Raw genomic sequence first — 72,089 nt, 5'->3', positions numbered from 1 at the left:
CGGAGGGTTGTCGGTTCGAACCCCAGCCAGTAGGCACGGCTGAAGTGCCCTTCAGCAAGGCACCTAACCCCTCACTGCTCCCCGAGCGACGCTGTTGTTGCAGGCAGCTCACTGCGCCGGGATTAGTGCGTGCTTCACCTCACTGTGTGTTCACTGTGTGCTGAGTGTGTTTCACTAATTCTTGGATTGGGATAAATGCAGAGACCAAATTTCCTTCACGGGATCAAAAGAGTATATATACTTATATACTGTCAGGATCTTCGTTCTGTGCATTGATTTTCTGCGTGCGACAGTAAGATGACCTCTGGTTGAATCACAAACATTCATTGCTGCAATCCAAGGCTGCACTTCAACCAGAAGGCAATGCTAATAGCGTTGGATATGGAACTGAAAGCCACAAACGTAAACACACCCACATGCCCAGACATTAATGCACAAACACTGTTATCGCCACAGAACAGACGTGTGCTCTGCTCTCCCCCTCTGACCTGGTCTCTGACACCTACCCACCTCTCGCTTGCCAAGAGAAATAGCAAGATCAGACTCGCTGCACTAGCTGAGCACTTATCCACCCAAATTCGAGGAAAACCCTGATTAGATAACACTCTCTCTCTCACACACACACTCACACACAAAGATACAGACCCACACAGCAACAAACACACACGCACGCACGCACACACACACACACACACACACACACACACACACACAGAGACACAATCATGTACTTGATGAGTTTCTTGGCTTCTTCCAGAAGTATCTTACTCTCTATTGACTCGGTCTTATTAAACCTGTTCATTACCAGACTTTATTGCCTCAGAAATAGTGTGTGCACAGACTTGTGTGTGTGTGTCTCTCTCTGTGTGTGTGGGTGTATATGTGTGTTCATGCATGCATATATTGGCGCCTGGGGTTGGCAATCTACAACTTAATGTTATCTTTATTGCTAAACTGAAATTAGTCTTGGTGAGTTTGCATTTGTGTGTGTGTGTGTGTGTCTCGCTCTCTCTCTGTGCATATTGATGACGTGCTGTGTACTGATGGCAGAACATCTTGACAGACATTTATTTTCATCAGGTCCATTCTCAGCTGAGTGATTTTATCACTGTGTGAGGTCTTAAAAACCTGTTAGGAATAAACAGACAACTGCGAGGAATCAGTCCTGCATTTACGAGCCTGACGCACACACAAACACACACAGACACACACACAGAGGGTAGTGGAGAGATAACATGCTGTTGTTCATTAAATGTCACTAATTACACTTTTAAAAAAGCAATTTCTCATTTACTTTCGCACATTCTTGCTTGGACGTCTGTGTGATTGTGTCTCTGTGTGTGTGTGTGTGTGTGTGTGTCTGCATATGGGTGTGTGTGTGTGCATGCATGGTGCCTGTGCATCAATTTGTCTTTCTTACAGTAAAACAGACTGTTTATGTAGAGGTGTTTAAACTATACTTATACTTAAACTATCTTAAATCAGATGTTTACATTTTAGGCCAAATTTGGATCTGCAGACCCTCTGGTCCAACTGACCTATGACACTGGAAACTTACTCTTGCCTCCTGTGCAACTCAAACAGTACCACTAGATGGCAACATTTCACCTACAAGGCAGGATCTAGAGTCCAATCCTTTGAGGAGGTATATGTGTATGTGTGTGTGTGCGCCTAAATGTCTGTTTGAATATATCTGTTTGTTTCTGTGCATCTCTCTCTCTCTGTGTGTGTGTGTGTGTGTGTTTGAGCATGCATACATAGCTGGAGCACCATCTCATTCTCCCGATTCTGGATCCAGTGCACCACTTCCTTTCCTCAACATATGCAGTATCTGGAGGAGCATCTGTGAGTCTCTCTCTCTCTCTCTCTCTCACCACTGCTGGCAGTTTGTTCTTCCTGGAGGAGGCCAGATATCCTCTATCTTGTGATCTCATTGTCCAGGCTGTGGTGTCTGCTCTCTGTGTGGCTCTTAGTTACCCCAGTTGGGGACCTGTCACAGTGGTCAAGTACACGTCCACGGTCACTTATCAGGGTTGCTTATCACAACAGGCCGCAAAGCCTACTGCCACTGTGGTGAGAAGCATAGATTATTGGACTGTGCGGACTACAGTATATGTTTGGGAAGTTGTGTCTAGTGAATAAATATCTTATTTATTTTTTGTGTTATTTACACACTCGCACACGCACGCACTCATACATGTGGAACATAAAAAGGAAGAGTGACTTTGACAGGGTAGACATATTAAACGCCCCTCAAATGACACTAATCTTGAGCTGCCGTTCCACTTAATTATGCACACATTAATCTATTATCCTCAGAAAAAAATAAACAAAGTTGGATGACACTAGCTAATAAACACACATACTCACACACACACATGCATGCAAAAGTGTCCTTCAAAAACCAGCCTAACTCATCTCAGACAGCTCCATCAGTCAAACATGCCGTCTGTATTCTCCATACCCTGCCGTTTTCTTGTCTCATTTCATTCATTTGCCCTCCGTCTGATTAGCCCTGCGCTTATACTAGAGAGGAACCCGAATCCGAATAAGTTGATCGGGAGAGCACACACAATATGATGGAAACAGGCTTTGTTTTCTACTTGAATTTTCTTGGGCAAAACAGAACCCTTACTTTCATCATTACCAAACAAGATAATAAGTCCAATTGACCTATGGCTAAGCCCCGCCCCCTCCACTCACTTGGACAAACAGTCAAGATTCTGTGACGGGTGCTATGGCAGCTGTCACAGTAGGAGACATTTCACAGGAGGCAATTGATGATTTTTGGAGACAGAAAGATTACAGGTGCTGGTTATATAATAAGAATATCATGAAAAAGTTGATTTATTTCAGTAATTCCATTCAAAAAGTTAAACCTGTATAATGTATACATTCATTCCACACAGACTGATATATTTCAAGTGTTTATTTCTTTTAATTTTGATGATTATAACTGACAACTAATGAAAACACCAAATTCAGTATCAGAAAATTAGAATACTGTGAAAAGTTTCAATATTGAAGACACCTGGTGCCACACTCTAATCAGCTAATTAACTCAAAACACCTGCAAAGGCCTTTAAATGGTCTCTCAGTCTAGTTCTGTAGGCTACACAATCATGGGGAAGACTGCTGACTTGACAGTTGTCCAAAAGACAGCCATTGACACCTTGCATAAAGAGGGCAAGACACAAAAGGTCATCGCTAAAGAGGCTGGCTGTTCACAGAGCTCTGTGTCCAAGCACATTAGAGAGGTGAAGAGAAGGAAAAGATGCGGTAGAAAAAAGTGTACAAGCAATTGGGATAACCGCACCCTGGAGAGGACTGTGAAACAAAACCCATTCAAAAATGTGGGGGAGATTCACAAAGAGTGGACTGCAGCTGGAGTCAGTGCTTCAAGAACCACCACGCACAGACGTATGCAAGACATGGGTTTCAGCTGTCGCATTACTTGTCAAGCCACTCTTGAACAAGAAACAGCATCAGAAGTGTCTCGCCTGGCTAAAGACAAAAAGGACTGGACTGCTGCTGAGTGGTCCAAAGTTATGTTCTCTGATGAAAGTAAATTTTGCATTTCCCTTGGAAATCAAGGTCCCAGAGTCTAGAGGAAGAGAGGATAGGCACAGAATCCACGTTGCTTGAAGTCCAGTGCAGTTTCCACAGTCAGTGATGGTTTGGGGTGCCATGTCATCTGCTGGTGTTGGTCCATTGTGTTTTCTGAGGTCCAGGGTCAACGCAGCTGTCTACCAGGAAGTTTTAGAGCACTTCATGCTTCCTGCTGCTGACCAACTTTATGGAGATGCAGATTTATTTTTCCAACAGGACCTGGCACCTGCACACAGTGTCCAAAGCTACCAGTACCTGGTTTAAGGACCATGGTATCCCTGTTCTTAATTGGCCTGACCTTAACCCCATAGAACATCTATGGGTTATTGTGAAGAGGAAGATGCGATATGCCAGACCCAACAATGCTGAAGGCCACTATCAGAGCAACCTGGGCTCTCATAACACCAGAGCAGTGCCACAGAATGATCAACTCCATGCCACACCGCATTGCTGCAGTAATTCAGGCAAAATTTGGGAATTTCATTAGTTGTCAGTTATAATCATCAAAATTAAAAGAAATAAACATTTGAAATATATCAGTCTGTGTGTAATGAATCAATATAATATACAAGTTTAACTTTTTTAATGGAATTACTGACTGCCATTGCCCCCGTGGGATTGCAAATGGGGGGCAATGGCAGTGAGACAAGCCCGTGGGATTGCATAGGGGCAGTGTTGCCACAGTTACCTTGAAAAAGTAATCTGATTACTGATTACTCCTTTAAAAAGTAACTTAGTTACTTTTAAAATCATGTAATCAGTAAAGTAACTAAGTTAGATTTCAAGTTACTTTATTAGTTACTTTCAGCAGCTGCCGACAACACCCCCACCGTCTCAACATAAAAATGATAACCGGTTTTGCCAATACTCACTATACTGGAAGTGCATTTTAACAATGTATAGCAGACATCCCAACCTAACCTACTTAGATACTGAAATGCAGATGTTTGTTCAATAATGTCTAGTCAGTAGGCCTACACCAAATAAGGAAGGCCTATTGATAGAAATTGTGATAGTAAAATATGTAGATTTTGGTAGTTTGGCCTTTTCATGTACCCTTGGCAACTAGCCATCTAGTATAGGCCTGAGTAATATGCAAATGAAATTACACTTGTTAAACTCACCTCAACAAGTCTTTTGCAATCATTTAACCCGCCGTGAGCAATGCTTAAGTCACTGTTACAAACTGCAGTGTGCAATACTATCATTATGTTTTACTCGTATGAGACAATTGGGTACACTTTTGTGTAGTCTGATGTGAAATGGGTCTTAAATGTTCCTTTTTGAGGGGCACTGACTCTGCCATGACGCTCCTGTTCCTAGATACACTAACTGAACTGATTAATTAAGTTCGGGAGAAAAGAGATATAAGCCCACCTACACTGAAAACTGATTGGTTGATTTAGCAAAACAGACCAGGATGCTCTCTGTCTTGGATGCGCTTGCAGGCACACACGCACCACTCCTCTCTCTCTCCCTCTCCGTTGTGTGCGCGTTAAACTTACAGTAGATGCACACGCGAAGTCCGGTCTGGCTTGCGTGCTCTTGTTCGCTCTAGGTTCCGGGAGATTTTATGTCATTTGCGAGCGCCAGGATATCAATATGTGGGAGACTCCCAAAACTTCGGGAGACTTGGGATGTCTAACTAGACAGCACTTTGTCGCCAGCACAGAATGTACAACGTACCTTAATGTTGTCGTGTTTAGCTGACACAAACTCAAAATAATGACTGTATAGATAAAACGTGCATCTCTCTCCTCCCTCCATTGTTGTTTACGTTTGTGTCGCTGCGTGGTTTTACACGCGAGTTGTCCTCATGCTGAAAAGGTTGGCATAGCCTACATGACGTTAATCCCCGAGACGAGAAGAAAGCAAAGAATATATCTTTTTACTAAGGAAAATGACAAAAAAAGTCACTTTAATCTGATTGGGCTACTGGTTTGTAAATAGTAGCGCGTTAGATTACTCGTTACCGAAAAAAGTGGTCAAAATAGACTAACACGTTACTAAGTAATGCGTTACTGGCATCACTGCCAGTGACAAGCAACGAGTGGTAGACAGAGTGTGATGTCACTTATACTGTAGGCCAGGGGTCCCCAACCTTTTATGTACCATGGACCGGTTTGATTCCTATTTTTTTTTTCACGGACCGGCGGGGGGGGTTCGGGGGTTCCATGTTCCATATGTGTTGTGCATGCATTACTTGAAAAGAACTAGCTCCAGTTATGTATGAACAGTGAAGGTAACGATCTCTTGTGAAAAACGTGAACTTGAAAAAGTGAAAATTGAACAATATGAACTATGAATATTGAACAACTTGAAGCTACAGTACATCTATAAGTGTGAACATGCTTAACAAAATATGGGAACAAAACATGGGAACTAAACTTGCATTACGAATATAATCAGTGGGAGCCCTGCTTGTTTCCCTGCAACAAGAAGCTTACATCTGGGGGTGATGGAAGACAGTGACACCCTCAGTGTGTTTGAGATGTCCAGTCGATTGCGCAATTTGGTCAAGTTGCTGTCATTGCCGAAAACCCGGCCTCGCATAGATACGTGGTGGGAAACGTTTTTCAGCGCTTTTACGGCTATCTCGGGATATTCTGCTTTGGTTTTGATCCAAAAACCCGCCAGAGAGGTTTCCTTATACACACTCTTAAGACCACCGTCATTTGCAATTTCGATCAACTGCTCTTCCTCCTGCGCTGACAAGTTAGGACTAATTGGGATTTTGACAAATGGGTTGCGGACCCACTCATTGGTTTGCCGTGGATCTTTGGAGGATGGGAAGTAACGCTCAAACTCATTTGAAAGCGCAACAAGGTGATCGCACACCAGCTGCGAGAGAAAGGGCCCTGCCTCAGTCTCTCCCAAAACCCCCACTACTGTTTGGAACATATCAAATACACCCCGGTCCACTCGTCGTCCCCACAAATCAAGCTTGGCTTTAAATGCAGCGACTTTATCTGCCAGTTTAAAGACAGTCGTCATTCTCCCCTGGAGTGACAGGTTGAGGTCATTAAGCAACCCGAATATGTCACACAGGTAAGCGAGTTTTGACACCCAGTCCTCATCACTAAAATGTGCAGCTAACGGTGACTTTTTTTCTGTAAGAAATCTCTGCAGCGGCTCTCGCAACTCAAACACTCTGGCCAGTGACCTGCTAAAGATGCTTGTTTTTTGTTGCTCATTCTAGCAGTTTAGCTAACTTCGTGTGACACTACCGTTCGCCAAGAACTGATCAAGTGAAGTGAGCTGACCTGAGGCTGCGCAGCGCTGAAGGCAATATGTAAAAGTGTTGAAGGCGGGACAGACAGACGTAAGAAAATAGACCTTGCAAAATGCAAACATGCGTGCAATCAAACAACTGCATATAGGCCTATGCCATGTAAAACGTGACATTATTGCGAATTAAATTTAGTTTAGTTTGCATGCATTTTTTTTTAAACTCATGGTGTAGGCTACGGCCCGGTTAGGAATGTCCTGCGGCCCGGTGGTTGGGGACCGCTGCTGTAGGCCACTAGAGACTGTTTTTGAGTCACACCGTTGCAAATTTCATATGATGCATCATTCCACAAAATGGTTTGTTTTCTCTATCATCAAGTTATTCAATAGGCTAAGCATACTGGCAACACTGATAGGAGGCAATAGCAGTGAGCTGGGTTTGCATACAGTAGCCTGAAAAGTCCTGAATTTGATTCCCAGCGAAGCACATTTTGGTGTGGGCATCGAAATAAACATCTAAGAAAGGAGTCATTGTAAGTGCCAGAGTCTCACCTCAGCTATATGCTCTCAGAGAGCTCAACCATGACCCCTTGTGAGAACTTGTGATTAGATTTCATAGTAAATTCAGCATGTTACACTTTTCAAAAATGAAACGATCAAATAGTGTTTTAGGAGATGATGAACGATGCCTATTCCACTATGGTGTGGTATGGCGCAATTTCATCATTGAATTCTGTGTAATGCAATCCGCTTTCGTTGTGTTCTGGATGATAGCTGAGAAAAATGCAAATAAATGAAATGATGATTTAGTTTTTCATTTTGACACATATTTCTCCATCACACTCAGTGAAAAGCAATAGCTCTCACTCAGGATTGTAAGAAAATGTCTGCAGTAGGCAGGCACATCACATCTACAGGTGACTGTTGTATCGTTGAGGTTAGATAGTGTCTGTTTGTTTTATTTATGATATCATTCACATTTCATATCCAAACAACATCATGTCAAGTGTGAAGTCGGTCAAATTAATGGGAAGAGATATCTATAGAACAGAAAGACAGACAGGTGGGTACAAACATAAAGACACAGACAGACGTTCCTTGCTCTATTAGATAGAAATTTAGATAGATAGATAATAATGTCTTTGTTCACCTCTACCCAAACCTGCGGTGACATCTTATACTCCCTTTGGCCTCATATGCTCGCAGCTGGGGTCTCACAGCTCTTGAGTTGTACGAGGATGAAATATTTAGGTGAACAGGGTAAAACAGACCTACAGAGACGGCCTTCAGCCTCCCTCTCTCTCTCTCTCCTCTCTCTTTCTTCTGACTTTCTGACTACTCTTGCTCTTTTCTACTAGTTCATTCCCATTTTTCCTCTTTGCTTTATTTCACTATCTATCTATCTTCATCTCTCTCTCCTACACACACACCACACACACTTGATTTTTCTTGATGAGAGCACTTTTCCACGTAAGCAGGGCCATCACAAACCCACCCACACTCTTGCTCTCAAAAGAGCAGAGAACACACACACGCACGGACACACACACACATACACTTACACAAAGAGTTATGCAAACACACTAAATACCATCTTGTTTTAACACCATCTTGTACTGGAGAAGCGCAGCCCTAGCCACTGTGAGAAAGTCTTTATTCTCCAGAAAGGCAGCAGGTACTGTATGGCAAAACTCTCAAAGGGTCATATTGCTTATAAGTGCTACTTCAGAATCAACTATATTCCCTACAACAACCACACTACCTGTGATATACACCGCTTTAAGCAATACATCTGGGGTCCGACGTCCTCAAGCACTTAAACTTTCCATTAATAATTCTCCTAAATGCCACTAAATCTTTCTGGCCTCTTAAAATATGTTTCAGTGTGCAGCCAAGAGCAACGTTTACTCAGACATGGTGTGTGTTTGAGGATGGAGTGGGGGGCATCTGGAGAGGGTGTGGCTGACCTTTTTGCTTCTGCTGACTGTTCATAATGGACACTATTATTACCACTCATGCCTGCTGGAGTATACTGAGAATTTTTATCAAACATATTTCTAAAATAGTAACACTGTACTTAAACCTAGATTTCATTAAAGTAATATGTATCAGACACTATCTAATGTTGTACGAGTGTATCCCAGAATGCAATGCAAGTGAATGCTATAATGTGTAATGTTGCATTATGCCGGTAATTGTAGCTGTATTTGCGTTTACCATGTTGTGTATTTGTTAGCGTGTTTATGTGTGTGGTAAACCCTTATTGTGTGTTGCCCTATCTGTGTCTGTGAGCAAAGCCTATCTGTTAAGGCAGTCGATAGGCTATATAACGAGCTGTGTGCCTGGAAAGACGATAGATGACGGCTCTGGTCATCCCATACCCTCCCCCCACTTCCTGTAGCCTACCATTATGAAGGCCTGTAGCCTAAAACGACTCGTTGCCGTTTTGTGACATTAAGCTTTTTCATGTTAAGCCCCCCTCCCCCATCCCCTTCTTTCACAAGCAGTGGGGGAGCGCGGGGCACAAAGTAACACTTTTTGGTAGACAAAGGAGGGTTCTCCGCGCTTCTGTCGTTTGGCCACAATCCATTGCAACCAGGCCAGGACAGATATTTTAGAGAGGAGAGACGCCGGTGCAGCTCAGATGTCTTCTTAATTTTCTTTATTCTTTAGTAAAAGGTGCAGAACATTATTAAACTTTGACTAACATTTCGATGTGTCAATGTTTTTGACTAACGAACATCGAAACGTTAGTCAAAGTTTAAGAATGTTCTGCACCTTTTACTAAAGAATAAAGAAAATTTGAGTTTCACTAGTCACATGTTTTAACAAGCAACACTTGTTATTGAACTAATAACAGACGTGTGTCGAAAATTGACTTTATTTTCCATAATGGAGAAATAACATATGCAGAGTCTAACCAAGGTCAATCTTGCCAAAAAGCCCTCAAACCTGAAAACACATGAGGCAAAAAGTGCAAAACATCACAAAACTAACTAAACTAACACGCCGCATTTTTTGTATTGCAATCATTGTAGCCTACAGTTGTAACAGCGTAACAGTCGCTTTTACTCCCCGGATGCGCTCATTATAAAGAACGTTTAACGTGTCCCAAAACAGCTATCAATTAATCACCAAACGCCTTATAAACAAGTATTGCCAGGAGCAACACCTTGCAAAAATGATAACAATAGGCCTAGGCCTTTATATGGCTCTGCTCCTGCCTAGATTCGAACTCAGAACTGCCTGAAAGTTGCAGACCTGTTCTGGAAATATGTGCATTAACCCAGTGTTTCTCAAAGTGTGGTCCGGGGACCACTGGTGGTCCGCAAGCTGTCCCAAGTGGTCCGCGAGCAGACGTGGTAAAATATGATATAGATGAGTTGTTTGCAATATTGAACCAACTTGTATGTAAATCCAAACAGTTCTGCAACACTGTCTATGTAAGATATGCCAGTTTAAATCATATGAATCCTCTGACACAATAAGCAAAGTGAAAATACAATAAACAAGGTGGTTCAGTGAGTAGGCCTATTGTGCTGATATACTGTTGAAGTAGGTCTAATCTATTTTTTTTTTAGCTAGGTGGTCCATGCATTTTTTATTGGTTAAGTGGTCCTCCATCTGAAAAAGTTTGAGAAACACTGCATTAACCCACTCGACCGGCCAGACAACGCTATCTGCTTCGAGTAGGCCTATTGGGTAGACTGTAGCCTACACTGGTTGCTGTGGCACAGTCTTGAGTGACCAAATTCGTTTTTCTTTGTCATATGAATGCTGTCATTTTGTTAACATTACTGTTAAGGAGATGCTGTAGGCAAAGTCTATATTTCAACCTCGTAAGTGTAGTAAAAGAAATCAGAACTATTCACAAGGTTTCTGGGCAGCATATTTATGTTCTGTTAGCAAGCGAACTTCTCATGACTACCGACAAAGTAGCCTACTGCCAGCTGACGAAGTACTCATTTTAAAACATTACTGAGAGACACTGTACAATCAAGAAATCTTGCCACTGAATCCAAAACTATGTTTAACATTATGTACAAGGCTTAGGCTACAGTGGACTAGCATGTTGCAGGGGCTGCTAAAAACACAGAGAAACGCACTGAAAACTCGGCCAATCACAGCCCTTGCTGTCGAATGCGCCGTCTGGTTCGACCGTGGAACTCCACAGCGGACTATGCTGCCCCCAAGCAGCTGCAGTTGTACTTACATTTCACCATTCACCATGATCGTGAATGAAGTGTCAATTTTTAACTGGGACCCACTGTATTCCTTGATGCCTTTTCCAATAATTGGCCATTCTGGCTAAAGGTGATTCCTGGCTGCGGAAGTGATCGTTATAGTATACATATGGATGTTAGCTGTCATTATGATGGTTGATATGCTATGACAGGACAGTGCTTCATTCTCAGTGTTATTACTATGATTATTTAAAATTATCTTGACAATTTTGCATGTCATAAAGCCTATGTAAAATTCTCATATGTTGCCATGCCATCAGATCATTTGAAAGTTGCTCTGATGATTAAAAATAATGGTCACGTATAAGTAAGAAAAAGTATATACTTCTTTGATCCCGTGAGGGAAATTTGGTCTCTGCCCGTGAATTAGTGAAACACACTCAGCACACAGTGTACACACAGTGAGGTGAAGCACAAACTAATCCCGACGCAGTGAGCTGCCTGCAACAACAGCGGCGCTCGGGGAGCAGTGAGGGGTTAAGTGCCTTGCTCAAGGGCACTTTAGCCGCTTCCTACTGGTCAGTGTTCGAACCAGCAACCCTCCGGTTACAAGTCCGAAGCGCTAACCAGTAGGCCACGGCTGCCTTTAACGTGACATTGCTATTTGATATGTTTATAACATGATTATGTCAGTCTTATTACATTTAGTTTAAGTGGTCTATTACCATACCACAATATAAGTAAAATTGGATAATAACACCACACTCTAATCATATCACCACATGTTTGTTCCATAATGATTTCTAGACTATAAATGACTCACCTATCCCTCACAAACATCTACAAACTCATCAAACATGTCATCTTGACTGTACTGTAAAACAGAGACTATCTTGTGGTGTGTGTGTGTGCTTTAGGTCCAGAGTGGTTTGGGGAGGCATGTGATTCTACTGACAGATGATGAGGATGTCTTCCTCCTCCCAGCTCTGCGGTCCCAGTGGCCAGGTTTGCTGATATGGAGAGATGCTTTTGTTGATGAGGTGCATGCCTCACCAGCCAACACTGCCACAATCGAATTACTCTCGCAGCAAAGCCAATATCTATTCAGGAGCCTGATATCATTGCATCTTTCAGAAACGTTTACTCAATTAGGGGGATGAAGATGATTGCCAGCAGCAGCAACTGCGGCAGCAACCTCTCGTGTCTGATTAGGATTTTATCTCTGTGAATTAAGAGGCCCGAGACAGATTTTTGAGCAGCTTTTTTGCCCCTTGTGCTAAAATGTTTGGCAAAGTACTCTGGGGCTGATGGTCCAAAAAGTAAAGTTGCGAACAATTATACTTTTTATTTATTTTTTTCACGTTATTGTATTTGGTCCTTAATAAGTCAAGAGGAAGCCGTGCCGAACATCTGAAGATGATTTGAAAATATGATTCATGAAACCATTTACATTAGTTTGGGGACATCCAAGTACCTGTCTTCTGAGACTTGTTTAAGAGATCTTAAATACCCACTTCAATTCCTTCCTCAGTTGGCATCAAAGCCAGCTTGCACTTATTTTGAATCATATCAAAGAAAGTAACAATTTCCCTGAGTAACAAGATCATTTCTCTCAAAGTTCTTCAAAAATGTCCAAACATTACCTGTCCATTAACTCATTGAGTGCCTTTTCCTTCCCATGCGTTGAGTGCCAAAAACGTAATATTACGTTTTTAGCTTTTTTTAAATTACGAAACTAGACACTCTAAGGTCTAAGCTACACCAGGCGCGTAACTGAAGCGTTCCGTTCATGTTGCGTCTGCTGCAACAATTAGAATACATTGTAATCAATGGAAGTAGCTACACCAGACGTGACAGTGGGGCGTAAGCGCTGCGTATGTTAGGGCAAAGATCCTTGATTACTAGCTGGTTAGGGGTTTGCACGGACGTCACGTTCTGGCCGGTAACCATGGTAACCCAGCACGCGCGGCCATATTGGCGATACTTGATGAATGAAGTACAATGGAGTATTATGCACTTTGGATATCTTACGTGATTGTAGCCGTGTCTAAACAACAGAAAAGCTCATCAAAATGTGTCTAAGATGCAAAGGCATATAGGGCAGGACTTGGACCACAAGAAAATGTGCGATGTTTCGAGAAATTACATTTTATTGGCAGCGCAGATCCATATGAGTTGGGTGAGGGAGACGAAAGTACCAAGTTCAACCACAAGCGCCCCCCTTCCTCTGACAACTTCTGGCATTATTCTCCTTTCTCCCTGGTTTTTTAATAACTTATGGAAGTCGATACCTTCACCAGATGTTTTTCTCAGTCTGACCTATTGGTACAACCTAAAACACGGCAATAACTAACCATTTTCCTTGACGATGTTAGGGATTTACTTCAGTGCCTAATGCTTTCTAATGAGGCGAGTATCTCCAATATGGCAACGTCCAAATCTGATGACACGCCGTGCAAACCCCTAGCCTGGTAAACCAGACCCTGGAATCTTTCAGATTAAGGGTCTGGCCACGAGTAATGAAAATGGCCCAATTTGAGGGGCGGCACCAAGCATGCATTTGAAACTCTCACTGCACGCAGTTGGATAACGCTACGACCAATCACAACAATTCATCAGTGTCAGTCATCAGTGTAGCTCGCCTTTATCCCGCCTACACCCGATTTGATTGGTCCCTCTCGCCGAGAGATAGAAGAAATTTGGATCATTGCTCGTGGCCAGAGTATCTTGCGGGCACAATTCAAATTGTGCTCTCGCGAGAACTCTGGATTTCCAGGGTAGCAAACCCCTAATACGCGCTGAAAACGCACAAATAGACTAGTCTTCTTTTTTTTTTTTTTACGCGAGGTATGCGCAGCCCTTTTACAGAGTAGGCTACTACATAAATATATATATATTAGCAAGAACCAGATTAGTTTAAACCAAAGATCTGTAATATTTGGTTTGAACGCCCTCAAGGCTTGTTAACGTTACCATGGAGATACATGTTTTGGTTATTCAGTTATCGAGGTAACGTTAGAAGCTAGCCTACATTATAAGGATGGATGATGCATTAATTTGTTTAGTGGAACTAAAGCCATTACTGTATGACCCAAGTGACTCTAACTACAAGGACAACTTCAAAAAAGATGCAGTATCAGTATGGAGGAAGATTTTACTGGCAGTCGGAGCTTCAGGGGAGTGACCATTTCAAAACGGCTTTAATTAACGTTATGTAGGCTAATGTTAGCATAGAAGCTAGCTGTCAGTTATCTAAGCCAGGATAAACATTAAGTTAGCCTACCTCGTCAGTAGATATAGCTCTTTGGAGATAGTTTTTGCTTGTTGTTAGTCCTCCACAACAAAAGCCATTTCTTTGTGCACTGGGGAACATTATAAACTAATACCTGAATCATCATAGCGCCTCCCCAGGAGCCTATACATACACGAGACACAACGTTTTTGGTTAACAGGGTGTTTTTATTCCATGCAAACTTATGTGACGCATTTATTTGGAGACTATCTATTTGGAGATATTCACTATCTGGAGACAATGTGAAACTTTACATTTTATTAATTAACTATATAGGCTTACACCGTATTTCCCTCAGGGGAGTTGATGAATTGACAGAGCAGCTCCCTTATATGACCTGCTTTCCTGGGTCTTCTATTTCCTCCCATGTTCCTCACACTTTCTAAACTCCCTGTTTCTCGGTCTCTCTGTCTGCTGTCTTTCTTTTGCGTACCACCGCCGGTCAGTTGGTTTTAGGAGGTAATTGTGGAGAATACATGCTGCCATCACCACAATGTCTACATGACAGGGTAACATGCAAATCCTGGAGTAGAACACCATCCATTGTGCAGCAAGAATCCCAAAAGCGCACTCAACAGTCATTCTTGAAAGTCTGTAATTAAATTTTCGCTTGGGCTTGGACAGATTGTGTCCAGGATAGGGTCTCATCATGTATCGTTTTAGAGGAAAGGCAGCATCCCCCACCATCATAAATGGCACATCGCCATAATGATCAGTACCAGGCAGGGGACCGTCCTTTGGCACTTGCAGTGTTTGGGCCTCCATTCCCCTCCCCAGTGCCGAATTTGCAAAAACACCACCATCACTGGTTCGGCCAAAATCCCCAACCTGAATCACCCTGAAGCGCGAATCTGCATCAACAAGTGCTAATAAGACAATTGAAAAGTTTTTTTTATAATTAAAAAAACTGGCTACCCGAATTAATTGGAGCTTGAATAGTGATGTGCTTGCCATCTATAGCCCCAATACAGTTTGGAAAATGCCATTTTTCCCAAAAACCTGCTGCTATTTTTCTCCATGCTTCCTCCGTTGGCTTTGGAATGTAGGTCTCCATCATTACGCTGATGATTGCTCTTCACGCCATGTAGATTGAGTCTGCCACAGTTTTTTAGTCCAAGCCGGAAGGCAAAAGCTAGGCTATTGAAGGACTCTCCAGTAGCTAGGAATCTGTAGGAAAAGTGATAAATATTTTACTGGTGTATACATACATACAACTATTAATTATTTTAAGTAATAAAAACAACTTGTCTCAACAGCTGAGGACTGCCAAAATGCTGGAAATACTTAAGAGACCGATTCGTAAGAGAGAGAAAAAAACACCTAAAAGTGGATCATCAGGAGGATCCCAAAGAGAGTGGAAATACTATCAACTGATGTCATTCCTGCTACCCCATCTACAGCCAAGAAGGTAAGTTTGCAAGTACTAAATATATCAGAACACCTGACATACAATCTAAATAGTCCACAAGAAACCTCAAAGTGTTACCTTTCATTTGAGACCAGGATTATGCTTCTACACAAAGGGGTTCATGTGCAGTAAGCATTTGATTGTCAGTATGCATTTTGGATAACCAAAAGTCCTATGGGGAGTTTCCAAAGGGCATTTTACAAAACGCATGAGCATACCTTGGCAAATAATGGTAGCTAGACACTCTAACACACCTTATATGTGATTTTGGGAACTCTGTGATGAATGGAAATGAAATATATGACGATCGAAAACTCATGAAAACGCAAGATCTGGACATTTTATCTGGACGTTTGATCTTAACTCAGCTTTTGATAGTTGCCGCTTTGTTTCGAATCAGTCACTGATTAGCCTATCAGTGACATGCACGCCAGGTCAAAATCAGGTCATTTATTTTCGTGGGTTCACTAGGTGGCAGGTCTCGTTAGATCTCTTCCCAGAAACTTTGCAGGCAACACTTCTCAGGTCATAAAAGACGCAAATCTCCATTTCTAGAAAAAAAAACAAAACAGGGATTTTGATGAAAACCAGCCACTGTTTAGCTTGGGATTTCTCAGGAACAGAGGCATGTAGAAATACACGGTTTGCACCCACTGAGAGCTTAAAGTCTCACCTTTCAAACAAGCCATTGTATGTGTTCATAGCTATAACACAGAATATGCTGTGGCTGTACAAAAATCATCAACAATGGTCTAGATTGCTGGCACTCTAGGACAAAGCTTCCAAAAACAGCTTGGCATTCAATGAGTTAAGAATGACTAGTAAATACTGATATTTGCACGTCTGCATGCATGTCATCTGGGCCGCATCTGGACCACATCTGTCCCAGACTCACCAAACCCTGGGAGTCCCGCCTATGGCTCCACTTCTTCTGGGCTCAGCGTTTTGCTTTGGAAAGCACCCGTACGACCCCTTACACCCCACACCCTCAATCGCCATCCCATTCCCCATCCCCACTGCCCAGTCCCTGCCTGGTGGAGCCCATTTTTCCTAAAAGATGCTCATCCTAGACTGGTCTGCGGCTATTAATAGGCGTTTTACCCACTAAGCACCCCTCGGCCAGCCGTGGCTGTTTCTGCAGACCGCTGATAGGTCACTCCTATGAAATTCTATATTTTTATTTTTTTGCTTTTTATCTCAATGGGACTAACCAGTGGAAATCCATCACCCACTTCTGAAGGATTAAATTATCATTCCTGTGATTTAATGAAAATAAGTGCCCTTTGCATCTTTCTAATTATTTTTATGACTTTCTAGTTTTGAATTGCTGTGCTTGCTGAACTTGTATTTATCCATTAGCCATTACAGCTGAAACATCTAAGCTCCAGTGTGCAGAGCAGTACAATAGAACTCAGTGGCTATGATGCCTAGGCTGTCAGCTTGTCTTGTCAGTTTCTTTTTTTTTTTTTTAAGGGAAAATGTGTGGGTAGAAGTCTTAGGCATAAAATTTAAGATTTTTCTCCACCGAGTAGGCACTCGTAAGCTCTGCAATACTGGGGCAAATTTTCATATTATTACCATCAACTTCTACAGCATTTTCAAAGATAACAATAACAAACAAAAAACACTTCTGTGTCTTCTTCTCAAAGTACACACATTCTAAGTCTCATGGCAGACTGCACATTTTTCAACATATAAATAAATAAATACATACATACATAAAATAAGATAGAAATCCCAAGACCATTCTGTATTCTCTTCTGCACACACACACACACACACACACACCCTCCCAATGGCAAAACACAAAATATTCACCAACAAACAAAAACCCAAACAACTCTTTTGGAGTGAGTGCAATCCTAAGATAGTGATGCCACAAGACTGTGGCCATGTGCGTGAGGAGCTCTGGTGTCATGAGAGACAGAGAGAAGGGGAGACATAAAGGGAAAGAGAGAGAGACAGGGAGAGAGAGAGAGACCAGAGAAGGGTTCTGGTCATATAAGGAGATTCAGGCGGTCAGTCTTCAGAGAGGATCATCACTTTGACAGAAGGGCAACTAAACTGGACTCCAGCCTCCTCTTCTCTTCCCTCTGGCACTGTCCATCTCTCATCCTCTCTTTCTTTCTTTTCTTTTCATTCTCCCTTGCTCTCTCAGCCTCTCTTGCTGTCCCTTTCATTCGCTCTGTAACTTGTGCCACGAGGAATTATGTTTCTGTCACTCAAACAGTTGGAATGAGCTCCCTGGCGTTTTATCAAAGACGCACATCCAGACATGCACACACACACACACACACAGAAACATGCACCCACACACAGAGACACACACACACGAACACATAGCGCCATGGGACCTAAGAAATGCTTTTACTGTTTTAAGTCGCACTCACAGAGAATATAAACTACACTTTATCATCCAGCATCCAGTCGTGCATTCCACCATCTCTCCACTCTCTTCTCCTCTAGCTCCCTTTCTATTTCTCTTTCTCATGGACACCATCACCATTCCCTCCTTCCCTCCATCACTCTCCCGCCTGGTACTCTCCTCTCTATTTCGATCATGCTCTAAATTTTTAAACTTTATGTTTTATGCATGACGTCCTTTATTGTAGTATAGCATCGAGTTATGTTGACCAAATAAAAGTAAAGTATATGTGTATTTTTTCCTAGCAGTATTTCTCTATCCAGCGCCCTCATATTATCTCTTCATTCACTCTCTGCCTCTATCTCTCTCTGTATCTCTCTCTCACTCTACTCCAAAAATTTGGAATTCATGTCAGAGGATCTGAGCCTGAAACAAGGAGAAGGCTGAAACTGGGGGTCTGTGAAGTGTGTGTGTGTGTGTGTAGTGCAGTATGCATGGTGTCTATGTTCAACCTCTTCTGTGCAGTCTCTTTTTTTCATTCTGACATCATGTTAAGGAGACTTGACATCAATCTTTCTCTCAGTCTCTCTCTCTCACACACATACAAACACACACACACACACACGACAGATTTGGACTTGGAGTGTCAGCAAAGTCGGGATATCTGGGGATTTATCTCTCTCTCTCTCTTTCACACAGACCACGGCAGGGCTCTACACTAAAAAAAAATTTCAGGAGCAAGTTAATTTGCGCCCAAGTTAAAAAATTTAGGAGCACAGACAAAAATTTGGGCGCAGTCAGTTCTGTACTTAACTTTCACATAATCTAACATTATACTGCAGCTTAAACAGTTAAACATGCCAGTGCACCAATTGCGAATATTAAGAATGACTGACAACATTTAGGCTACAGGAAACAGGATTTTAAAGATCAGTGCCTACTTTATTTTCAGTCTGTTCCATTTTCCTACATTTTGTTAATGTAAAATAATATAATACATTGCCATATTTGCATTTAGCCTGTATATCAAGTATCCTGCCAAATGTAGGCTAATTTATTTATTTGTGAATCCATCTATAGCTAATCCAAATATGCCCATGGTGACCTACAGTATCTGACTGCATACTGCCAAACTAAAACAGTCCATTTCCTCTTCCACAAAACCCAACATAGGCTAATCAATGATATATGTTTTATACTTTTAGTTTTTATTTGAAATATCTGCATTGATGGGGGCAGTAGGCAAACGTTAGGCCTACTTTCATTTTGCACTTTTGTGTAAGCGGTTTTTATTTGAAATATCTGCATTGATGGGGGCAGTAGGCAAACGTTAGGCCTACTTTCATTTTGCACAGCTTGTGTAAGCGGTGTAAACAAACAAGCATGCGTGGAAGCCTGGAGTTGTCAGTAGCGTTCTACCTTTGAATAAAATGGGAGTATTACGGGAGGCTACTTTTGTGCCGGTTCGCTACAGCTATATTTTGCATATTGCAGCCAATACGTCAACTGGGCTAAAAGGCATGTTAGGTTACCTTTCCTTCTCTCACTGCATTCTCAGAATCTCATCCTGTTCCTCCTATATCCAATGAATTCGGTGGATAGAAGAACTAATTTCTTCAATCTTTGCATCTTGGCTGGCTAGTCTAACTTTCCGTTTTTTCCTGCGCGCTCTTGGATTTGATAGAAGCGACTACTAGCGAGTCATGACGCGAAACTGCTAACGTTGATTGGAGGTGTAGTTTTTATGCTGCATTCGCGACGTGATTCTATGGTTTGCACCAGTAATGTTTCTCGATGTTGCGGTGTATTTTGTAGACAAACATTGACATGGTTAGAAGTCATTCGCACCATGCGCCTAAATATTTTTTTGCACTCGCACGGCATAATTTTTACTCGCATGTGCGAGTGAAATGGGCACACTGTAGAGCCCTGGACCACGGAGACAGACAGAAAGACAGACAGACACACACACACACATACAGTCAGTGGTAGTGGTGTGCGATACTGTAAAATTTGGTTTCGATCCGATACCAATTAAATATAGGGCCAGTATTGCCGATACCGATACTGATATTTGTAACTAAAGCCATTTATATACTTTTATGTAGGGGAGAACAGTGTGTCAAGATTTATGACGTGAATAAAACATGCTAAATTTGAATACATTTCCATGACCACTAAGGCCATCCTTAAAAATATTTTCGTTTGCCGTAACCCGACCGACCCTGTCAATTTAGAACTGACCCAAATATTTATTTTTTTCCCTTTTAGTCCGACCGACTTGCCGGTTGTAAACTTATTAATACCGACCGATTGTTTTTTTACTCTAAACAACCAATACAAATGCAATAAAATAATATTTCTTTTAGTAGGCCCAAGTATTGTGAATATAAATTGCCTACATGCAAACGTGGCTCACTTAAAAAAAAACCTGTGGCGTCATCTCTACACCATTGGTTTTTTACGATGTCACACTATGGCCTACGCTTCGTTTCATTCACACAAACTGATAACGCTTTTATTTGGCACGGTTCTGGAAGAACTGTGGCCAGATCTTTTCATCCCTTCTCCCCTAGTCTAACGGTGACCGTGTCGGAGTATTGAAATTGGTTGTGGTCTATTCAGCATTTCTCAAAATATGGGTCCGCAACATGGAGACTGCTGGTCCGCGAGTCGTGGAGTGAAATTAGGCCCGGTGCTTCATCTGATAATTTGCTGCGCAGTTGATCAAGAAACCGCTGGATCGGCGAAAAAAAGAAAACAAACATTTCTGCTATCGATGTCATTAAACATGGAGCCCTACAATTAAGTGGTGGTATGAGCATTCATTCAATGCGCGTCTGCGCGAGAGAAACTGAAACTAATCGATAACATTGGTATCAAAGCTCCGCTTCAATCTGTTGGAAGGCTATTTATTTATTTAACGAAACTTAATAGAACGACGTTGTTTTTTGGAACTTCATTAGAAACAGAGCAGAGACTGTATAATACACTGTATAGCATTGAGTATTGTATAGTCAAATTTTAATATAACGTGGCCAAGAGCTATTGTAGCCTTCTTTCTGGGTACATGTAGATGAGCCTTATGACCCAAAAGTCTGCCATGACCGGGCCTCAGGTCAAAGAAGTTTGAAAAAGGCTGGTCTATATAACCTGCATCAGAATGAGGTTTGCAATGTTGCGCCTGAAGGCACGGGTTGAAGACCCAGTCAGTTACGTCACGATATGCACATTTGTGTAAATTCATTCCTACGTAATCACCATGACCAAAATTGTACTTTTTTTTTTACTTTGAATCTTGAAAAAAAAAAAAATATTCACCTACCTACCGACCCATTTTTAATTTTTTTTGGCTGTTACTGCAAACAAAAATATTTTTAAGGATGGCCTAATGATTTTAGGATTTCCACTGTTAATAATTTACAAATATTTCAGCAACGAAACATTGCAAAGTGGGCATGCAATATGTGAAAGAAATGGTGTTTGCATGACTGTAGGCTAGCCCTTGGTGAAACAGGAACAATGCATTTTGAACAAATTGAGAGATTAGAATTAGATTAGATTAGAAGTGAACAGAAATTACAGTATCGATCCCATCACGCTGGTATCGATCCGATACCAATACCAATGTTGGTATCGATACTATCGATATTTGGATCGATATGCCCGCCCCTAGTCAGTGGCGGTTCTAGGGTTTTTCTGAGACAGGGGCCATAAAGGGGCCACATCATACACTGAGGGGCCAAGAACCAGTCAACATCCATACACAGAAAATCCCTTGTTCAGTAAGGCAGAGGCACGTTGCCTACGTGATATGCAGGACTATACGCGGTATACCCAAAGTCCTTTTAGGCAAGTCCCTCCACTCGACGGCCATATTGCAACGCTTTTTGGTCACTCATCGGGCATCCTATTCGGCAGAAATATGCGTGCGCAAGGCTTCACGACACCAATCTTGCTCCAGCAGCGAGTTCACATGATTGGCACGATGTCTTCACAACACACCATATGATTGGCTCAATGTATTCACATGTTGACGTTTTGCCGAGGAAGGGGTGGGATATGTGTAGACAACGCCAATATTGGCGTTACAAACTAGCCCCATGCATTTCTATAGAGGATTTTTTGAGTGCTGTGTCTCCTCATTAGAAAGTCTCTGGTATACCCACTTAAAAAGCATCACCATCTCAGTATACCAACTTAAAACAGACAAGGATAGGTATTAATATTTGGGGTTGATCACAGTATACCCACTACAGCTAACTAGACTACACCACAGCAGTAAGGTGCATACATTTCACCAGTCTTACCTTGTTCAAATACTTGAATGCTAAATGCTAAAAAACAAAAAAGCCAAAACAATTCTTAACAATTTTCCCATTTATTTATAATGTGCATTGAAAACACAATATAAAACTAAAATATAATAGACACTTCAGTGGAAATACATTGATATTTTAAACAGAAATCATACATCATCATACACACATTTTTCGTTCAATTAAACAAGTTTTACTTTAACTGTTTCCCCTTTTGTTGATAAGAGAAACCACTTTCACTGCCAGTTTGCGTACATTAAAACAAACACACACACACACACACACAGCATGTGAGCAACAACTACATCATATTTACACAATTTTTTCAACAACTATTTTTACAATGGTCTTATTTGGAATTGTCTTTGAAGCCACCGTCTTGCTTCCAGTTAGAAAAGCCTGATTCTGATTTGAAGACTGGCGATGGGTCATTTGAAAGTGAAAATTACGGTAGCAAAACACTAAAGATGGAATATTCCTACCATTTGAAGTCTTTGTATCAGAAGTCATTGAGTGGCCTCTTCCTATTTCCGTGCTGCATCTTGCGGAATACCAGTTTAGGAGAGGTTACACAGAACCATCTGCTCTAGAATTGGAAATGTCTGGAGAGAAGAAAATGAAACAAGTTTGAGTAACTTAATTGTTATTAACTTTCATAACCCACTGTCAACCTGGCGTTTCTAAAATGAATGACAAAATATGCTCACTGTAGTGGCAATAGGAAATAGCATCATACCATTAGGAGCAGCTATGCTTGGTGACTGGTGGTTCTGAAGACTGTGGGTTGAAGTCACCAGCTCCTGCGCCATCCCAGTCTGTAGGTGTAACACAAATGCGTGTTTCACTAAATCCATGCTTGTATTCAGCATGTCGTCTGGCAACTGTACAGTGGGTCCCAGTTAAAAATTGACACTTCATTCACGATCATGGTGAATGGTGAAATGTAAGTACAACTGCAGCCGCTTGGGGGCAGCATAGTCCGCTGTGGAGTTCCACGGTCGAACCAGGCGGCGATTCGACAGCAAGGGCTGTGATTGGCCGAAGCCAGTCGTTTCTCTGTGTTTTTAGCAGCCCCTGCAACATGCTAGTCCACTGTAGCCTAAGCCTTGTACATAATGTTAAACATAGTTTTGAATTCAGTGGCAAGATTTCTTGATTGTACAGTGTCTGTCTCTCAGTGATGTTTTAAAATGAGAGCTTCGTCAGCTGGCAGTAGGCTACTTTGTCGGTAGTCATGAGAAGTTAAACTTGCTAACAGAACATAAATATGCTGCCCAGAAACCTTGTGAACAGTTCTGATTTTTTTTACTACACTAACGAGGTTGAAATATAGACTTTGCCTACAGCATCTCCTTAACAGTAATGTTAACAAAATGACAGCATTCATATGACAAAGAAAAACGAATTCGGTCACTCAAGACTGTGCCACAGCAACCAGTGTAGGCTACAGTCCTGCAATAGGCCTACTTTCGAAGCAGATAGCGTTGTCTGACGGTCGAAAGTGGGTTAATGCATTATTTCCAGAACAGGTCTGCAACTTTCAGGTAGTTCTGAGTTCGAATCTAGGCAGGAGCAGAGCCATATAAAGGCCTAGGCCTATTGTTATCATTTTTTGAAAGGTGTTGCTCCTGGCAATACTTGTTTATAAGACGTTTGGTGATTAATTGATAGCTGTTTTTGGGACACGTTAAACGTTCTTTATAATGAGCGCATCCGGGGAGTAAAACGACTGTTACAACTGTAGGCTACAATGATTGCAATACAAAAATATGCGCGTGTTAGTTTAGTTAGTTTTGTGATGTTTTGCACTTTTGCCTCATGTGTTTTCAGGTTTGAGGGCTTTTTTGGCAATAAAGTCAATTTTCGACACACGTCTGTTATTAGTTCAATAACAAGTGTTGCTTGTTAAAACATGTGACTAGTGATACTCAAATGATTTTAGAAATATTTAGCCAAAGCCAAAAAGTGTTAGAGAGAAGGAGAGACTCCGGTGCAGCTCAGATGTCTTCTTAATTTTCTTTATTCTTTAGTAAAAGGTGCAGAACGTTATTAAACTTTGACTAACGTTTCGATGTTCGTTAGTCAAAAACATCGACACATCGAAATGTTGGTCAAAGTTTAATAATGTTCTGCACCTTTTACTGAAGAAAAAGAAAATTAAGAAGACATCTGAGCTGCACCGCCTCTCCTCTCTAAAATATCTGTCCTGGCCTGGTTGCAAACGGATTGTGGCCAAACGACAGAAGCGGAGAACCCTCCTTTGTCTACCAAAAGTGTTACTTTGTGCCCGGCCCCCACTGCTTGTGAAAGAAGGGGATGGGGGCTTAACGTGAAAAAGCTAATGTCACAAAACGGCAACGAGTCGTTTTAGGCTACAGGCCTTCATAATGGTAGGCTACAGGAAGTGGGGGGAGGGTGTGACCAGAGCAGTCATCTATCGTCTTTCCAGGCACACAGGTCGTTATATAGCCTATCGACTGCCTTAACAGATAGGCTTTGCTCTTGGGTTTGGCCTTACAGCGAACTCAATGCTCTTGTTGCTTGCAGTTTGTTAAATAAAGCGATGCGGATTACATTATTTATTTCTGATTAATTGCGTCTTTTGATGTAGGCCTATTTTGCAACATTTGCTTGTTAGGCTGGGCTACTGTCAATGTCCTGTACAGGTCGATGTTCAACAATTGCTGGTGTAGGCCTAGGCTATTAATCAATTAGGGACTGTTCGTTATTTATTCAATTAAGGGGCTACCGGAGGAGTTTTGGGAGCGTTAGTCAAAAAAGACGCGTGACCCTCCCTCGCCAGCAAAATTTTTTCTATGACCCTCCAAAGTGATTGAGAAAAAACATGACCCTACCCAGTCCCAACAATTTATTGATGCCTTAGGCTACTGGATCAATTTGGGAGCTTGCATGCTACGACTCCTTCCTTGAAAAGGCTGTCGTTTGCACAATTTCACAAATAATTACTGGGACGAAAAACAAACCTGTCAACTTTTCCGGGTTTATCGGCAGATTTTAACTTTTTTTTCCTCGCTGTCTTAGGAGGAGCTGCAGGGGCCGTCGCAAGGGCATCGCGAGGCCCTGTCGCGAACTTGACAGATGCAAGGCCCTTTTCACTTTACGTGCATGAAATCATGCGATAGCTTACTTTACACATAGCCAAGGCTACCGTCGGTGTATTTTAATAGTAGCCCTAGTCTAATAAGCTACACCAGCTTGCCTTTAAGAGGGAAATTCAATTGTATAGCCTATAACATTAGCTGAGTCACATATTTGGCCATATGGTGTTCATCATAGGCTACATCACGAAACCAAATAATGTAACAAAGGCAAACACTTTAACAGGGGGAATTAATTGGGCATGAATCATTGTGCTGAATGGTATTTGTCAATGAGCAGAAACACACACGACATTCAAACTATTGATAAGATGTACTGGTCTGTATCTATAGGCTAACATTGGACAAATAAATGACACTGACTTCGCCATATCCTGACTCAGGAAAAAAAATTTTTTCTTGCTTTGCCGCCAAACTCAGCAATGAAATCATAGGCCAGTTTGCAGGTAGCCTAACGTCTTTTTCATAGAAGGGAGAGCCCAGTCTCTCCTGTGACATGGAGGTGCTTAAATAGTTTTTAATAGCCTGTTCAACTTCGAAAAGCTTCGTTCACCCGATGCCAGTCACTGATCGCAATTTCAAAGTTCGAAAGCTTCATCTTTTAAGTTTTAAGTGCAGTGGCCCCTATCTGCCCCTTTGGAATTATATCTCGAGCCTATTATAAGGTCCAGTGCGTTATGTCCTGGGATTCGGATGTGCTCAAAAAAGAAAAAAAACAACACTTTTTATAGACGGTTATGAGGAGCAATGTGAAAGAGAAATTTGATGATCATTGATCGTTGTTTTGGGACGTTAAGCCTTTCCATAGGCATCAGTGAAGGAGATTGAAGAATGACCATTTTTTTTATCAAAAATATTTCTTAACTACAAAAACTCAGTGTCTAAAAACTCAGTGTCATTCAGACTCAACCCTCTTGTTGTTTTATTATCTTTTTCGTTTATCGTTTGAGCGTTGGCAAGCAGGCATGTTAGCTTGCAATTTAAGTGAAATTTCTACAGTAGGCCTACAACATGCTGTTAGGCTGGGCTACTGTCAATGTACTTGTACAGGTAAATGTTCAACAATTGCTGGTGTACAGGTTATATAATCAATTATCTAAATCATTTGTCCAGCTGTTTAAACATTTTTTCGTGCTACATTCAAACGCAAAAGGTGCTGAGATATATTTTTCGTTTGAACGTCGGCAAGCAGGCATGCTTTGGTTGCAATGAATGAGGATAATTGCTTTTTTTTTGCATTATTTTGAATATGACTCGCTCCAGTCTCAACAGCACATACTTTTTCCACACGCTAAGTTCTAACACACATAGGCCTATCCCCTCTCGCTTTCTCTCTCTCCATCCCTGCACATGGTGCTTTCTTAAAGGAGCGGCACCATTTTACAACAATTGCATCTACATTTTCATATTAGAATGTTTTGTCAAGTGTAAGCTTAAACTACCGTGATCAATTTAAGTTCCTGTGCCCCCGCTGCGTCATGGAAGCAGTAAGTCAGTCGCATCAAAAACAGTAGTGGCACCCAAGTGACACCTTGTGGTTGTTTGTGTCAACTGCAGTTTGTGCCATTTCTGCTGAGAAAATGGGGTGCGTGATTCATGAAGGAACCCGTCCAAACTTAACGGGGACCCAATGTATATGCTCCACTCACAAGGCCCTCTCGGTTCCTTGTAAATTTATATACCACTTATTATCTTGCAGTCTAGTGAAAGATATATGCCACTTATTTTCTAAGTTAATTCACTACTGGTGGGCGTTGTCTTGTTTGTTCTCTCTAGATTCTTACTTTATTTTATTATTATGATTATCCTTATTTTACCAACGTTATTTTATCAGTGGGGACTTTACTTTCCTTTTCAATAATATCTCTTCACTCGAAATTACCTTTTAACCTTTTATTTTGTTTTAACAAAGTACATTTATTGGCTTTATTTTCTCTTTTATTTTATTGAAGCAAGTACAAAACTTTCATTTAAGCAAAGTTAGCAGATTACCAGTATTTTATTTAGCTAAGCAGTTATTATAGAGGCTTTGCAGCAGTACCTCCCCTTTGAATTTCCCTAATCTCTCTCAGCTCCTCTATCTATCCTTCTCCTTCTTGCAGCTGGGAACCTCTCTCAAACTTTAAGCTTCCCTGCCTTCAGGTGGGGCGAAAAGTTGGTCAACTACTGGCCTTGTGTTCACTCCTACACACTTTCCAACCTGCTCTATCACTGCCTGCAGGGCCAAAGGGCTATGCGGGTGCCTAGTCTCGAGTGGGTTCCTCCGTACTTGTCCAAATGCTCAATGTGAACTGAATATTTATCCCTACTGTTCCCTTCCTTATTCCAGAACACTGACACTGACAAGGACTCTCTCATAAAACTGGCCAGCCTACCTCTGTCTCGGCCGACTATCTCTCTTAGCTCCTGTTCTATGTCCTGCACTGGCTGGGGCTCACTATCTCTCTCACGCTACTGTTTGGAGTGAACTCTTCTACACTCTAAACCCGAACTAGTTGTCATTACTAGAAAATTGCGTGGAAACCGATTGCCATAAAACCGTTCTAGTTTTTACAAAACATAAAACTAAACAGGTTTAGTTGTGTCAACTAACAACCTTATGTTGATGCTGTAGACAAATTAAGCTTACATTAGTAGTCTTTACTAAAAATCTTTAGTTCACTTAACTTATTGTTTCAGAAGTTGTATAAAATAACTAGGTTAAAATGCATGTTAAAAAACTAATTAAAATATGAACTAAGTTTTGTAGAAAGGTACCTTTATATGGCTCTGGATAGGCCTACTGTTTTTATTTTAAGATTAGGCTACTGTATTAATTTAATTGTTTTATTAAAAATTGAAGAGAAATTCATCACAATGTATAGGAATGCCTTTTATTATTGATAAAACATGAACAAACAACATTTAAACTTATAAATATTCCACATCCACTGTAGTAACTGGGTAAGACGGAAACACGGAAGTGACGTAGCCTAGTTCCCGCCTTGACGAGTGACTTGACAGATTGCAGTGCATTTGGCAGATTGAATGGCCATTTGAATTTTGCAACACAAAGAGCGTGACCAAAGTGCAATGCAATCACGGGGGGCGCTATTTCTTTTACATTTGAATAAAATGCCTCAAAAAGATGGCAAAACGTTTTGCCCAAAATAATCCAAAATCTTTTCAGGCTGGCATTGACAGTTTTGTCAAATATGTTTTTAAAATGCAATCCTACATTGCACTTTAAATATTAAATTGAAAAACGAATTGACAGTTGTCAATGATGAAACTGAATATTGAAAATTGAAATGCAAAATAAATTGCCATTTGAATTTTGAGACTGAAGTACCATGGCAAAATGGAATGCAATTCAATCCATGTTTATTCTATTTTTTAACCAAAATTATTGGAATTGATTTTAGGATTTCATTGTCACTTTACAGATTAAAATACAATTTGTTGGATATTATTGCAAATTACAATATTAAATTGTCAATTGCATAATGTAATGTCTTTTTGAATTGCATATTGCAGATTGCATTCTCATATGAATAAAGCTACTCGTATGCTTCCATACACAGGAATCCGCTGGACGGCATCCCAATCAGGAAGAGGGTCTTTGATGATCTCGAAGGGGACAAGAAAGAGGACTTATATTGGATACTGTAATACCGTGCATTGTAGGCTGTATACTGTACAATAAACATATTGTATGGCCCAGAACATTGTGCTTTGTTTACAGTACTGATGATGATTTCGACACCAGTAGCATCAGGTCTAAGACATCGATTCACACACAACAGGCTAAGTTAATTTTAGTGCCTATACTGTTACACATTTTGATTTGTTGTTTGTAATAAAAAAGTATATTTTATTAAACTTACAAATTGTTTGGCAAGTCTGTACATAGTTTCTCCTTGGCTGTCTTCTGTTGTGGGGACTCAGCATTCTCATTGCAGTGCATGGCTGCAAGATAAAACCTAAACCAAACAACAGAAATGTTGAAAGTCACTTTTGCATGCACACACCAAGCTGTTAACTCACAGCAAAAGCATTTGCTAATATTCTAAGCCCCGCAAGATGCCACACTTGGAGCATCTGTTTGGCATGCTGCGTTTGTCATGTTGTCGTTCTTGTAATGTTCTAAAATAAGAACGTGCAAATAAATCTATTGTATTTAGACAACACAGTTTTCAACATATCGACTAGATATCATTTGAATTGATAACGTGAAGTTGTTTCCACTTGACGTCAAAAACGTATGTGGGTTATATTACAGTTTAGCAACCAAACTATCGTGTTACTCAGCTTCAGTTAGCTATCTTGCTGAGAACATAACCTGTCAGAGATCTCGACAAACATGCATAGTAAAATGTAGGTTAACATGACAACACAGGTTTTATCCGAATGACACACAGGGAAATTAAATAGCCTTGCCAATGAACTAAATCACACATTCTACTTGCTAGACACACGTTGGCATACTGCTTAGCGACAAAATAATACTTACAGCATGCGGTTGTGATGACCTTACGCTCGGAACAGCCCCTCGTTTCAGTAACAGCAGCTTAGCAAATCCTGCTTAACTGTCCAAGGTTTTGAAAACTGCCTTCGGTGAAATGTTTTGCAAATTAATAACGGAGTGTCGAACTTTGCAGTGATCTTCTGGTAGAAAAACTTTATCCATGCCCCTCGAACTTTTGAATCCTTGGGAAGACTATAGAAAGTCTCACCTTTCTTTGTAGCCTAAGTTTCAGCCTGGAACACTGCATTTACGACCGTGGCTCATTTTCGATATCCTTAAAGAACTGTCTGCTTTATAATTCCTGTGGAAGTAAACGAGCAGGCAGCTAGACATTCTCTGGCTAAACTAGTGTTTGTCTCATCTTCGCCCACCATTCACGTTCCTGGACTCAGAGCACCAGTGGGCTGGTCTGTATCAAGCGGCAACATTCTAATCTGAACAATGAAGCCTACCCGGAAGTTCGAAAAACTGCAATACATCGAAAATCCGCTAGGGACTGGTCCCAAAAGCGAGCAAATGTCCATAGACTCCCATGTTAAAATGTCCGTTTTCACAGCGTAAATACATGTTTTTAAAGCCTGGTCCCATGGACTTTTATTTTACTTTTCGGTAGTTTCCCAGTGCCTGACAACTGTGAGGGGGGTGAATTTTTTTCTAACTCATTAGTTTAGATCACATTTAGATATAAAATATATGAATAATTAAGGGCGTGGTCGGCTTGATTGACGGCTGACGTCGAGGCATACAGCAGCAGACGTTGCCAGCTGAGTGGAAACCCTGAAACTTTGACGTCTCAGCCATGATTATACACAAAGTTACCACATCCTTTCTGAACATCTTTATTCAAAAAAGCTGACATAAAATGGTTTGCTAAGCTATTAATTGAAGCCTACTAACCGACACTTTCAGAAGACTTCGTTCCAGTTTTTTCAGGTAAGTGACATTCATTCCACTACTATTTCACGTAGCACTAGATGTTAGCATTATTTAGCATCGAGTGGGCACTAACGTTAGGCTACGTTAAGCGCCATATCGCCTCAAATAAGTTAATGTCGAAAATGATGACCGAATGGCAGAAGCACACACATACATTTAGTTAACTTGAATAAAGTTAACGTTAGTGAAAACCATTGTGCTCCCGTTATGAGTTAGCTTAACGTTGGTCATACTAGCCAGGTGTGAGTCAATGAACAGACAGCTCTAAAGTTAACGTTAGTTCACAAACATACTGGGGCAACAAAGCATGTTCTCGTCAAAACCTTTTTGTAAATACGCTCTGTGGGAATGCTTAGTCCATTGACAATTTATACAGTCTTTGGGTTATCACGTTTAAGAGCCGAAGCATTAAAAGGCTTGTTGTCGGCTAGCTGAGGCAAAATTGTGAACCGCTATGAACCATTGACCGTATACTTTGAACATGGAGCTGTGATAACAAGCGATAGTTATAACTGACGTTTGAAACTCTTATTGATGCCATTTATTTGTTAAACACAAATTTGAACGAACACTTCTTGTCTATGCAAAGTTTCCCTGTAGGTAATCCAGACAGGCTGGGTGCTGGAGAGGGCTCTGGACTCCTAACTTCAATTCTCGTCTGTGCAGTCGACACTCAGAAGCATCACTTCAGCACTGATTCCATGGTACTTTGACATTTTTCATACATTTAATTGGAGCAACCTACTGGTTGTATATTCCAGACATCGTTACCATATACTGAACAAACATGAATGCATTTCAGACATTTAGAGTGGCCTTTTATTTTGAGCAGTCCAGGGCACATCTGTGCAATAACTATCAAAATAATTTATCATTAGCACCTTTTGATAAGTCACACACGGAAAGTAGTTGCATTATGCCTTCAAATCAGCAGGTTTTGGTTGGATACAGATTGCATAATTAAACGCGTAAATAATTAAATATGGCACCAGTGGCTGGCTATTGTTTGACTGGACCTTGGCCTAACTGTTAATAACTACCTCAATAGGGTGTAGATATGAGCTTACACTGTTTCACTGAAAACACAAAAATACAAGAAATATTTATTCTACATTACTTTAAATACACCACATTTGTTTTTGCTTATTGCCCGCATAAACAGGGCATGTGCAATAGTTGAATCTGGCGTGTCCTGTCCCCATTCAGCTAAGTGTTCTGTGAGTTTGTTGTTCATTATAAATATTGGGAGTGAGTCTGCAAATCTTACTTCGTTGTTGTCATATATTGCCTCCACAGTCTATGATTACCACATAAAAAATAAATTTTTTAGCTTAATTTGTGAGCACTTGTTCACTTGTTCAAGTTCAAGGATGTGACATATACCAATATTTCTGTTTTCAGATCTGGAACATTTTGAAATCCTACCAGATGGGGCAGAAGTCATTGAGCAGTGGCAGCTTCTGATTTCAAGGACTTTGTTCACCTTTATTTACAGCATTTGCATCTGTGTCTTTAAAGTGATCTAATATGTATTGACTATGTACTAGCTTAGTACATATTAGTTTTTGTTATTTTAGTTTCACAAATTCAGTGGTTACCTGTAATGCTCAAGATATACAAGTAAAAAAAATCACCTTTACTTCTGCATCTGGGTCTTCAATTCAACCTACTGACTGAAGCTGACGGATTTGTATAAATGTTTTTGAAAGCACAGGCAAATTGGTTTGGCATGAGTTTTAATGTAATTCACAGTTCAGAAAAGTACCATAAACATTTCCAAGTGCAAGTTCAGTAAAGGGTAGGTGTAACAGTCCATCAATAGACAAAGTGAAATGTACTGTATAGTCTCAATGGGTTCAATATCACCACACCCCAGCCAAACCACTTCACCTGGACCTCTAGTCCCAGGTTAGAGCCCATGGACCTCCTTGCCGCCTCCTCCCCATGGCGAACTGCCAAAATAGAAAGGTAAACTTTTCATTAGTACCTATATAGCTTACAATATAATACAATAATGCAAACCAACACTACTTGTTGTAATCAACAAAAGTACAGTTATTGTACAATGCTGTAGTACTATTGTGCGCTTTGAAATGGGTCTTCAGTGACAAACTACACTAATATTGGCATTGTTATGCCAAACACCGGACACTGTAACTGGATTTAACGTTTTGATAATAGCCTGACAAGAAGGGGAAATAAGGCAAGCTAACCGAACATGAACGCTGGATCGTGAAATGGCCACCGATGAGAAATTTCAGTGTCATCTTAGACCAAGCTACCACTGACAACTTTAGAGCAATATAGCGATTTCAAAACGTGATATTGAGAGTTAATCAAAATGAATTCATGATGTACAAGTTAACTAATACCCTACTACGATTTTATCAATTCACACCACACGTTGACAGAATACAGCGAGCTGGCTGATGTTATCGTAAATTAATTAACGTTACAATGATGGCTGCCACTGAGGATATGAGATGCTAACGTTAATCACAAAACAATAAAGGCAAAGATATATTTTTGTCAGTATGAGTTGCTGAACCTGTAACGCCAAACTGCTAAATTACTCTACGTTATTTTACCGTAACTTCAGCCAGGGAGGGATAGCTAACGTTAGTTTATTTTACCTAGAAGCTATAGAATCTGCAAACTCAACTCTTCATTCTCAACTTTTCAACCGTTCACCCGAATACCTTTCAGCATACAAAATTAAAAAGTGTCTGAACATGGCATTAAGAAACATACATGAACTTCACGTTAGCAGATCAAACTTACCAGCAAATTATGTTACAGCAACGTCTGTGCCAGTCCATCTTGTAGGCCTAACGTTACAGATAGCTTAGCTGAGGCTGCTCGGCGGACGACGAGGCGGGTTCACCGGCTTGCTCAGGAGGTGGGCGGGGTTAGGACTTCCCAAGGTTTTCCAAGATGGCGCCGCCCATACCCCCCATAAACGGCTTCATAACCGTTCTTCAGAAAATCTATGGTTGACGTCACAGACGCTTTGTCCATATTTTTTACAGTCTATGGTCTGTATGAAAATTTTGAGGCGTGACAAATGTACAAGCCAGAGCCAAATAAGGTACCACCTGCGAGTTTGCGTAAACTCGTACTGTTGCTTCGTTGAGATTCGCCCGTTTTATGGCGGGAGTTTCGAATTGTGAGATTTGCATAGGAAGGAGGTGTCGATGGGGTTTTGAAGTTCTCTGTATCTCCATAGAGCAGGGGTCTCAAACACCCGGCCCGCGGGCCAAATCCGGCCCGCGTCCTGCCCAATTCCGGCCCGCGACGAATGACAAAATAATAATGTAATCCGGCCCTTGAGGCTATTAATTGCGACAAACAACGATACTGATTAAAATAGACGATAGATCCAGGTACGGTGACAAATCTCATTTGTAGGCCTACTCTGCTCCACTATGTGCAAGACATCCATAGCTTGATTCAAACCCAAAATCGCTGCGCAAAGTTTTCAGGAAATACTTGTATTACACGCGAGAAACACAAAGACGTGCATATGTAATGACGCGGAAGCGATGCAGGCCATAGTGTTGCAGAAATTGAAGCAGAAATAGGCCTACACCAAATGTTGAAAAAAACGTTCACGTCGCGATGAAGTCTTAGGTAAGCTATGTTTATTCACCTATTCTAATTCTGAAGGAGAATATCCTTTTGGAGATTATGATCGATCGTCTATGACAGTGATAGTCACGGTGCGTCTGTGAATGGAGGTGCGTGTATACAACGGTGTCCACTAAGCATACCATGCTTGTTTCGACCCTCTGCCCAACATAGCTTGGAGGTTGCAGTGGTAATCGTGATGATAGTGTCCGTAATGGATGTGGTACAGACAGCAGGGCTAGTAGAAATAAGGCTCTAAAGAACTACAAAGTCACCCGCAATATGATGCGAACTTCTGGGTACTGCAGATTACCCGCGATAGGAACTGTTTGACCAGAATACTTTATTGTAGGCCTATATTGTAGTAATCTATTACTAAATCACAACATATTAGGTGTTGGTATACATCTTAGGTGTTTTCCTGTTAATTTGTTATGTGGGTAATATGAAAAAAAGGAAAGTAAACCTGCTTAAATATGTTCATCCAGCATTTACTGAAAGGTGCATAATTTGAAGTGCTTGCCATCCAGTGACAAATTACATGGGTAAATTTACCCCCTTCATAAACTTTTGTTTTACTCAAAGATTTTTACATTTACAGTAGGACTTCATCTCTGACCACTTTCAAGCCATGGCCTTTTGATATAAAAATCCAATGGTGTTGCTTTCTTAACCCTGATGCCTAGTTTGCCAATTTTAAAAAAGTTATGAGAGGAAATATTTTTATTTGGTGTGAAACACACACACATACCTGTTTTTATGTTTCACAGGTGTCTAAAACTAGATAAAAACACTTGCACTTTCTGTTTGCAGTTTTGTGTGGTATTTGAAAAAAAGAACATTGCATTTTCAGAAATAGCCGGCCCTCCAATCAGATGACGTTGGCAGAATTGGCCCCCAGCTCATTTGAGTTTGAGACCCCTGCCATAGAGTGTCCCAGTGACTTCCGTTTTACTTCCGCTACAAGGGACCTATCTTTCAAAAAAATATGAACGGGAGTTAATGGAGAGATAACAATTATTTTTTGGTCCAGTTTGAATTGTGCCACGAATTTCACATATGATGTGTGTGAATTTAAAAGATAATTTTTCACGTCAAGAAAGTACTGTTGTTCGATAGACTTCAAAAGTTATGTTGGTTTAGTGCGAATCCGCTCAGTGGACTACATCTCTCGTCTCGAACGATGTCCGTCACCAACGTAATTAACGATATGATTACCTGTTATGCTAGTTAACGTTGCATCTTGCTGCCTGCAATATCACTTAACAGTTTCTAATGTACAGTCTATGGACGAATACAACTTACCTGATGTGTTTAATCCTCTGACTCATGGTATTTTCATCGGCAAGGAAAGCCCAATTAAGACCTGTTGCTGGTATGTGTGGTGGATTTCTATGACTTAAAGGATGCATGTATGTTTTTTATAAACTTTGATATTACTGCAATTATTATGAGACTTCAAGGCCTGTACACATTTTAAGCAGACCAGACCAGGTGTCAAAGAGTGGGGTGAATGAGTGCACAGTGACACTGGGCCTAGACGGTCAAGAGCGAGAGGATGAGGTAATGGTAACTGGAAAAAAACAGAATCAGACAGTTTTGCATATCATTTTTATGCATGATATGACAAGGGGTCCCACCAATATCAGTAACCTTGGTGGATGCTGATAGGCCAACAGGTGTCTTTCGAGGGTGGCGAGAAGGCCCAACTTCAAGGTTAAGGAGTATAAAAGATAGGCCGCAGCCATTTTGATTTTAGATCTCATCGGGGGCGCCAGCTGATGACATCTCACATCACCCTATTGCTTGACACCTGGTCTGGACATCGTTTAGGCTGGACTATCACTGCAATACGGTGAATAAAGATCAACAGTCTTCAGAGATCTCCTGTCTGCATTGTCTCCTTCGGACGCTTTGTTCCAGAGTGCTAATTAGTAAGTAGTTAAGTGATAAATTGTTCAGTGGATTCGGAAGTGGACCGGTTTTTCCACGACATATGCTTGTACAATCTAGTGTGGCTGTGTATGAGCTAACGTCACTAGCGCGACTGATGGTTTTGTAGTTGTGGGAATTACGATCTTTCAAAATGTTGTAATTCAATAGTTAAGAAACAAACTGCAAATGTCTTTACATGAAAATTTGTCTTTAAAATTGACAAACATCATACGGGTAATTCAAGGCACAAGTCAACCAAAATAATTTCCTTTTCGCCATAGACTGGCGTTCAAAATTTTTTGAAAGATAGGTCCCATGGAGGCTAATGGAAGTGGCGTCACTGGGACACTCTTTCACCCACTGAACTATCGCTATTCATCTATGACAAGGTAAACTCAGTTTTGCATTCTATGACCCTTTTAAAGGCTACTCTCATTTGATGTAGAGAAGTAAAGTATATGTGTGTAACCCTCATGAAATTAGGGCTACTAATCTAGATGCAATTACATGTATCTTCCTATGGAGGGCGCTCTATGTGTCAGAAGACTAGAGCGTCCTACTAGCAAACATTCTCTCTCTCTACCAGCGACATATTTCCTGTGAACGTGCACCTGAAAGAGCTCCCAGATTAGAAGATAAATAATAACGAAATACTTTTGAAAAGTCAATACTTTACATCTAGTTATATCCATAAGATATTAGTCTACCTCAAACTCAACTTTGAATACGAAAGAAAAGTGATTCTGTCGAGTTTACAGCAAATTGGAACTCCGGTGAGTAAAGCACGCTTTGCTAGTTTCTTACTAGCCATCTAGGAAAGGATGTAATTCATAAAAACCAATCGGAGTATGAGTGAGACAGTGCTCAATGTTTGTATGAAACCTTGGTATGCCATATCATAGTTAAATAGAATGTTTAATCTCTGACGAGAATCTTAATGTTTCCTGCCACTTTGGTACAAGCCGTATCATTGTGCTCAATGTTAAATCCTAGCTAACGCCCTAACTAGCTGGCGCAGCATGGTAGCCTAGTCAGCCGAGCCATTAGTAGCGTTTTGAACCATGTGAGATGCGTGGCGCTTAACTTGTTTACATTTTAGCATTCAGTTGATGTAATAGCGGATGCTAATGAGTTATAATACAGATGCATTACAAATGCATAGCTTTTGAGTTTCACATGTATATTTTGAATAAGTTAGTTGTAATATTAAATTCATAGTCATGTTACAATGCAATATGTTAAAATAGTCCTTGAAAAGGTTAAAAAGGAAAATGTTTTAGTAAATGGAAGTGTAAAATAGATAAGCACACTGCTTAATGATGTTAAAAACATTATTGTTTCATTTATGCAATTCGTTGAATTGTACTGAAAGTACATGCTTATAAGTAATGTAATTGCTTATATTTCATTTGTATAGTTTATTGTGATGTAAGTAATTCATCTCAATGTAATCTTAAGTGCATCCTTAGTTATTGGTTACGCATTAGAAGATGTTCTAAAAGAAAGAAAGAAGTTAATGAGGTCTCATGTTGAAGACTAGAAATTAAACAGAATTTTTATTATTCTGCACTTTGTGTAGATTGGTTTTTTTGAACGACCAGATCAGATTTGGATCCCAGATGGCGAGCCCAGCCCAGTGAGACTGAGAACGATCGTGGAAGCGGTGTGGCCAACCGTACGATTTGTCTCAGAGAAACCCAAGATTTGTTCATTCGTTCATCGAACACCAGATAAGATTTTCCACACTGTTGACTCAACACAGTAGTCATATCTGCACACATTCAAGGAACTGAACTTTGTGAATCGATACACACACACGTTCAAGGAACTGAACTTTAGGAATCAATACACTTTTCATACAGGAACTGATATACACTTTTCATACAGGAATTGAACTCTCTTGAATCAGTGCATACAGGAATAAGGGGCTTGAATTCTAAGTTTCCTTTGATTTTCATATTTTATTTGTTTGAAGAGCTCTTCGTTATCATTTCATTTATATTTTGCCCATTCAATGCTGTGTAACCACACTGCTGTTTTGGAGGCAATATAACGGTCAATTGTTCAACTTATTAATTCCTCTTGTGAGTTAGTCCATTTAAGCATACCCCTCTCCCGAGCCTAGGTTGATGTTTAGTGCTTGAATTACTGGTCCAGGTCTACGAGCGCTACATGTGTATTTTATAAACATCTGTTTACATTTGTTCAGACATGTTATATTTGAGCCTGCATTATTTACTTTACATTTCCATTTACTTATTTAGCTGGAACTTTTAACTAAAGCAACTTACAAAATGGGGATTAAAATTGAAGCTACATTGCTAATGAGACCTTATGTAACAACAAAATCAAAGTGATGTTGAATGAAATAGTGGTAGAAGTTGAAGGATGGTAAGTACATTTTAGGTGTGTTAGATGTGTTAAGAGAGAAGGTGCTTTCGGAAGAGTAGGATTTTCAGTAGCTTACACTCTAAAAACTACTGGGTTGGAAACGACCCAAATTGGGTTGTTTCTAACCCAAGTGCTGAGTCACTATGGGACAGCAAACATGTTGGGTTAGAATGACCCAGCAAGATGGGTTGGTAATTTAACCCAACTTGTGGGTAGCTTAATCAACCCAGATATTGGGTTATTCTGACAGGGATGTTGGGTTACAGTGACCTAGAAAATGGGCATGTCCTTTTGACCCAATAATTGTTTACATTAACCTCTTTAGTTGGGTTCATTTGACCCATCAATTTTGTTGAATTATGTTATGCTCTTTTTTTAGCTTGTGGGTTATAAACATACAAGCCAATTAAAGAAGCAAACAAGTTCAAAGAATATAATACTGACCATTTTGAACAAATTACTCACTTAGTACATCTATCACTAGGCTACTAATGTTTCTTTCCAGGAGCCAAAACATTACACATTTACTCTCTACTAATATAATAAGATGTAATGAAGAGAATCTTGAATCCTCAATCTTAAATTTATTTAAAATGTATCAAAGGTTAAAAACCAGGAAAAAGCAGTCATCATACAAGAACAAATAGATAAAAATAAAAAAACAGAATAAATAGATGAAATAAACAGAAAAATAATAAAACAGAGCGGACATTTAAACTGGGTCCGTGTATCATTCGTTCATTTGATATTCAATTGAGAATCCAAAATGAAAAAACGAAAAAAGGACTTGTTTTTTCATTATTTGTTTATGAATGTGATACAAACCAACAAATAATGCTTTGTTTTTCAGACTTTTGATTTCATGATCAGATCAAAAGTAGAACGTTTAAAAAACGGCCTCAATCCGTGTACTTTCCGTTCATTCGTTTTTAGTAGTGAAACCAAAGACAAAAAAACGAGAAACCACTTATTTTTTCGTTTCCCGTTTTAAAAACCAAAATGGAAAAAACGGATAACGGGTCGTTTTTTAATTTTTCGATTCTCCACCTAAATGAAAATTCTAAATTTTGGATTACGGTATCTGCCCATTCTTTTTCGTTTTGCCATGGGGGCACGTCTCTTTTGGAACTTGGTTGCCAAGGTGAGGAAGACCACCAGCTGTGCTGACTGACAACAAACTGAAAGAACGGTAAAATGGCTCTTCAGGAATACAGAGTTTATCACAGAACTGTTTGAGAGTGGGAAAACCCATTCTGAAATTGCCACTGAGCTACAGCGAGTCGGTGCACAAAGCTGCTCATTAATGACAGTGAGAAGGTTTTGTTCAGAGCACAATCTCCGAAGGAGAAACTTCGTCTCAGACGAGAGCTTGGGATGCGAGGTGTTGTCTGCCATTAACCATGTTTGTATTTTAACTATTTTGTGTAGCTAAAGTCCAAAGTTAGACAGCGACTTTGGATCTATCTACATGTATTTATTTTGCTATCAACCCTGAGTAAAGCGAGCAAGTTGCGAGCTACAGTAGTGACAGTGGGGGCTAGCAAGGATAACGTTACCTAGCAACTAGTCATCTACAATCGCTGTAGCTTAGATCCCTCCCATCTGATCTTTGACAAACTCCAAGGCTTCTGGTCATGTTGTAAACACGTTGGCTTTGTCTTTTTACTCAAAACTCTACGATGTTAGTTGACACAGCTGGTTCGCTCAATGCAAAGCGACATGACTCAAGTAGATCAGTAGGCCTACTCCCAACTCTAGGCTGTTGTGCAGATGTTTCTGCTGTGATCTGAGTAAAATTGCTAAAACATGTAAAATGTTTCTTTGGCCTCATCCCATGAAGTGATTTAGCTTTAAAGTCAATCCTGTAATTTAATAGGAACCAGGGATTTCAGTACTGGGGTATTAAAGAGAAAATAGGTAGCCTACTGTACATACTGTAGTCCATCTGAACTTACACACATTGGCCCCAATGTAAACTTAAATCAGCATTTTCAGCATCATCACACACTATCATTGTGAATCCTTAACATAACCTCACTCTCCTACCCCTCACAGACGGGCCCGTCTTATGGACGTAAATTTATGACTGGATACCTGTCAACTCTGGGCATCAAGGCAGGCGAAGGACGTGTCGGGAGGATACTAAGGGATGTGCATCAGCCATATAATATCTTGCGTCGTCAGGTAAGATTGATATAGACAAAAAGTCAGTGACGAAACAGTTTTAACAAAAGGTCATCATCGGCTGTGTCGTATATCCTGTGCTATATTTGATCAATACTAAGTATATGCCAGTTACACAGAACCAGACATGCCATGTGCTTGCAAAGTATTTTCATGATTAGGCCTATTTTAGTTAAATTTGTATGTTCTTTGTTTTAGGGAGCACGCAATCTAAACCCTATTCCATATCATGCGGAATACATGGGACATAAGCTTCACATGGACCAAAACGAGAAGCTGGGGATGTTTGGTGTCACACATGTTTTGGCTGTTGATGGCTTCAGCAGCAAAATTGTAGCCAATGTTACAATGCCAGTGAAGAACAACCTGGTCATTTACAATGAAGTGTACAGGTAAATGCAGTGTTGGGCAAGCTACTTGGAAATTGTAGTGAGCTATGCTATCAGTTACTCTGCCATAAATAAAGCTTCTCTACACAAAAGCTACCACCCAGTCAAATGTAGCAAGCCAAGTTACACAAACACAGCAAAAGTAGTTCTGTACATACTGTAGGAAGCTACTTTAAGTTGCGCTAATGTTACATGACGCATGTTTAAGTTGAACCAAATGTCATGCACATGTTTGTGTGTGTGTGTGTGAAATTCTGGATTGAATCTGTGATTAAGTTTCCATTCCAAATATAGGCCAACTAATTAAAGTATATCAGGGATATTTTCTATACTATGAATGGCTGCGCTGTGTTTAGCCACAGAAGTACTCCAGAAAATTGTAGCTTGTGTGGTCAAGATACTTGATCAATAAAGGAGTTAGGCTACTAAAAAGTTACTTGATTCTGGAAATAGTGAAGCTACCACCAAGCTACACGTAGTGAAGCTACTGCCCAACACTGGTATAATACAAGTTAATTTTATTATATTACAGAGCAGCTGTTGCCAGCAATGGTATGTGGGACCAAATCAGAGTGGACCACGGAAGGGAATTCTTCTTCTCTCTTTACGTTCAAGAGAAACAATCGGTGCTGGGACAGTTATCTTACACTTAATTTTTCACTGAATCAAAGGGAAACGGAATGCTTTTGTGAAAACATTACATGTAATGCAAATTAGACAAAAAAAGCAAATTAGACAATAACTTTAATTTAACTGAATTTATTGAAACAGTTTTTCAAACGGGGCCAACGCCTCTGACAGCCCTGCTACCTCATGGCTGCAGCTCTCCACTGCATCTGCCCGGCACTTTGGACATGAAGGTCTTTCTTGTGTCCACACACGGACACACCTCTGGCACCCAATAATGCTCCTGCAGCATGTGGCAAACACTGGTCTAACAGCAAGACCTGTGAAACACATTGAATAATTTGTTTTATTCGTTTTCATTTTATTTATTCAAAGGACTCTTTTTTTTTTTTTTTTAGGGTAGGATACTTTTTGCACCAAGTTTATTTATGACAACACAATAATGACAGGGAGGATCCATAATTGCTTTAAATAAAGAACATCAACGTTTTGGAGAGGCCCAGTCCTAGCCCAGACCTCAATAGCAATAGAGAATGGAATGGAATGAACCTTAAGACTACTCACACCAGACATCCTAAATATATGGCTGAATTAAAGAAAGAAATACCACTTGGGCATTGTTCATTATCTGATTCACAGTTAACAGGCACTTGGTTGAGACTATTACTGTTAAATGAGGCTTAAACAGTAATTCATTCCAAGGGTTCACTTATTTTTGCCACTGGCACTTTGGATGTTTAATGAATGTTTTGAACAAAGACATGACAGACAAGAATTCCTTTTGCACAATTAGGTTCAGCACATTGTGTTTGGTCATACTGGTGAGTTAGAAGATGAGATCAGATTTAGTGACTCATTTTTGCAGAAAACCAAATAATTCCAAGGTGTTCACAAACTTTCACATGGAACTGTAGTACTGTATTGTAGAACTGAGTGTTGGAGCCCAAAAGTAGTCTTGGAGTCCAACAGTTGAATCATATATCTCATTCCCTGACAATGCAATCAATTTAATGAGTGAGAAAGGCACAAAAACATCACTAACCTTTGCAGATGAGACAACCAAATGCCGCCCTTATGGTAGTCACTTCTGGTTCGGCCAACACCGGGACAGTTGACCGTGCAGACGCGCCACTCAACTCCTTGATGACCTTCGTCACCTCCTTCAGTTCCTGGGTTGCCTCAACCACCTCCTCTATCTCGGCAATCACAGAGGCAGTTTCGTCAGCCCAAGTCAGCCCAAGGGAGGTGACTTGCTTTCTTTGGGGCCTTTCGCTACACATAAAAACGATCAGTATGGTCCAGCTACCTAAGTCTCTTCCTCTTGTTGGCCTGTAGATGACCCAACTGATTCTCCGGCACGGCAAACACCTTCCTGGAATTTTGTTTCCAAAACCATGATCCTGCAATGACAATGACAAATACCAGAATGTGATGGGAATTAACATCTTCAAAAACAATTGTAGGTGTAGGTAAAATTATTTGAATGGACTCATATTCACCCCTGGTGCCCTCAGAGTCAAGGATCTCATTTCCTTGACTGTCCGTCAAAATCATGGTTTCCTGCTCTCCAAGGGCCTCCCTGACTTTGGCCAGAATTGACAGGCCTCAAATTCCCCAAACCGGACAGTCACCATTTTACTGGTCTCCAACTTCCCCTCCAGCACTTCACCAATGAAGACATTCCTGAACATAGATCATAGAGTTTTACAACAGCAAAAAAAATATCATACTGCATGGCTATTTTCTGTTAGCCTTGTGAGACCATCCTAATCTCGCGAGCTCCATTTTACTTCACTCGCAGATCAGTCTGGCTATTTGCGATAGATAAAATGTGGAGCCATTCGCCAAACGAACGGCCAATCAGCGTTGGTTTTGAGGTGGGTTTAGATGTGATGAAACAAGAAGCCTAGCCTAGCTTGTAGTTATATTTTCAACGACGCTCTTTTAGTATGTCATACACTTTGTTGATCTGATTGGTTGATTTGGCCCGTCTATCACCAACATAGGTTTATCCAATCAGCTAACCAGCATTTTCGCCCCGTCCCAAAAGTTCTCCAACGGAATGTTCCCAGATGGATATGCCAAGCAAATGCGAAGCAATTCATCTGACGGAGTCAGGCTAATTTTCTATAGGCTACCCCTTTATTTTAAAATATGTTTAGAAACATCTTACTACAGTTGACCTACTGGAATTGTTCTGGTTGGCTTGATTTATCTTAAAATCTTTCACAGTGTGTGAGTTTTACTTTAACAAATAAAAAAATACATTTCATGAGAGGGTCGAATAATTTTTGGTGCCACTGTGTATATGTCGGTGATTGGGTTTGATACATTTTAGGTTAGTGAAAAATGTCGTGGCATATATTCAGACTCAGGCCAGAAATTAAGTCTGAATATCTTGCCTACAACGTAACACCGTTATAAGTGCTGAAGTCAAAAACTTGTCCCAAAAAGAAGGCTCAAAAGTCCGGCAGAGTTCCGTGCAAAAATTCCTTTAACGACTACATAGAGCAAAGCCTGAGTGGATCGCACGATCGCACTCCCGAACAAAGGTAGAAATCTCTTACTTATACCCCTCCAAAATGCTGACACAACACTACCCCGAACGAACTTTTCACCTTAAGTTCACGGAAAGTTCAGGGGTGTACAGTATAGAGTGATCATACATTGTGCATGGGTTAAATATCGTTTGCCCCCCTGCACTCTCCTACTGGTTGTTATGAGTAGAGCTCGCCCTGTGTACGCGTTATCTTGCAGCTTCAAGGCCGACTTTGGTTTCTTCAAAGGCCTAGGCTAAGGCAGCATGAGACACAGTGCAACAAAAGGAGACACAGGGCAGCAAACAGAGACATCGGGATACAGAGTGCCCATTCTGGTAGGATGGCTTCGTTATGTTATTAGTAATAGTTAAACTTGTCATTTAAAATGATATGTATGTGTTATGTTAAGTATGTTAGTTAGGAATAACTTCAGTGTATTACTTGATTATGATTGAGGTTATATGAATACATGCTTTACAGTTTCAAACTCGTTCTCTCACATCATGATGTCTACAAACCATAGTGATAATTTAAACAACAAAATCTAAAAGTTTTCTTTGATTACCTTTAGAACGCCTTGGTCACTGACCGACTGGAGGAGGCAGCACTGGCAGCATGTGGGCGCTGGAAAGCAAAGCGGACAGATGGGGCAGGAGGGTCTATGGCAGGATTTGAGTCCTGTACAGGTCCACTCCTGTCTCCATGCACTTCATAGTGCCCCCGATCTTGGAGGTCCAAGCAGAAGAAGGACCCGTTTTCTTCTGGAAAAATGGCTACATTGGCATCATCAGTGAGATACACGCTCTCTTTTTGGACCTGTGTGTTTGAGGGAGAGATAAAGGTCACACACACACACACACACTGACACACCCTAATTGGTATAAACAAGCTAAAAAATAAGCAATTTTATATTCACTTTACTGACGCACATCAATGACATTTTTAAATATATACCTGAAAAATGACCCTTAACTTCTCAGTCGTCATGTCCTCTGGTCTTAGAGTGACCCTCTTGCTGCCATTGAATAGGACAAATGCCGACATCTGCATAAAGACATAAATTAGACCACACTGTACTTTACAAACATTTTAGCAGTTCAGCTCAAAACTTTTGCCTGCACATTCGCTCTTAACCCTTTAGGCGCCAGAGGTTTTTTTCCGAAACGATCAATTTTGACATCTTCATTTCAAAAGGCTATATCTTAAAAGTGATAAGAGATAGAGACTTTCTGTAAATTAGAGAAATATTAAGGATGACCCAAAGTGTATGTAGAGATTAAATGTTTATATCTAATTTGCATATTATGACGTCATATGGTGGCGGCCATCTTGGATTATAGAATTTTCATGAAAAGTTGCATGTTTGAATGATAAAATGCACCACTTCTTTCCCCCCAAAATGTCCCTCACCTTCTGTATGCTATATTGCACAATACTGAATGCTCAGGTAAATAGTAAGTAGTGAACAAACTGTGTAAATCATTACTAATAAATGGCAGAAACAAACCAAATGCATGTAGCGGTAGACTGGCCTTTTGCTGTAGAGATTTTCCATTTACTACATACAGTGGGCACTCTGATTCCATGTATGGGGCACATATATATTATTCAGATGACACACAAACACAAGTAGACAAGACCTGTTTAGTTCAAAAGCTCATTTGCCACGGCAAGGCACAGATCAGGAGTGAGATGACGAGACAAGACAAGAGACAATGTTAGTATTTTTTTTCTTTTTGTTGTTTTTGTTGATGTTTTTTTGTTTTTTTTCTTAGCTGACAAAGACACACACATCACAAGGACATGAACACACAAAAAGGAACACATAGTGTACTGTATGTCCTAAATGATCAGGGAAGTAGATAGCAAATCAACAGTGTAAATCATTACTAAATGGCTGACTTTTTTTTTTATGTAGCAGGCCTTTTGCTGTAGAGATAATGACTCCCTATCCCTATCCATACAGGGCCGGCATTCCCATCATCTTGTGATAGACTATGCATGACCTAATGTGTGTGTGTGTGTGTGTGTGTGTGTGTGAGAGGGAGAGAGCGTGTCACCACCTCCACCATGCGAGCAGCATGGCCAGATCTGCCTCACGCAAGGCCGAGTGGAGAGAGAATTTGCGCAGCTCGACTAGGCCTACTGTCATTCTCATTCCGACTCCCCACACTGCCACAACGTTCCCCCCCCTAACTGTCCTATGAGCACTTCGACCCGCCTAACATACCCAGTGGCATTAGACAAAGGCTCCACCACGCTACTGTCGCCGCGATTGTGGAGAGGCACACGCTCAGAAGACAGAAGCTAGCGCTATGGATATTAGGCTACCTCCAGCCTCGTTAAGCCACACCACTAACACCCTGCTAACTTCCCGATGAACACTCCGAACCCGTGGAAACATTATTCCCACCAGTGACATTGGGCAAACGATTCAACGCTTGTGCTTGGTGTAAGCTAAACTATGGAGTAAACTCTCACTTTGTCCAGCTGCATCATTGCAAGGCAGGGACGATCTGAAGCCTCACTAAACGAATCACCGCCATTTTCTGAAGGCAGATATTCCCCTTCAGAATCAGGGTCCGCGAATAGAAGACCCAACACTTCATTTCAGGTAAACTTTTTGATGCCATTAGACGATAATCAAATGCAAATACTGCGCTGACGTTGACAATATCGCTCTGACAAAGTGGCTCACACGCATTACTAGCTCCGGTATTTCATGCACTGATTCAATGCGCTGTAGCTAGAAAGTTTTGTTTAAAGCGTGTCCTTTTTTCGACTTCGGGATGACGATGACATGTCTGCCATCTAGTGGAGTGGAAGTCGAACGAAATATGACACCCTATTTGACTAAATCGGCCGTTTTATTCAGTACCGCATCTTGTCGACTATAGTCGCCTGTGGCGCCTAGAGGGTTAATTGAGCGCTCCTGTGATGAGTGTGCCCCAGTAACCGCATCCATCTCATATGCGCACCTGTGACTGATTCAAATAACTAACCAAAGACAGCAACAAAGAACTGCACTTTTGATATATATCACAAATGTGGGCTACTAGCTACTCTGAATGTGCCCGGGACATTGAACTAGCTATCTATCCATTTCACCTAGCGCACGGTTTTGATACCGCTTCATTCGAGCCTTTTTTTTAGACAACACTCTGCCAGCTAATAATATTCATCTCACCATCAAGCAGTTTTTTTTTTTTTTTTCGAAATGTCTACACATCAAGTTTTATTTAAACACACTTATTTTTTATCACTCCATCGTTGCCAGTTTGGTGTAAACTGTAGGCTTCTATCACTTCATATTTCCTCAGTGCCTCTTAGCGCGCCTAAAGAGCGTAGGCTAGTTAGCATCAACCAAGCGAACTGAAAAAAACGTGTTGTGTATTATCCTTGTCCAATCAGGGGCAGAGTGGTGTGCGTCATTGAGTGTACAGTAGATGACGTTTGAAATTCTTTCACCGTAATCCAAAATTTAGAATTTTCATTTAGGTGGAAAATCGAAAAATGAAAAAACGACCCGTTATCCGTTTTTTCCATTTTGGTTTTTAAAACGGGAAACGAAAAAATAAATGGTTTCTCGTTTTTTTTGTCTTTGGTTTCACTACAAAAAACGAATGAACGGAAAGTACACGGATTTGGAAGTCTATCCAAGTCACTTTCTTGGTCTAGACCTGTCAGTGCTCAGTGTTGCCAATTCAGTGACTTTGTTGCTAGATTTAATTTTGGCCATCCCATAGCGACAGAAAATATTGTCTAACAACTATAGCGAAATTGGGCTTAATTTTAGCAACGATGGCAAACTTGGTTTAGGTGAATCGACAGAAAATCATCTCCCTTCTCATGCCTGTTTCGTTTATGAACATCGCGTTCGCCCAAAGCATTATAGAAGTAATGACTGGCCTAGGCTATGTAGTATCAGCCCATGTTAGGGAACGTAGGCCTAGATGTTAGATCTATCAGCTCAGATCATCATTTGTCGCCAACGCCATTGGAAGGCAGCCAGCTGCAGTAGCCTTCTGGTGAGATTACACCAAAGACAGTAGCTATGACAGGGAAACTAGGGACACATCGTTCAACAAGCACATTGATCAAAGGAAAGAGGGGATACAACTTCATTCACAAACAGAGCAAATAATTTAAATCGAGCCATAGGCGTAGCCACAGGCGGGCCTAGGCCCGTCTACTTGTCAGTCCTGCCCGTCCAACTATAGGCCTACGTTCACCATCTGAAAAAGACGCGCAATTAACACTGCTCTGAGAGCTCAAGAAATAGTCAAATCACGAACAGGCGGCAGCTCCGTTTAATTGTCAGGTGTGAAATGCGTTCATATTCTCATATACTTTTTATGTCATAGACGTTGCATGCCTATGGAAGGAAAGGCTTTGCAGTAGGATTGTCCAAGCTGTTGCTTCAGTTTGTGTTTTAAGTTATGCGACGCACTGTTGCTGGGTTCATGCCGTTTTGCGCAAGTTTAAAAATGTTTAGCCGACTGCCATTTGCCATTTTTGTTCCAATAAGTTCTACTTTTTATGTCATGAATGTAAGATGCATATGATAAGGCTTTGCAGTTGTAGGCCTACAATATGGTCAATCTATTGTCTGGTAGGCCTAGTCCGATTTAACACTGCAAAACAGAAGCAGCAGCTGGCAATGGAAGTCAATAAATAATTTCCGGGTCACAGAAATCGGAAAAAATAAATATCAAAATCAGTTTTGGGCCTGAGGCCGTTTTTTAAACGTTCTACTTTTGATCTGATCATGAAATCAAAAGTCTGAAAAACAAAGCATTATTTGTTGGTTTGTATCACATTCATAAACAAATAATGAAAAAACAAGTCCTTTTTTGGTTTTTTCATTTTGGATTCTCAATTGAATATCAAATGAACGAATGATACACGGACCAAACTGAACCATAAACCCAGGGACCCGGTTCAGTTTCAGCACAGTCTTTCTCTCTCAGTCGCCACCCATGTTATGCTACGTCATTTTTGTAGAGCCAATAAGGCTGTGCATACATTTAGTACGTAGGCACGCTTCAATTAAACTGAAATACACATTTTGCGCATCATGTACAAAAATCCGGGACATTCAGTGTCCAGGATTTTTATTTTTATTTTCCTGGACAGACCATGGAAATCCTGGACAATCAGGAAAATCCTGGACAGGTGGCAACCCTAGTTGATACTCTAAACAGTTACAGACACAAATACATGCACACATATCATAAAGCTATATGTGATTCTACTTGTGCTTTTTTTGTATGTGTGCAGTGTGCATGTCCTACAATACGCTATTCTGGGTCGGGGAGCAACATCACGCACAAGGTGTCATTTGTAATTTTTAAATAATGTTCTGGGCCCCCCTCCAGACTGGGCCCGGTGCAGTTGCTCACGTTGCTACCCCTCCAGAACCAGCCCTGTATGTGTGTGTCTACCTGGTGAGTGAACTCTTTTGCAGGCTGGGAACTTCTTCCATATGGAAGTGGCACACATTTGAATATTCGACAATGCACTCAGCGTTCTCAGGGCAGCAGTCCTCACAACACAATGCCTGCAAACAGAGGGAGACTACAATTAATTGGTTAAGTTGCAAAACACACAGAACATAAAAAGACCATCACTGAAGCACTACTACACTCACGCATCTTAAATGAACACATAGTTTGGTGCAAGTCAGGTATATCAAACAAGGGGCAAATATTAAATTAAGAACATGTAGCCAAACACTACTCTTCACAACCTAAAGTGCATCATGTCCCCTATTAGCCAAATGTATAATTGCCCCCATTCACATCCATTATATGACAAGTCTGTTAATGACAATGGCTAACGTTACACTGCAGTTCCTTAACCCTTAAAGGAGTACCGTCACACCGGAATGTTGAGAAATGAACGTTCTAAAGAATATCTGGGTTCACTGAATTCAACATAGAATTTTAGAACCTGCAATTGTTGCGGAACTTAGAACGTTAAGGGTTAAATGAGGGTGGGAAATAACTTACATAGTTACTACATTCATTTGTTTTACTGGTCCTCTTTCCATTTAAATATCAACACTACAGGCATATTGAACGTAAATAATGTTATATACCTAGGCCTATGCCCCATGGAAATTCTCTAATGTTAATAACTCTCATCTTTGTCTGTAACATTAGAAGTAGAAGCTAAGTTAATGCTACTGTAGCTTGCATGTGGCCACTTTAAATAACAGTTAACTTACTTGCGCCTGATATTTTATTCAAACTAAAACGACATTCACAATGACATCTCACACAGATGTATTGTTGGATATGATATTAACTACCATTCCGGATATTCAACATAAAAGTTAAGTTAGCTATTCGCCTTATTCACCTGGCGGCCATTTTGAAAATTCGAACGCCGTTGAGGGGTACACAAACCCGGAAGTTTGACTCCAAAGCATACGATCCATAGTAGATTCAGCACCACCAGCAATGGAAACTTCAGTGTGGACCAACCTTTCTTGTCTGCCCGAATTAACCGTACACAATGTGGAGCAGTGGGCCAGTATCGACTGCAACATCCCCCGGGCTGTTTTACTTAAAGGTGCCATGTGTAATGTCTGCTAAAAAATCAATTCATACTCCACATTCCATAAAAGATGGAGCAGTATACCTCCAGAAAGTGAGTTGGTCTACCCTAGAGTAACAACCGAGACACGTGTATTGCAGTTTGGTTGGCGGTTATGTTGCCTGCATACCGCCTCCCATGGCCGAAACTGGTATTATGACACCTGTCGGGCTGTGGCTAGTAATTTAGCATGCTAATTCAGGTTGATATCTCTGCAGCACTATACCTTGTCATTTTTTTAATGACACCATCGCCCTTATTTCTTAATCTTTTGATGCGTGTAGCTCATTTTTTGGATATTTTTACCTCAATTCTTACACATGGCACCTTTAAGGGATACAGTAACTGGGTTGAAGGTTTCATCCACGACATTGAAGGTAAGAATGGACGCTAATTTACCTCAGTTTCTGCTAGCTTGTAGCAGCTAGGGGTAGTAAGCTTAGCTGTGATATGGAGTTGTTGACTGTCTATACTATGTAAGATTTTATTTAACACTTAACATGTATTTAATCGACAGTTAATAGGAGCCCATCGCACATGTTTGTGAGAGCTAGGTCTTTTCCCTCGGTTACAAAAAAATGAGGCACCTTACAACATACAGGTATCATAGTGCTAAGTGGATAAACTGCTCAGTTCGCAGAGCAGTGCCACAGTTAAATCAGCTTGCTAAATGTTCATTACGAGTTTATATCAACAACGTACCTTTGAGTGTAATTAGTGTGCTAAAATGGAACAACTTTTTTCAAACTTTAAGTGTTCTTAAGTACATTATACAAAAACAGATTTTATGAGCATTCGAAACACAATCGCAGTACAATTTTGTAACATCCCAAGTGTATTGGCAATGTACTTAAAAGGCATTACAGTATAACTAATAATAGTGTAGTAGTGTATTTTGAACACACTCTTATCATCCTCATTTCTATTCATTTGGCATGCTTCTGTAATATTTTAAATTAACTTCAAATGTACTTCATGACTACAATAAGTGATTTAAAATTGTACTATAAGTACTCTCCTACCTATTCTGTTACATGACAAATTACACTTTGATTATGAGAAAAACATTTTATTGACCTGAATGAAAACAAAACATAATATTCATCCATAACAAAAGTAAAACATTTTCCTGAAAGTTATGGATCTCTTGAGCATATCTTTTCAAGTTGGATGTGGTAACGCGATAAAACATGCATTTGGCCGTATTATATTATTTCACATGCATAGATTTTTCGAGTGGCTGTTTGGAGCGCTGGTCAGATTCCTCGCTCACAGCATTTTCTTCCATGCTTGGGGAGTAGTTTTCTTCTGAGTGCGCACACATTTAATATCTACGTGTGTGAAATAATATATAATATAATACACCCGAATGCATGTTTCATCGCGCAAGTGCTTTTTGCCACTATTGTATCGCGATACTCTACAGCCTCATTGGTAGACCATCAATTCAAAATGCAGATTTCATGAAAAACAAAAGTTGTTTACCCTCCTAGGTGAGAGAATTTGCCCTCTAAGCTTGAAATTGTTTACTGGACACCCAGCCTACAAGCCAACAATTTAACAGTCTAACATGGCTACATTTGTAATGCATGATCATTTATTGCTTATTTGTTTGCAAAGTCTTCTGGCCCAGAAAGAAAACCATGGTGGTTACGGATCATGGCTGAGGAGGAAAGGTACAGCTGGTAGAGTTGTGGAGTGAGTGAACTTCCCTCCCAACACTGAGATGTGGTGGCAAAAGCTGTGGTAGCTAGCTTCCTTACTAGCACACCATCTTCCAGTCCAAGATGCATAAAGTGGCAACCGGGGGCTGGACAGCAGTCAAATGCATTGACCTTGGTATTAGAGAATTTGTCTCTGTTGTCTGTGAACAGAAAGAAGATGGACAACATTTTACAAGATAAACAATATTTTACACAGAAATCCATTGGCAATGATGAGATTAATACAGATTATCTGTACCTATTTGACATTTACTTTTTATGGGTCAAATTGGTATTGACACCATCTGTTTGCCATCCTGGTATGGGTAGACCTGGCCAGGTAGTGTTTCCTTAAAGCGTTGTGCACCTTGGCACCGATATGAGTGCAACCACCCTGTTTTCTGCATTTGATTACCTTAGATTCCTTTGTTTCCAATACAACAGATTATCGTTTTGGGTCAAATGACATTTTAAATGGGGAGTCGAGGGCACTAGCCTACTATTTTGATGCATGAATCAAAATCATCATGTATCAAAATAGTTCAGCCCCTACGACTCCCATTCAAAATGGCATTTGACCCAGAAACGACAATACAGTCAAGCTTAATGGTGGCGCTTCTGACTTAATTATGCTTTCAAACGAAAGTTTGACTCGGGTACATTCACAAAAAGACCCTAGGTTGCATTTTGGCTTGAGTTATGCTTTAAGAGTAATGGGACAAGGTCCTGGATGAAGAATATTTACCTTTACTGCTGATTATTTGAGGCGTTCAGACATCTCGGTTTCAAAACTGTCCAGGAACACCTGTAATAACATAGTTAGGCTACAGATTAAAACTAGGTAAATTACAAACACTACCATGAAATGAACTTGAATGCTCTGTCAAACACAAATAATTAAAAAAAATCTAAATCTATCGCATAAACCAAGGCATACTATCAATCATCATAGCACTAACTTAGTAGAACACCAGGTTTAATTCCCCCTCTAATATCAATGGTGGAAAAAAACGTTCTACTTCATAAAATGCATGTCATTTGTCCTGTAGACTCATTTTAAAAGATGTCTCCACGATTAAAGAAAAAAACAGCTACAATGTCATTAGCATGCCTAATGAATGTGAAGTGTGACTAGCCTAGCACCATCCTCCTTTCTGTGAGTTAACTTAGCCTACACCACACATAATATTAAAGAACATTGGTGAACTTTAGGCAAACGTTGCTTAATAAAGAACACACTTTCTTCCATCATAGTTTGTGTAGCAGCTAACGTTAGTGCTAGCCAACGCTTGTCAATAATCCCACAAACACAAAGCAGGCTAATGTAGTTTTCTTCTTGATAGGGATCTGGGCGACGTTTATGACGTTAACGTTAGCTAAATTAGCTAACGTGATCTGGCATTGCTAGCTTGTACTAGCAAGGATAAAAACAAACTCTTGAAAGCCATCAATTTAACTTCTCCAAAGACTACCGAAGGTCATAAAGAGTAAGCTACATCAGAATCATTTAACAATATGCTTTGGGACTCGCCTGATAACGAATAACTTGGCACTTTAGATCCTACTGGCTTCTGCCCTTGTTATCTCATATGACGAGTCCTTCTGGCTCTGTAGGACCAACGTCTCTGGCATGACTAGAATTTATGGTATCTTTAATTTGGACAAACCTGTAACCTTATACGGACCGTATAAACGTATGCATTTTCTGGTCTCTACAGTCCATCTGTCTTGCAAATAACGTTATAATATATAGCAAATAGACTGTATAAAATAACGTTAATGTTTGCTCACACCACGTTTTGCTCGAAAGCTGCACAGATCCGCCCACTCCATTTTAAATTCAAACAGCCATGTTATTGGTCAACTGGACTGCCTATACATTTAACTGTGTTGCCTATAAATTTAACAAAATGCCATATTCATCCTCTTACAACCTCTACTACATCACAAACGTATAGGCTACTACCTTAAGGCACAAAATCAACAAAAGAAAAAATATTATTCAATGACCAAAACTGATAGATCAGTGTGTCTAGGCTAGGTTATTGCACACTGCCATCCATGCGGCTGACATATCAGGCCTAAAAGCTACACACATTAGTATTTCATTAAAGGTGAGATGACTATGAAACTATGCAAACAATGTATTAGGCCTACCAAAAAAATATACTTTCCATAAGTACACTATATTACAACTCTAAGTAGTAGCAATTTAATACACTTAAACTAAATAAACTTCTTTACCATTTAAAGTACACTTTTAAAAAGTACATTACAAAAACACTTTGAATATTGCACAATAAGTATATTTAATTTTAGTACACTAAAGTTGAACTTAATAGCATCTACTTTGAAGTATACTTTCTAAAAGTACACATTAAACATACTTTACATAAAGTACAAAAAGTGTAAGCATACTTGCTTTATACTTCATGTACTTTAATCATATTTCTAACACACTAAAGTATACTACTTTTTTACCTGGGTTGTCTGTTTAAAATTGACATAAGATGGAATGCATACTGTTCAATCTTAATATGAACTTTTCCACAACCCTGACTTTTTTGTACAATGAGTGTCCAAGATTTAGGTATCTTTCAAGTTGAGTTTGCAAGTATCACAGCTGTAAACAACCTACCACTACCAGCATGTAGCTGTAATATTTTCATGGCAAGTCATTTAAATGCCAGATGTACCTAATTCACTGTACACTCAGTGTGTGTGTGTGTGTGTGTACTATATATATATATATATATATTATATATATATTTGTTAATAGCAACTCTGAAGTGTCAAGTGTCTAAAGTTTGATTATCTTTTCAGGTGGAGCTGTCACTTGAGCAGCCATTTATAAGGGAGACTCAGTGCAACTGCAAAGCTGGCTTGGGACAGTGCAACCATCTCATCGGGCTGCTCTACACTCTCGCTCACTTTGCCAAGATGGGCTACACATCTGTCCCCCCAACAACGAGCAAGATGTCACTGCCTCAAGCCTGGCACGTTCCATCGAGGGCCCTGGGTGTCAGTCCAAGAACGGTGAGCTCTGTGAGTGTCTCAAAGCTAAAACCACCGGTGACCGGCGCAGCTCCGCCAAAGAGGCAACGCTCGTCTGAAGGGTGATGTCAAACCTGTACTGTCCTGTGCCACTCCCACTTCCAACAAATGCAGAGAGCCTACACCGAAACCTGAGTCAAATAAAAAGCAAGAGTCAGATGTTCAAGCTGCTGGAGGAGAACAGAAAACAGCCTGCTGCTCTTGTCTCTACCGACTTTGGAGACCTTCCAAAGGGATCTGTGCTTACCTACCACGCAACACAGTCTTCCAGGGCTAATGATGATCCCGTTTCCCTTACCATCACAGCCATGCTCATTTTACACTGTCCTGGATGACACTGAGTCGTGCTACTATGGTGGCCTGGTGGTCACTCAGGCTGTTGCAATACAGCTGGAGATAGAGACAAGGGAACAGAGCCATAGCAAGACCTGGCATAAAGTTCGAGCCAACCGTCTTACCTCCTCTTCCTTCAAAATGATTTGTTCAAGGGTGGCAGGCTACAATGTGTTGGCTGCCAATTTGGAAAAGAAAATAGTGCAGACTAAGGTGATGAAGAGAGGTTTGGAACTGGAGCCTGTTGCTGCGGCCGAATATCAAGACCTCACTGGCTATGAAATCTTCCCCTGTGGATTTGTCATCAACCATCACGCCCCACACCTAGGTGCCTCACCTGACCGAAAAGTGATTGACCCTAGTGCCTCACCAACGCACGGCCTCCTGGAGATCAAGTGCCCCAACAAAGGCAGCGTGAGGGATTGCAAGTACTTGCGTTGCAAGGCTGATGGTAGCCTTAGCCTGAAGACCACACACAAATACTATTTTCAAGTGATGGGGCAGATGGGCATCACTGGGTTGAAGTGGTGTGACTTTTTTGTGAAGTGCAGTGATGACCATCACCTGGAGCGGGTGCACTTCCAGTCAAAGGAGTGGGAGAACATGAAATGTAAATTGGACACATTCTTTTTCTCTCACTTTCTGCCTTCTTTGTGTAACAAAGTCATGTAATACATCACTGATAATCTGTTTATGTATATAGTTCTCTCTTGTTAATGTTTTTAAATGGTTTGTTCCTAATGTGGTAATTTCTAATGTTCTGACCTGTTCCGGTTCCTTTTCCATACTTCTTTGTACATAGTTACCTTTACAAACCTAGACCAGTGTGCCTATCAATGTTTTTTTAATGTTTTCTGATGTTCCGACCTGTTCTGGTTCCGGTATATTAAATTATAAAGTTATGAAGGACATCATCCATGTGTAATACAATTGTACTTTATTCTTTAGATAGACAGACATCCAGGAACTTATACATACACACACATACACATACAAAATCAAATCACTCACAGGTATGTAAAAGTAAAGAGCATGAGAAGTGATTATAAGGTCTGACAGGGACTGATCCTGTGATACATTGACCATGATAAGGTGCTATGGTAACAATACAAGTTCACATATTGTATAGATTCGTAAAGATGAACAATAATGAATGTAAAGGTTTTGTATAGATTCATAAAAATGAACAATAATGGTGGTTAAGGTTTTGTATAGATTCATGAAGATGAACAACAATATTGGTTAAGATTTTGTATAGATTCGTAAAGATGAACAACAATATTGGTTAAGATTTTGTAGATTCGTAAAAAGATGAAGAATAATGATGGTAAAGGTTTTGTATAGATTCATAAAAATGAACAATAATGGTGGTTAAGGTTTTGTACAGATTCGTAAAGATGAACAATAATGATGGTTTAGGTTTTGTACAGATTCGTAAAGATGAACACTTTCTATTCAAGATTTGAATACATTTGTGGATATTAAGATTTCAGTTGTAAAGACTTACATACCATTGGTAGATATTTACATTAACATTACAATTTTAAAAGAGAGGACCTTGAAAATTAGTTAAAAGGGCACAGACGGTCCACAGTTGGTTAACGGAGCCCACCAGTGTCATGGGTAAGACTTTGTCAAAAATATGGTACTCTTTAATCCGCCTAATAGCACGCTCTACATGAATTCGCAGTCTTGCTATCGCTTGAGTCTTTCGAACTTCGTCTGCAGTGAAGTGCCCATTTGGGCCTAAAAAGGGAGGGATTACAAGGGAGACCTGTCTTTCAGAGAGAAGGTCCTTGATGAGAAAGCCTTTATCGGCCATTACCATATCAACTTCTTCGAGAACAGAAAGGATACCTGATCTTTTGGTAATTTCTTTGTCAGATATTGAACCTGTATATAATTCACTGACAAAAGTCACTTCACCTGAGGGGGCAATGCCTATTAGGCCCTTAAATGTGGTGTTACTTTTGTAGTGTGAATAAATCGCTGAGTTAAGGACCTTGGAGCTAGGTTTCTGTACATGAATTTCTGTGCAATCCAATATGACTCTAGTAGCCGGGAACGTGCATTTAAAACAATCTGGCATAAGTTCATCCACAGTTTTCCGTGAAGGCCACATTGGAAGTGATCCCAACATAAAATACAAAAAATTGACCCAGGTCACACAGATCCTGCTTACTGTTGACTGTGATACATGGAAACGGGTTGCAAGATCCTGCTCAGGAAATCCCTGCCTCAACCTACAAAGAAAAAGAAAAAACTGGTCCATAGTGGACAATTTAGAGGCGCTAAAGCCTTGACGAAGTACCTCCCCACGTGTATGTTTAAGTCGCTGAGCCTGACTCCATCCCACCATATTTTCTGCAGTAGGTTGCAGTGCCATAAACACAGCTTTAAATTTATCGTAATCTGGGAACCCTGTATAAAATGAAATCTGTTTATCATCACCTTGAACATTTGAAATCAAAAACTTTTTTTTGAAGCTCTAAAATTAAAAGTTCTTGATCACCGATGGTCTTGCGGGCTTCCTCAAGTTGATCTTGAAGTGAGGGAGGCAGTGCAGCATATTCATGGTCTGGGTGCGGAGGGGGTGTCTCTTCACTGGAAGTATAAGAGAAACATATTGATGGACACATTAGGTCTTTTACAAGGCTACTCATGCTCAATTTATGTAACCAATTACACCTTTTACGTACCTCAACACATTCACACCATGTCGATCATCGAGATCCGTGGAAACATTACTGGAAATCATCAACAGAGAAATACTGTCACTACACAATTAATAAATGCATTACAAACTAGTAACTTAATTAATCTAAATACTACCTTGCAGTTCTACCAACACTCCTCCTCTCTGGTCTAACAGAAGAACTCCATGCAAACACAGTTGGCACAGCTCCCTGGTTCAACTTTGTGATGCCAGTCTTGCTTTTCACAAGGCATTCTGGGAGGAAATGCTCCGAGCACACTTTTGTGTATGTGTTTATCTGCATCAACAAGTAAAATGTATATCATATAAAACATTTTACATGTATAATTTTATTGATCAGACTCAATGTGACTCCTGCTAGGAAAACTGATGTGATGTGTTCCCTAGGTTAGCTTGTGACTAGTAGCTACAAACTAGCCTGGGTGTTCCCATGCTGCCTTGCGCGCGATTTGATTCACGCTGCTAAGGCAGCCTGGAGACCATGGAGCAAATTTTCGCCTGAGATAGGGAACCAATCACAGAACAGGGGGGAAAGCAAGACGATGATGAGCTATGCACAGACGCATTTGATAAGACATCCGTGGCACCCAATAAACGGATCTGGGCCCACTTCCCCGATAACGACGGAGACACGCTCTTAAGAGGGTTTTCTACGATTCATCTTACGATCGTTCGTTTGGTTTTTCCGACTGTTTCCCGAACATGCTCGTAGCGTGAACGCGCATGCACTGCTCTTAAGATGCTCTTAAGGGGAGCTGTCCACGTTAATAGTTCTAAATTTCCTCTGATTTGACGGTGATGTCAGGTGACTGCGCGTCACAGCTATAGGCCTACCATTTAAACTTCGGATCTAAACATTAATTCACATAAATACGAAAATAGAAACACTTTGACATCTGCATGTAAGCATCCCAAGTAGGTTATATACCACACAGAGACATAAATAATTGTAATTATTTTAAGATTTGATTGTTGCACCATGCAATAATTTTTCGTGGTGCCACTTAAGAACACGTTTGAAGATAAGAAAGAAGTCGAGTAAGAAAGAGAGGAAATGTGTAGGCTTAGATTTTGATGCAGTAGGCTACAGACTAAACCACATGTTCCTTTCTCTGCTTTTTACCTCATAGGCCTAATAAAATATTCACTTAACAAAGATAATGTCAAACTATTCTGGCAACGTCTCGTTTCATAACTTGATTGCATTTTTGTCCGCTTTTCATCACATTATTATGACCATTAAATGTAGGCTATTTTGCACGCTAAAATCTGATTCATCACAGGTAAACACAATAAAGAATGGGAACGTAAATTGGATTATGTATTCTAAATTGTAATTCCTCTGTATGTCCTGTTGGTGACCTCAGTGAGAAGTACTGTTAAGGCGCTCTTAGCCGGTAACCAGTACTCTGGAGCACTTTCGTAGATCTCGAGTGTTTTTTACGATGCTCTTAAGCTACGATGGTTTCGCGAAACAGTCGGCAAATCTTAAGACGTTCGTAAGAGGGACTTTACGACGCTCTTAGGCTTAAGATGCTTTTGGGGAAGTGGGCCCTGGGCATTTTTTTCAAATACGAGAAAATGAACGTTTGGTTCCCAGACCACGTCTCATTGAGAAGTGGTGGCGCCAGCCAGGCTAGCTACAAACAAGGTCTAACAAGAAATACAAACAAGGTCACTCAGAATATGCTTATACTAGTGAATCTGTGGAGATTTTAATAACATACTACTAATTTTGGACTAGGCTGTATTTTTCAACAAACCTGGCTCTCTGCCTTAATCTATCTACTAAAACTTGTTAGTTCTAGCTAGCTGCTAGCGATACAAGCTAGATATGGAGACGGCTCAGCCTCACAACACCAGACATATAAAACTTACCTTAAAGGAACCGTATGTAAGAAATGTATTTCAATTAATCATAAAATGGCCCTGATATGTCACTAGACATTAAGAAATCATGTTCATTTCAAATACTTATATCACTGACAACAGTAGTCCGGCCAGGATATTGTCATTAAAAAAGTGAAGTTGCAGCCCTCAACTGATGTTGATGTTGTGTTTTGTCATGTCATGTTTTGGCCTGATGCGCCACCCTCTATCTATCTACTAATCACAAAGTCAGTAGTGTTTCGGCATCCGGGTTGGCAACCTCAAGACAGGGGGCAGGGGGAGGGGATACACCGCTCTACAGTAATTTGAAAGTGATTGCAGTACCAGTTTTGGCCACAATCTTACATATGGTTCCTTTAAAATTACGACCAGGATCCCTTCTGATATTTATAATCCACTGTCTACGTAGTCCCGGATCTTTGGGGAAACGGTGAAATGTTTGTCCTCTGTTCGATTTTTTTCTGTGCGATGAAGTGCAATGGGGAACACAGCAGTGAGGCGCCATTGCACTGAGAAATTGCGTTGTGAGAACTCCCAGAACTGGTAATTGTACCCCTCAGGCTCGGTGGAACGTTCGAGGTGAATAAGGTGAATTGGAAAAGTTAACATTAACTCAGTCAACGTTAGCAATTCTTAGCTCGCTAACGTTAGCTCATAGCTAGCCAGTATTAACATGACTAACGGTTTTGGTTAACATTACATTATGAAAGTTAGTTTGGGTGGGGGTGGGGGCCAGAATGCTGTGCGGTTCAAGTGCAATTCAGATTGCTGTCAGAGGGTTAAAGCGGAGCAAACGGTCAACAACTTGTTGAAAGTGTCTTTTTATCAGCAAAAAATTTACCAAATGAAAGCTAGACAAAGCCAAAACTATTTCTTCACAACTAGACACAGTTGCACACACATGCTCATTCCTTAGAAGGGTATTTAACTATCAAAGAATTTGTTCAGTTCACAATTTTCAGTAGGCCTATACAAAAGAAAGGTGACTTAATGTGCATGACATTTTTATTTTTCTCTTGTCTTGAGATGATGACCTTAAAATGTTCAGTGAGTTAACCCATTACTTAGGCTACTGGTAGTTAAGTGACCCAGACAGTGGATAGAATACCATGTATCTGTTGGAGATTGAGTTCCATACCACCAACCCTGTGGCTGGGTTATGGAAAATAAATGGTCAAACTGCCACAACCCAGTAATTGGGTGCAGAAATAACCCAGCATTTTTTAGAGTGTAAAGATAGTGAGGGACGCCTCTGGTAGGTCGTAACCCCAATGGGGAACTAACTACAAATGAAAAAATTGTCTGGATTACCATGTGTGTAGGGGCAGCAGTTCTAGACTACGTTCAGACTAGGCATATTTTTTTAAGCTCTGAGCAGTTCAACAAAAATCGCCCTACATCAAGCGTTTTTTTGACAGCTGACCAATTACAAGCTGATTAATGACACATTCATAATGTTGTGTTTTCTACACTTACAACAAACGGATAATAACGATGCAGGAGTACAGGTTCACAAACTCTTTTCTATTCTTACTCTATCTATTTACTGATATTTTTACTTCTGGACAGGCTCACTCAATGCATCTCTGTAAACTGTATCAATCTGCGGCTTTATAGGAAAACATAGTGCCGCATTACTACACACAAAATAGTTCTCTTCACAAAAGTAGTTCCTTTGAACATATAGGCTAACATAGCCTGGGAAATCCAGACCCTGTAATCTAGAAAGATTAAGGGTCTGACCACGAACAATGTAATGGCCCAACTCGAGGGGCAGCAAACAAGCATGCATTTAAAAATCTCACTGCACGCAATTGGATAACACTAGACCATGTTTACTCTGAATGATTTCGGACTTTGACGCAATCGGATAACACTACGACCAATGTGTACTGTCCTCCAACGTTGCAGCGCTGTCTTCATCAGTTTAGCTGGTTCCACGGAATGTTGGGGTAAAAGTAACATGCATCATTGCTCATTGCCAGAGTGTCTCGCAGAGACAATTCCATTGTGCTCTCGCGAGAACTCTGGATTTTCAGGGTAAGGCTAACACGTAATGAGCAGAAATGGAGACGTAGCAGTAAAGAAATTTATTACAATCGAGGTGTCATTGCAAGATATTTTTGTGTATCGAGAGAATGCATGCTCATTTTACTAAATCATGCACACGTTTTACTAAATTGTGCACTCATTTTACTAAATCGCGCTCTTAATTGAGTAAAACGCGTGCACGATTTAGTAAATTGTGCACACGTTTTATTATGTTGTGCACACGTTTTACTAAATTGTGCACTCAATTTAACAATTAAATTGAGAGCACAATTTAGTAAAATGAGCGCACGTTTTCTGTATATATACCAAAAAATATCTTGCAATGACCCCTCTAGGGTTCCGTAACAATGAGCTATATGAAGTGAAAGTAAAACTGTATCACCATTAGGTGTTGAAATTAATCAAATAATCGATGCATCACACGTCGTGTGTCGATGCAGTGGCCAACCATAATCGATTATCTGTCTGTCAGATTGTCTGCTGTGTCTTTAAGATTGTTTATATCTTACTTGTATTTTTGAAAACATAAGTAATATTGAAAATTGAGTGATACATTACTTTGTCTATTTGTAGTTTTAATTTAGTGATACACTGCCTTGTCTATTTGTAGTTTTAATGTTAGTGATACATTAACTTGTGTATTTGTAGTTTTAATTCAGTGATACATTGCCTTGGAGGAGGTTGTGACATAGGTCTTGATTTTGTGCCATTTCCTCTCAGCAGTTCTAATGTGAGTGTACAACATTCAGAGGGTATCATTCAGCTATTGGTAAGACTGGTTAGGTTGAGTGGGTCTGGTGGAGACCCAGGCTATCCAGACAAGAGCTCAGTGTAGAACAGAGAGACTCTGAATTAAGTAACTATTAAGTACTGTATATATACTCATTTGATCCCATGAGGGAAATTTGGTCTCTGCATTTATCCCAATCCGTGAATTAGTGAAACACACTCAGCACACAGTGAACACACACTGAGCTGAAGCACACACTAATCCCGACCCAGTGAGCTGCCTGCTACAGCGGCGCTCAGGGAGCAGTGAGGGCTTAGGTGCCTTGCTCAAGGGCACTTCAGCCATTCCTACTGGTCGGGGATTGAACTGGCAACCCTCCGGTTACAGGCCCGAAACCCTAACCAGTAGCCCACGGCTGCCTGTGGCATCATTAACCTGAAATGAAATGAATGTGTGTGTGTGTGTGTGCGCGTGTCTGTGTGAGTGTGTGTGTGTCTCTATGCTAGCAGCTCTCTTGACCAGATGGATCCCAGTGTGCCCAAACCACATTTAACTTGAAACAGAGGAAAACTGTCCCTGTAGGAATTGGCCAAGCAAGCTGTCTCTCTGAAGGTTCAGGATCAGTTTAGCATGAAAAAATGTAATAGATTCTAGGCTCCCATCGAGACGTACAGCACACATGAGCGATTTCTTAAAGGGATTGGCTGGGCAGTTATGCAGGAGGGTTCGTTTGGAGTTCACGTGGCATTCCGTGGTGTCAGAAACATGTTCAAAGAGCGTCAGATAGCAACCCAGATAGCTGGAGGAAAACCCTTTCTCAAGCAGACTACCACATGCACATGCACACACACACACAGAAACATACATGCAGACACACACGCACACACTCCCCACCTCCCACAATATACAGCTCATAACTGGGTGTGGAGGTTTTGAGTGTGGGATGAGTTTGTGTAGTGTATCCCAGGTGCTCTATCTGAAATGCTATGGAGTTTGTGCTGTGAACCCAGTTAGGGGTTAAGTTTACTGTGACTCTGCCACATGCTTGAATGCTCATCCTGCCTTCACCAAGGACCCGATTGTCCAGATGCATACAGTTCTAGCATAGAAAGTGTGTGGGTGTGTGTGTGTGTGTTTGTGCGTGCATGTGTTCGTGTGTGTTTCTCTGTGTGTTTTCTAACTTTCCTGCTCATAGAAGAGCCTTCACACTTTTGATCTCAGGAAGTAAAGAAAATAATCACTACAACTCTGCATCTCTCTCTTTTTCTTCGTTTTTTCCTTTCAGTGGTCGGAAACCCAAGTATGAGTCTGAGTCTGTTGATCATGGCTCCACTGAGAATGAATTTCTAATGATTTACACAACTGCTGAAGAAAACATTAAAGCAGATTCAACGGAAAATAAACTACGTTTAAAAAACTTATCTAAAACACAAGGTTCTGACAGAATATTACATCCTTTTAAAACAACCAAAAATATGTTGAAATAGAGATATTAGTGCATGAACTTTTTAAAAAACAAGAAAAGTTAAGAATAATCAAACACTTTTCTTTCACTTCTCTAGATAACTTGATAACTACACACTGTGAAGCCTTTTCTTAGCATTTGTAAGCTGTTAGTTAATGCTTTCTTCGTGATAAAGAGTTATGAATGTTTTGTTCTTGGTATATAAGCCCATCTAAAATGTGTTTGCTTGCAAAATGCTTTAATTAATTAGACAATTAAAATTAATTAATTTCCATTCTTAACCAGCTGGTAAGGAATTATGGTTTATAAGATCAATTAGACTGTGCAGGTAGATCAATTAGAATGTGCAGGTTCATGATTGACAAAGAGCTTATTAGAACTTATTTTTCTTAGCCTTCATTTGAAGGGTTTCTAAAGCTTTATTGCATCTCTGCTTGGCTGAGATGAACTTCCTTTGTTTCTTGTGCAGACTAGTTGTCGTGCCGTCTTGTTTTTCTGCAGCCATACTGTCCAACTCATAGACTGTATATATAGAACTGGACAGTGTGCCGTCTGTTAAGAGTGATGCGAGCGTTAGTCCAGAGCCCCCTGGTGGCTGGCTGCAGTACAAGGTGTAACTCCGCCCATCCCCATGTATTTCAATGGCCAAGTAGCCAACTTTCCGTGTCACTTTTCTCTCCTAAAACTATTTTTGTATCAACAACTTTTTATTCGAAAAAATAGTTTTCAAGATGCTTCAATACACACAATTTTTCTTTTCTAGCTGAAATTATTTTTTTTTATGATATATTAACAAATCTAAAAAGGGCGTGTTTACACCTATGATTGACAGGTGGCTGGCTGCAGACACGACGCTTTGTCCATTATGTTTTACGGTCTAGGCTGCAGACACTACCACACACTGTACTGACTGTCTAGTGTCATCGCTCACTTATTTTAACAACACCTGATTTCGACACATAATCTAACCTAAATAAGTGTTGCTGTTATTATGATTAGGCTATATCTTATCACAGTCTGACTAAATACATATTGATAGTCATACATTGTGTAGTTGTTTGTAAGAGACATCGTTGTTAGTTGTGACAGATTCTTTGTGAAAAAAGATGTGCTGTTCTTTCGTAGATGCTAAGTATATTAGCTCAAAGCATGCTAAATCATGCTAGCATTAGCCAGTTGATAGGTAAAGGGCTCTGCTATATTGATCCTGACGTTAGCCATAGTCACCATCATTTACAGTCCTATGGTTTAACGTAACCAGTGATTGCCGCCAACATCGTTGCAACTTCATTTGAATACACTTAAGTCACTGGAGAAGGCGGTGTTAAGTTTCATTAACGTTAACTCTTGCTTAGTTTTGCGAATGGCAATAAACGCCACCTAGCCTGCTAGGTCGACAGCCTCGGTATGCCCATTTATGAATCAGCCCGACAAATAATGTTACTTGTGTTTTAGTAAACACATTATTGGACCATAGCTTAACGTGAGGAGGGATTCAAAGTTACAAATGGCCAATTTGCTTAGTATGCTCAGAACAGCGGTAGGCCTATCTGAAAATGCGTTAAGGTATCGTTGTTACCTGCGATTGCACTGCTGGAGAAGCATTTTGCATTGGTATGATTTGATCAGGTCTTGCCAGTGATGTGTAAATCCTCCCGTAGACGTACATCATTTCAAAATAATACGTCTAAATTGAAAACTGTGACAACTCATTGATAGGCTCTCTCAATATGTCTGTAGTCTGTAATCGTATGCCTCTACCACAGGCTTGCTAGTCTTTCACCAGAGTGGGTGCTCCATTATAAAAGAAACATTTAAAGAAACATTTTTATTCTTTGTTTCAAGTGCATAAGAAAATACCACATTATGATGATGATGATGATGGTTATGGTTACCCTTAACAAGTACAAAACAATATAATACTTAAAACAGGGATCAATCAATAGCCTAATGAAATAAACAATGAAAATGAGGGGGGAAAGCAATAATAAATAATAATGCCCATTCAATCAATAATATAATAACAATAACATGGTAAGACTACATTAAGGAGAATATCAATAATAAACAATGTGAAATTAATCAACAGCCTATAATGAAAATAAAACAGTACTACTGCATACAAACCATAATGTATAAGTGCTTAAAAGACCAAAAACTATCACAAGAACGAAGAGCACTGGGCAACTCATTCCACCAACATTGAACCACTGAGGAAAAGAATTTGACCTAGCGTTTAAGACTGGTCGACACAACAGGCGGCTCATCAGAAGACCGCAGTGGGCGGTTGGGGATGTATATCTTGATCATTAAATTAAAATAACAAGTGGCAGATCCAGTCAGTGTCCTATAGGCCAAAGTGAGAGATTTAAATTTAATTCTGGCTACTGTAGGGAGCCAATGGAGAGGAGGAGGAGAGGAAGACCCACCATGTTGCAGCATTCTGAATGATACATCACACAAAAGAAAAAAAAAAAAAACATTCAATATTGATTTAGTATCAACCAATAATTACTCTGATATTAATATTCTTGTAACGTCTACATCTTTGTGTAGGCTACAGTTAAATACTAAGCAATGGCCTCTGACTTAAATACCAAGGCAGTTAAATTACCGTGGTATGGTACAGTCTACGTGATACACAGGACTACACAGTAAACCCATTTAAAAAGCATCATCATCTCAGTATACCCATTTAAAATAGGCAAGGATACGTATTTAATAACATTTGGGGTTGCTCACAGTATACCCACCACTACAACTAACTAACTAGACTACACCACTGGTTAAATGGCGCATTGCAATTTACAATTTGTGTGAGTTCAGGGGCAGTAGTTACATTAACATGACAGGTTGATGAGGTCCATGCTTCACATAACGTTAACTTGCGTTGCTTTATCACACACTGTACTGACTGTCTAGTGTTATTAATCCCCATGTACAGTCAATGGTTACTCCATGTTGAGATGGCATACATTGAGATATTTGAAAACAGCAACAACTAATAAAACCAAGTATATCATGCATCGACTGTTACGGGAGCTGTGTGCTAATCTTCACTTCAACGACTAACTTAGCCTCCCGTTAACGGTAACGTTAATGTAGCTGCTAACGTTAGCATGTAATTCGCTGTCCGCATTTCTGTTGTTAGCTCATTAGTATTCACCATACTAAATTGTCAGTCTATAATCAACATAATGAGCTCTCTTAGACGTATTTAAGAACACCAATAGACCAAAAAAAAACTTTTCAGTTGATACGCAACACTTACCAGACAAGAACAAACTGATTGTTGTTTGTACTGTTTAGCTAACTCACAGCCGCAAAATTCATCCAGCTAGCTAGCCTTCGGCGCCGAGTCGACCTGCGTTGTGGAAAGGAGAAGGGGGCGATTTCACTTGACAAGGGGTGTGTTTAACTCGCTGAGTGGCAACTGAGTGGGCGTGCCTGACCACGACTCCTCTTCACTGCGCATGCTTCAATTTTTGCTGCGCAGCCGCACTTCAAATTGGCTCCAAATTTTCCAAGATGGCGTCGCCTCGGTGGCTTCAATTCCATAGAACACTGCAGAATGCAGCCACACTGTCCAGTTCTATATATACAGTCTATAGTCCAACTAACTGTCTTTCCCTCAGCTGCCTATCCTCTCTCTGTTCCCCAGCACTTCTTCATGCTGACCTGATGTTCGGGCACAGCCTCATATCGACGGGTGAAGAGTTTTCATCCTCTCTTTTGAACATAATGACAGCACTCACTCAGCCTTCACTGTCTGAATTGCAAACATTTGAGCTTTTAGGGTCGATTATAGCTCCCATGAGGCTAAAAGAGGACTATTAATTGCACCTCTAATAACCGGCTCCTCTGGATATTTCAGAAATTTAGCAGAAATTATGCTCATAACATGGGGCCACCACATTAAAATGTTGTCCCCATCTTGATCCCGGGCCAGTGTTGAGTCAACGTTGTATCTGATGATTTCATGGGTGATGTCACTCTCTTGAGGGGTCAGGGGTTTCATGATCCCCACTTGTTGATTCAGTTGAGTCACTGTCTCTGAGTGGCTCTCCACAACCGGATCGATAGAGAATGTTGCAATTTCTCCGGCACGTTCTTACCACAAGCCACAAAGGTCTTGACTACATTCTCAACAAAATCCTTGTTGACCTGTAACACATGAAATACAAAAAAAAACATCCTATGTATACTTAGGTTTAATAGATACAAAAAAAGACAACATTTTTCGTTGCTAAAACTAACCAATTCATTTCACACACCAATCGGGTATTTTGGAAGGGATGTTGCCAGGGTTTATGCCATGCAGTGAAGGGAGAGAGCAGTCACCCCACCCGACCTCAAATCCAGATCCCTGTAGCACCAAACCTGCAACGTCAAAGGGCCAGGCTTTATAAATGTTTTATAACCTTTCTGTGTATTGATAATGCTTTACGAATACTGGAAGCTTCTTGGACATGGGAGTGTCTAACAAAATGTAGTTTGCCAGTATCATCAGTACCGTCGGTATCGCCTGCCTCTTCCCATTGTTTGTTCACTAACAGTAAACCTGAAATAGATTCATACATATTCTGTCTCACACGCAGACAGAGATGTGTAAGCACACACACACACACACAACACGCACAGCGCGCACACACACACACATAGCCACTTACCCTACCCTGCCAACAGTGTCAGTGAGACACAACATTCCACTTTCAGTACACAAGTCGAGTGCATGTGGGCGAGTGTGTGTGTGTGAGAAAGAGAGAGAGGATGTGAGAGATGGAGAGAGAGATGCTCACACACACTCATTCACACACTGAGCAATCTGACACCACATTTGTCACAGATCTTATTTTTAGAACTTTAATTAGCTCTGCACATAAACCTTCTGTCATTAGGCCTTTCCCAGCCTGTGTGTGTGTATGTGTGTGGTCATTTTTATGTGTGTCGTTATAAAAGAGAAAAGGGCAGTCTGTTCATTGGGCAGAAAGGTGGATATGATCAATAGCAAAGTCAAACAGTGGTCTTTCTCTAATAAAGAAGGCTTTAGTACTCCAAACACAGTACCTGAACACACAAACACACACACACACTTATTTATACTGTACATCTTGTAGATTGCAGTAAACCTGTCAAAGTAGTTGAATGAAGTAAATCAAGATTGCATTAAGTCAGCTTTGTGATGGAGAAGCTGAGGACCCTAAATCAAAATCATTATCGACGACCTGTCTGCCTGAATCCTTTACCGCTCTGCCTCTTACCTCTCAACAACAAAGAACGGGAAGAAAAATATACTTTTAAAATCTTCCAACCAAGAACAATGTGCAAGGAAAAAAGGTAATGCAACCTAACAAAGGCTAACAAACCTTTAACAAGGTATTAACAAATGGTTAGTTAGATATTTGCTATCATTATATAACATTAGTAAACTAGACTTTCTGCGAAAGTGTGCTTGCTCTGGTCCGGTCACCAACGTGAGCAGACAGTGACATACGCTATGCTGAACCTGGCTTGATCCAAGCATTCTAACAGTGCCTTTCAGTGTTGGAGCAGTGGCAATACCTCAAAAGCTCTATTCAACTATTGCCTTGCGGGGTGAATGCAGTTCGTTGGATTTTACCTGTGGCCTGCCTTCGAATTTAGCTTCTATGACTAAAATCAAATCAATAAAATAAAACAACAGCAGTGATTGGCTGCAAAAATAAATAATGTCACGCGTCTTGCACCTCTCAAACTGGGCTATCAGGTAACCTAGAGAAAAAATTGAAATGATGAAATATGACTAAGGCATTAAAATGCTGCTTGTTTGTCAGGATACTTTTTCACTGATTTAATTAAAAAATATGAGCTATGAGTGTGAATGTTATATATTCCATTCCCTAATTCTGTTTTACTGGTTTATTTGACAAATAATCTATATGGATTTGCTCTATGAAGACCTTATGTCTGTTTGGGATTGTTTTGAGAGCCTATTGATGTATCTCAGAATAAAGGAATGTCCACAACATTAGTGATGTTTTTTTTTTTTGTGTGAATGTATTTTACTTAACTCATTGAATGTAGCTGGATACTCATGAACGCATGTCTCTAATAGCCACAATAGGAGTAATTTTAGCAACACCATATTTTGTGTGGCCCATAACGACCCAGTGGATCATGAAAATGTGCCAAAATTCACACTTATTGCCACTTATCTGAGATGTAAGAGTTCAGTATAGGTTTAAGGTCTGGGGCAGGGATTTGACATTCTGTGACTTCTTCATTGAGGGATTGCTTAGCAGCACTGTCCGGTTTCTCATTTCCCCTCAGACCAACATGGCCTGGGACCCAGCAAAAACCTACACTCAAGTTCTGGTTCTTTAGACGTTCTAGTTGATCAAGCTCAGCTTTGGTTGTACTTTTTGCGAGATTTTTAATTGCAATTTACTTTTACGATTAAATAAAATTAATTTATCCCTCTCACCCATAGTTTTCTATTTATTTACAAATGTACATAGGCCTGTAATTACATTTATACATAGTTATTCTACTGATCTTTATACTATTCATCCTGCACATAGACTTATTCTTACTACTCTTATAATGTTGTTTCTGCACTACAATGACACTGTTTCCACACTGCACATAGCTGTATGTTATGTACATATCTGTTATATATTTGTCATATTGAATATCCATATTTATTCTGTTTTATTATATTCTGTTAATACACTGCATATATCTATATTATTATTTCTACTATTATAATGTTACTACTACATCTACATACATTATTCTACTTATTGTATGAGATAACGGCTAATACACTGCACATATTTATATTTCATTCATATTACTCTAAACCACCTTCTGTAAATCAACTGTATACTACTGTCTACATTGCACT

At 40.3% G+C, this 72,089-nt stretch overlaps 3 long non-coding RNA genes across 3 annotated transcripts; 2 read left to right on the top strand and 1 right to left on the bottom strand.

Moving 5' to 3' along the window:
* Positions 1 to 29,082: 29,082 nt before the first annotated feature.
* LOC125300031 lies at positions 29,083 to 30,156 on the bottom strand. Its single transcript, XR_007194500.1, has 3 exons — positions 30,017 to 30,156; positions 29,391 to 29,486; positions 29,083 to 29,133 (listed from the first exon to the last, which is right to left on the bottom strand). It is a non-coding gene; the product is annotated as an uncharacterized LOC125300031 (long non-coding RNA).
* Positions 30,157 to 30,663: 507 nt separating this feature from the next.
* Positions 30,664 to 32,710, top strand: LOC125300979. The gene is made up of 3 exons (XR_007194647.1): positions 30,664 to 30,964; positions 31,557 to 31,671; positions 32,369 to 32,710. It is a non-coding gene; the product is annotated as an uncharacterized LOC125300979 (long non-coding RNA).
* A 4,418-nt stretch (positions 32,711 to 37,128) lies between these two features.
* Positions 37,129 to 38,601, top strand: LOC125300459. Its single transcript, XR_007194551.1, has 2 exons — positions 37,129 to 37,302; positions 38,109 to 38,601. It is a non-coding gene; the product is annotated as an uncharacterized LOC125300459 (long non-coding RNA).
* Positions 38,602 to 72,089: the final 33,488 nt, after the last annotated feature.

Source organism: Alosa alosa, chromosome 9 (genome assembly GCF_017589495.1).
Source record: "Alosa alosa isolate M-15738 ecotype Scorff River chromosome 9, AALO_Geno_1.1, whole genome shotgun sequence".
NCBI classification, from domain to species: domain Eukaryota; kingdom Metazoa; phylum Chordata; class Actinopteri; order Clupeiformes; family Clupeidae; genus Alosa; species Alosa alosa.
Note: the sequence above shows the minus strand (reverse complement) of the source record. Positions and strands in the feature narration are given on the sequence as shown.